Source organism: Myotis nattereri (assembly GCF_964212035.1).
Source record: "Myotis nattereri genome assembly, chromosome: 19".
NCBI lineage: Eukaryota > Metazoa > Chordata > Mammalia > Chiroptera > Vespertilionidae > Myotis > Myotis nattereri.
The window spans coordinates 27,767,351-27,834,858 of NC_138095.1; the positions used below are offsets into that span (position 1 = coordinate 27,767,351).

General features: G+C 60.2%; 4 protein-coding genes and 1 pseudogene across 5 annotated transcripts in view; 2 read left to right on the plus strand and 3 right to left on the minus strand.

Moving 5' to 3' along the window:
- Positions 1–4,342: 4,342 nt before the first annotated feature.
- Positions 4,343–8,782, minus strand: UBC (ubiquitin C). Its single transcript, XM_081113528.1, has 2 exons — positions 8,536–8,782; positions 4,343–7,385 (listed from the first exon to the last, which is right to left on the minus strand). The coding sequence occupies exon 2, from the start codon at positions 7,380–7,382 to the stop codon at positions 4,413–4,415; it is 2,970 nt and encodes a 989-aa protein (XP_080969654.1). The 5' UTR covers positions 7,383–7,385; positions 8,536–8,782; the 3' UTR covers positions 4,343–4,412.
- A 12,282-nt stretch (positions 8,783–21,064) lies between these two features.
- Positions 21,065–34,946, minus strand: DHX37 (DEAH-box helicase 37; the record flags this gene model as incomplete). Its single annotated transcript, XM_081113871.1, has 26 exons — positions 21,065–21,732; positions 21,895–21,992; positions 22,362–22,435; positions 22,510–22,604; positions 22,776–22,913; positions 23,246–23,360; positions 23,952–24,124; positions 24,669–24,785; positions 24,884–25,008; positions 25,578–25,766; positions 25,870–26,088; positions 26,388–26,620; positions 26,859–26,935; positions 27,453–27,597; positions 28,050–28,132; positions 28,256–28,351; positions 28,899–29,013; positions 29,180–29,281; positions 29,665–29,778; positions 29,864–29,960; positions 30,613–30,705; positions 30,959–31,107; positions 31,426–31,777; positions 31,856–31,968; positions 33,032–33,198; positions 34,841–34,946. 26 exons carry the CDS (start codon positions 34,944–34,946, stop codon positions 21,647–21,649), a joined length of 3,471 nt encoding a protein of 1,156 aa, XP_080969997.1. The 3' UTR covers positions 21,065–21,646.
- A 2,289-nt stretch (positions 34,947–37,235) lies between these two features.
- On the plus strand, positions 37,236–47,385 carry BRI3BP (BRI3 binding protein). The gene is made up of 3 exons (XM_081114240.1): positions 37,236–37,582; positions 41,946–42,048; positions 46,588–47,385. Exons 1-3 carry the CDS (start codon positions 37,376–37,378, stop codon positions 47,010–47,012), a joined length of 735 nt encoding a protein of 244 aa, XP_080970366.1. The 5' UTR covers positions 37,236–37,375; the 3' UTR covers positions 47,013–47,385.
- A 9,507-nt stretch (positions 47,386–56,892) lies between these two features.
- Positions 56,893–57,371, minus strand: LOC308535054 (large ribosomal subunit protein uL23-like; annotated as a pseudogene). The gene has a single exon. The product of its transcript is annotated as a large ribosomal subunit protein uL23-like (transcript).
- An 828-nt stretch (positions 57,372–58,199) lies between these two features.
- The window catches only part of AACS (acetoacetyl-CoA synthetase), a 14,651-nt gene continuing 5,342 nt past the window's right edge, over positions 58,200–67,508 (plus strand). Inside the window, exons 1-12 of the mRNA XM_081114198.1 lie at positions 58,200–58,414; positions 61,063–61,166; positions 61,635–61,755; positions 62,138–62,251; positions 62,486–62,583; positions 63,032–63,146; positions 63,556–63,637; positions 64,362–64,509; positions 64,875–64,955; positions 65,613–65,737; positions 66,727–66,791; positions 66,953–67,075. Of these exons, the coding sequence (XP_080970324.1) occupies positions 58,303–58,414; positions 61,063–61,166; positions 61,635–61,755; positions 62,138–62,251; positions 62,486–62,583; positions 63,032–63,146; positions 63,556–63,637; positions 64,362–64,509; positions 64,875–64,955; positions 65,613–65,737; positions 66,727–66,791; positions 66,953–67,075 (1,288 nt within the window). The 5' untranslated portion in view covers positions 58,200–58,302. The remainder of the gene's footprint in view (positions 58,415–61,062; positions 61,167–61,634; positions 61,756–62,137; positions 62,252–62,485; positions 62,584–63,031; positions 63,147–63,555; positions 63,638–64,361; positions 64,510–64,874; positions 64,956–65,612; positions 65,738–66,726; positions 66,792–66,952; positions 67,076–67,508) is intronic.

Sequence of the window (67,508 nt, forward strand, 5' to 3'; positions counted from 1 at the left end):
GTCTCTCCCCCTCCCTTCCACTCTCTCTCTAAAATTCAATGGAAAAATATCCTTGGGTGAAGATTAACAAAAACATAAAAATAAACGTTTAGAGGAGGAAGGAAGGAAAGATACGGAGGAACAAATTCCTTGCTCAATTACAACCGCCTGGGGGCGCTGCCGGCCTCCTGGCTAAAGCAGCCTGTCCAGCTGCGCCCTCTCCCGGCGGCAGTGAGCACTGCAGACGAGTGACCCCGAGTCCAAAGGCCCTGCCACCCGCAAGCAGCACCCGCAGCAGAGCCCTGCGCGCCAGGCGAGGGATTTGTACCTTCGGACAAAACACAGAGACACTTTCAACGACTTACAAGCCACACATCTGCCTCCAGGGCTCACACCGCTGCGCTCACGGCCGCGCGCCCTCAGCGGCGCTGTTGACCCGACAGGACTCCCCGCGGCGGGACCCCCGGCCCGGCCATGGCTGACAGGCGCGCATCGGCGGGCGGAGGGCCCGTCACTGATCGCAGGGATGGTGTTGCCCTGGCGGCTTCCTTTGCTGCTGAGAAAATGACATCAAAGGTGTTTTCCTTTATCCAAAATGCAAGGTTAGAACTGTCCCAGCTACTGCAGACGTGAGCAGGCAGGCGCCGTCCCTGCCTCCCATGGGGGGCTGCTGTCTGCGGGCGAAGGGCATGCTGCGCGCCTGCAGGTCTTCTCGTTGCACGTTCCTGTAAGCTTCCCACACGCCCCAAACACGGGAAAGCATTCCTTTTCAAAGAACTGAAGGAAATATGAGGCAGTAACCAATACAGTAACCGTTACTTAGTTACAAAAATAAGTTCTAAGGCTGATTTTTAAAAACATGGACGCTCCACAAATGGCCGCGTCACCCTTTGCAGGAGCCGTGATCTCCGCACCTTCCCCTGCAGAGTACGTGCCGCCCAGCGGGCGCCAAGACCAGTGACTTCTCGCGATTCCCAAGGACCTTGCTAGAGACGTGGCATCTATGCTGCCCTTTCAGTCAGATGCCCCGGGCACCAGCACCAGAGCAGCAGCCCCCTGGGCACGCTGGTCGACGGGCTAAGCACCCCGTAAGGCGGCCGTCCAGTGGGCCGCTAGCAAGAATGGGAACAAGGAGGTAGATGGAGACGTGCTGGTTTGGGAAAATGTCCTGCATGAGCTAGTTTAGGAAAGAAAAGCTGGTGGCGCCATGCAGTCAAAGCCTGTGATGCGTGACAGGGCTGTAGAGTTTGGTGACATGTAATGTGTAAAGCAAGTTTTTATGGTTAAGAAAATTTGTTGTATTTTCTGACTTAAAGTTAAAACAACATGAAAAGAGACTATACTCTTTCCATGGGCTGTTTTTCGAAACTGTTGTGAATGATCCTATTTGTGTGTGTGTGTTTTGTGAGTGCGTGTGCGTGCACGTATCATGGTATATATATTACACAGGGGTAAACCCAAAAAAGTGCAACTTTAATTAAAAATAATCACTGAAATTAAAAACAATCAATACTCTCAAAAAAAAAAGTAATCACTGAGAAGTAAAATCGGCTCACTCAGGAATTTAGGTGGGTTACTTTGCATTTATAAAACACACAATATACGTATCTACACTAATAAAAGAGAAACATGGTAATTGGTGTATGACCGCTACCCTTTTCATTGGCTAATCAGTGAGATATGCAAATTAACTGTCAGCCAAGATGGTGGCCAGCAGCAGCCAGGCAGCTTGAAACTAACATGAGGCTTGCTTGCCTCAGTGAGAGGATCGTTGGACCAACGTTCCCCGCCTGAGTTCCCTGCCTGCGGCTGCAGGCCTCTGAGGGGGCATTGTAACAAATACGCTGGACTTCAGCCAGCAGATTTGCAACATTGTAAGCAAAGGCCAGAAACCTACTTTTACCCGCGGAGGCCTAAGAGCTGGAGCCAAGCCTCAAGGTAAAGCTGGCCCAGAATAAAAAAAAAAAAAAAAAAAAAGGAAGGAGCGGTTGGGAACTTCAGTCACTCCCAGCCTGAAAACAGCCCTCAGCCCCTCACCCAGACTGGCCAGGCATCCCAGTGGGGACCCCCACCCTGATCCAGGACACCCTTCAGGGCAAACCAGCCGGCCCCACCCATGCACCAGGCCTCTACCCTATATAGTAAAAGGGTAATATGCCTCCCAGCACCGGGATCAGAGTGACGGGGGGCAGCGCCCAAACCCCCTGATTGCCCTGTGGCTGTGTGTGTGACAGAGGGCGGGGCCCCAACCCCCTGATCAGCCCTGCTCTGTGCCTGATAGGGGGGAGCTCCCCAAGCCCCCCCCGCCCCACGGGCCCTGCTCTGTGACGGGGTAGAGCCATAACCTCTCCATTGGCCCTGCCCTGAGGTTGAGAGTGGCGGTGCCCCAACCCCCTGATCGGCCCTGCTCTGTGGGTGATAGAGGGCGGTGCCCCAACCCCGATGGGCCCTGCTCTGTGACGGGGGCAGCACCCCAACCCCGATTGGCCCTGCTCTGCGTGTGACGGGGCGGCACCCCAACTCCATCGGCCCTGCTCTGAGCCTGACCAGGGGCTGCACCTAGGGATTGGGCCTGCCCTCTGCCACCCAGGAGCAGGCCTAAGCCAGCAGGTCGTTATCTCCCGAGGGGTCCCAGACTGCAAGAGGGCACAGGCCGGGTTGAGGGACCCCCCCTCCCCCCGCCCCGAGTGCACAAATTTTTGTGCACCGGGCCTCTAGTATATTATAAAAAACAAGGCAAATATATTCCCATCTCGTTCTTTCCTGGGAATAAGCTTGTATTCAACTCTTTCTACATCTGGTTTTTAATGTGTTTGCATTGGTTTTTTTATTGTTAGTGATTCCTTTCACACTTGCCCTGAAGCTGCACTTCAAGGAGCCAAGTGTTTGAGCGCCCCCAGCCCTGAACACCCCCAGCTTTATTAGGCTACTGCTCTAGGGCACCAATGCCCAGACCCTTCCAGCCCTGGGGAAGGCAGCCAGGGTCTCCACTTATCTTAAGGGTATCAGGCTGCCACGAGATGACCAGCCACATTTTTTCAACTGTTAGTAGCCACCGACCCACTTGTACCCAGACTCTAAAATGCCTGTCAACTCTTAGGAACTTTGCAGTGCCTGTCCTGCAGTGGTTATTTTCAAGAAGCGACTGGTTATTTTGTTATGGCCCTTCATTTTATACACACACACATTTAATTCAGAGGGAGAGGGAGATAGAAACATCATTGAACCATCTGTTGCCTCCTACATGCCCCCTACTGGGGCTTGAGCCTGCAAACCAGGACCATAATTGAACCCAGGACCCTTGTCCACAGGCCAAGGCTCTATCCACTGAGCCAAACCAGCTAGGGCCCTTCATTCTGTAATGAATATCAAAATTACATAACTCACCCTAACCGGTTTGGCTCAATGGATAGAGCGTTGGCCTGTGGACTGAAGGTCATGTATTCTGGTCAAGGGCATGCACCTTTGGTTGCGGGCACATACCCAGTAGGGAGTGTGCAGGAAGCAGCTGATCGATGTTTCTATCCCTCTCCCTTCCTTCTGTAAAAAAAAAAATAAAAAATATATTAAAAAAAAAAAATTACACAACTCCGAACGTGACTCCAAGTGGTTACAGGTACTGGTGGGGTTTCTGAGGATCTTGTGACATTGCTCAATTTACATGACTTGCAGTGAGTCACGGAAATTCACTTATCTATGCATTACCTACTTACGTCAACATGGTGAGAAACTCACCAGAATGGATTTGCCTACAACTCCTGGATTTTTCAAAAGGCATTTCCTAGTTATACTCCCCTAAATCTAGGACTTAAACCTGTTGACTTCAGGCATTTTACGATTAGCAAGTGAAAACACCAATTTTCCTCTACTCCATGAGGACTAGTGCTCTTTGGAGACCAGACTTCTGGGGACCAAGGGCAAATTGCTTCATTCACAATCAGTTATATAGAAACTCTGCATCTGCTGTTGCATGAAATTGAGGAATACTGAATATTGTATTTCAACCAATAGCTTTAATTCTCTAAATAACCACTAGCATAATGCATAACATTACCTTTCTTTAAAAATCTGGTTAAAGAACCTTCTATATAACTTTTGATTTTAAATAGAGCTATGTATTTTAAAATTGATTTCTACTGTATGTTCCCTTCAACCACTCCCACCTTTTTAAAATCTCCTTGCTGGTATTCCAGAAACTTTCTTCATTCTCAGGTACCCAACACTATACCCAAACTCAGTATTTCAGTCAGTAATTTATTATACCTCCTTACTACAAAATTACCTTAGTCTAAAAACCTTGATCCCTTACACCCCACCCTAAATAAAAATAACCTTACTTAGCACTGAATAAAAAACACACTACTTGGGAATGCAACAACTTTATTGAAAGAAAAGTGCAATTTAAATTGGTTGAAAGCTTAAAAGGGATTAACTTAGACACCCCCTCTCAAGCGCAGGACCAGGTGCAGAGTGGACTCTTTCTGGATGTTGTAGTCGGACAGGGTGCGCCCGTCTTCCAGCTGCTTGCCGGCGAAGATCAGCCGCTGCTGGTCAGGGGGGATGCCCTCTTTGTCTTGGATCTTGGCCTTGACATTCTCGATGGTGTCACTGGGCTCGACCTCGAGGGTGATGGTCTTGCCAGTCAAGGTCTTCACGAAGATCTGCATCCCACCTCTCAGGCGCAGGACCAGGTGCAGAGTGGACTCTTTCTGGATGTTGTAGTCGGACAGGGTGCGCCCGTCTTCCAGCTGCTTGCCGGCGAAGATCAGCCGCTGCTGGTCAGGGGGGATGCCCTCTTTGTCTTGGATCTTGGCCTTGACATTCTCGATGGTGTCACTGGGCTCGACCTCGAGGGTGATGGTCTTGCCGGTCAAGGTCTTCACGAAGATCTGCATCCCACCTCTCAGGCGCAGGACCAGGTGCAGAGTGGACTCTTTCTGGATGTTGTAGTCGGACAGGGTGCGCCCGTCTTCCAGCTGCTTGCCGGCGAAGATCAGCCGCTGCTGGTCAGGGGGGATGCCCTCTTTGTCTTGGATCTTGGCCTTGACATTCTCGATGGTGTCACTGGGCTCGACCTCGAGGGTGATGGTCTTGCCGGTCAAGGTCTTCACGAAGATCTGCATCCCACCTCTCAGGCGCAGGACCAGGTGCAGAGTGGACTCTTTCTGGATGTTGTAGTCGGACAGGGTGCGCCCGTCTTCCAGCTGCTTGCCGGCGAAGATCAGCCGCTGCTGGTCAGGGGGGATGCCCTCTTTGTCTTGGATCTTGGCCTTGACATTCTCGATGGTGTCACTGGGCTCGACCTCGAGGGTGATGGTCTTGCCGGTCAAGGTCTTCACGAAGATCTGCATCCCACCTCTCAGGCGCAGGACCAGGTGCAGAGTGGACTCTTTCTGGATGTTGTAGTCGGACAGGGTGCGCCCGTCTTCCAGCTGCTTGCCGGCGAAGATCAGCCGCTGCTGGTCTGGGGGGATGCCCTCTTTGTCTTGGATCTTGGCCTTGACATTCTCGATGGTGTCACTGGGCTCGACCTCGAGGGTGATGGTCTTGCCGGTCAAGGTCTTCACGAAGATCTGCATCCCACCTCTCAGGCGCAGGACCAGGTGCAGAGTGGACTCTTTCTGGATGTTGTAGTCGGACAGGGTGCGCCCGTCTTCCAGCTGCTTGCCGGCGAAGATCAGCCGCTGCTGGTCAGGGGGGATGCCCTCTTTGTCTTGGATCTTGGCCTTGACATTCTCGATGGTGTCACTGGGCTCGACCTCGAGGGTGATGGTCTTGCCAGTCAAGGTCTTCACGAAGATCTGCATCCCACCTCTCAGGCGCAGGACCAGGTGCAGAGTGGACTCTTTCTGGATGTTGTAGTCGGACAGGGTGCGCCCGTCTTCCAGCTGCTTGCCGGCGAAGATCAGCCGCTGCTGGTCAGGGGGGATGCCCTCTTTGTCTTGGATCTTGGCCTTGACATTCTCGATGGTGTCACTGGGCTCGACCTCGAGGGTGATGGTCTTGCCGGTCAAGGTCTTCACGAAGATCTGCATCCCACCTCTCAGGCGCAGGACCAGGTGCAGAGTGGACTCTTTCTGGATGTTGTAGTCGGACAGGGTGCGCCCGTCTTCCAGCTGCTTGCCGGCGAAGATCAGCCGCTGCTGGTCAGGGGGGATGCCCTCTTTGTCTTGGATCTTGGCCTTGACATTCTCGATGGTGTCACTGGGCTCGACCTCGAGGGTGATGGTCTTGCCGGTCAAGGTCTTCACGAAGATCTGCATCCCACCTCTCAGGCGCAGGACCAGGTGCAGAGTGGACTCTTTCTGGATGTTGTAGTCGGACAGGGTGCGCCCGTCTTCCAGCTGCTTGCCGGCGAAGATCAGCCGCTGCTGGTCTGGGGGGATGCCCTCTTTGTCTTGGATCTTGGCCTTGACATTCTCGATGGTGTCACTGGGCTCGACCTCGAGGGTGATGGTCTTGCCGGTCAAGGTCTTCACGAAGATCTGCATCCCACCTCTCAGGCGCAGGACCAGGTGCAGAGTGGACTCTTTCTGGATGTTGTAGTCGGACAGGGTGCGCCCGTCTTCCAGCTGCTTGCCGGCGAAGATCAGCCGCTGCTGGTCAGGGGGGATGCCCTCTTTGTCTTGGATCTTGGCCTTGACATTCTCGATGGTGTCACTGGGCTCGACCTCGAGGGTGATGGTCTTGCCGGTCAAGGTCTTCACGAAGATCTGCATCCCACCTCTCAGGCGCAGGACCAGGTGCAGAGTGGACTCTTTCTGGATGTTGTAGTCGGACAGGGTGCGCCCGTCTTCCAGCTGCTTGCCGGCGAAGATCAGCCGCTGCTGGTCAGGGGGGATGCCCTCTTTGTCTTGGATCTTGGCCTTGACATTCTCGATGGTGTCACTGGGCTCGACCTCGAGGGTGATGGTCTTGCCGGTCAAGGTCTTCACGAAGATCTGCATCCCACCTCTCAGGCGCAGGACCAGGTGCAGAGTGGACTCTTTCTGGATGTTGTAGTCGGACAGGGTGCGCCCGTCTTCCAGCTGCTTGCCGGCGAAGATCAGCCGCTGCTGGTCTGGGGGGATGCCCTCTTTGTCTTGGATCTTGGCCTTGACATTCTCGATGGTGTCACTGGGCTCGACCTCGAGGGTGATGGTCTTGCCAGTCAAGGTCTTCACGAAGATCTGCATCCCACCTCTCAGGCGCAGGACCAGGTGCAGAGTGGACTCTTTCTGGATGTTGTAGTCGGACAGGGTGCGCCCGTCTTCCAGCTGCTTGCCGGCGAAGATCAGCCGCTGCTGGTCTGGGGGGATGCCCTCTTTGTCTTGGATCTTGGCCTTGACATTCTCGATGGTGTCACTGGGCTCGACCTCGAGGGTGATGGTCTTGCCAGTCAAGGTTTTCACGAAGATCTGCATTGTCTATTAGAACAAAAAGATGAAACAACAAAAAAAAAGAACCGGAGAGTTTAGCAGGCAATTCACCCATGAACACATTCCTAAGGCTAAGTGTCATTTTTTTATTGGCCCAATGGCTAAGATAAACACTTGCCTAGGGCAAGGAACCAAAAAAAAACACACAAAAAAACAAACTTGCCCTGACCGGTTTGGCTCAGTGGATAGACCCATGGCTCACGGACTGAAGGGTCCTTGGTTCGGTTCCGTTCAAGGGCAAGTACCTTGGTTGCGGGCACATCCCCAGTAGGGGGCGTGCAGGAGGCAGCTGATCGATGTTTCTAACTCTCTATCCCTCTCTCTTACTCTCTAAAAAGTCAATTAAAAAAAAAACAACAACAAGAAAAATTGCCTAACAACACAGGTCACGTGTATAGACGTGGACACTGAGAACCCGCACAGCGTCACTAACCAGTGTCACCCCGATACATTGAGAAAGGGAAACCTGCCCACACACCCTCAGAAAGGGGACCGGAACCGGAACCTTCCTGGCTAAGTCAACCCCCGCGCCGGGCGCTCAGCAGAGAGAGGCAGGGAGACTGGCCCCGAGGACGATCTTGGCCGCGAACGCCCCTCCTCGCCTGTCCGCCTCCGTCAGCTCAGCCCAGGCCCCAGCCCTGCGTCCCGCCGACCGGCGTCGGGAAAGGGAACCCTAGCGCCCCCCCACCCCCCGCAGGCGGCCCCGCCCGGCATTGTGCGCACACAGCGGGGTGACGTCACGTGAGCGCGCCCCCGCCGTGGGTGCGGGTCGGTTCCGAGCGGCACCGGCCGGGCCGGGCCCCCTCGTCCCGCGGGGCCTTTGGGCCCGTTAGGCCGTGACAGACTCCACGGTGGACCCACACACACCGCCCAGCCCCGTCCGGCCGCAGCCGCGCTCCCTCCACGTTTCCCCGCCACGTTGCCCCTCAGCCCGCCCGCCGGCCCCACCGCCGCCTCACCGGCCGCCATTTCGCGGCGGCGCTCTCCCCTCAGGGTCCGCGGCTCGCGGGACCCGCTCGACTAAAGGCCCCCTCAGCTGCCCTGCCCCCGCCCGCGGCGGACACCCCGCCTGCCACCCTCGCCGCCCCCGAAGGAGCGGGACGGACCCGGGACCCCGGCCGCGGCGGCCGCCGCTCACCGAGGGCGTTGAAGGAGGCTGCGAGCGAAGAGAACGGCGACTGTGTTCCGACGACCGCGAATGCGCGCGCCACGCCCGGCGCCCCCTTATATATCCGCGCGCGCCCGGGATCCCTCCGCGGAGACAGGCGGAGGGACTACTTTCCCCGCCCCCGCCTCCCGCGGGATACCCAGCGCCTCCGCGTCCTCTGACTCCCCTTCGGGAATGTTCTGAGGCGAAGGCTGGCGCTCCGGGCGGAACCGGCTGCGGCGGGGCGGCTCCTCTGAGGGCCCGCGCGGAGGGATCGGCGCGTTGGCTGCGCGCTGCGTCCGCGGACGGAGCCGGCGCCGGACTCGCTGGCCGGGCGGGGGGAGGGGCGGGAGGAGGGGCGGGAGGGCGCCCGCGGCGGGAGCTAAAACCCGGCGCGGAATCGGCGGGCGCTCGGAGCGGGTGGGGAGCCCGCGTCCCCCCCCCCCCCCCCGCGACCCCGCTTCCCGGCCCGACGCCCCCTTTCTTCAGCCCCAACCGTCCCCCGCGGCTCCCGGGACCCCCCCCTTAACGGACAGGGGTCCGGCCCAGCGCCTCGTGCGGAGTCGGGGCCCCGCTCCCTTCCCACCGCGAACAGGAGGGGGTCTTTCTTTGGGGGTCACAGTTGAGATCTGGATAGTGTTTGTGTTTCCCTAAAGTTCTGTGCACCCCACCTCCAAGGCGCGTCGCGAGGGCTTGGGGAGCCGCGGCCCCCACCCCCACCCCCACCGCGCCGGTTGGTGGCCGGCCCCTCCTCCGCGCGGGCGCCGGGACAGGGCGGATGACTCGGCAAATGTCCGCGGGGCCTGGACGCCAGCCGAGGCCGAAGGGCCGCTCAGGACACGCGGGGGGGTGGGGGTGGGGGGGGTGTTCTCGCGGAAAACTGTGAGTGGGAGACCCGCCGGGTTGTGTCTGCGCTGGATTTTGGAAAGACAGGTGGACAAGCTTCATACTTTTAAAAAAGAAAAGAACGATTTGCCCCCAATAAATTATTTAAAAGGCTACAAAAGAAAAAAACACAAACCACACAACGATTGGCACTGGACCTGGAAGCTGGACAGGCCTAGAACCTTCTAGGTGGTTCTAGGTGGTTCTAGAAGGTTCTAGACTGGTCCAGCGGGTTCCTTCCCCTTCCTGATTGGTTGGCAGGGGGCACGGGGTCCTGGAGCCAGACCCGGCCCGCGGGGCTGGCAGCCCGTTGGCCTCCGGAATGGAACCCATTTAAGCCTGAGGTTTGGGAAGGACAGGCCGGGGGCAGCTGGGTGGGTCCGAGGGGGAGAACTAACCCCGAACATGAGCTGTGACCTGCAGGACGGTCCCGGGGGCAGGAGGAGAGAGAAAGTGTTTTCACACAGATGAGCGCGGGAACGTTGAGAACAGGGTTTTTAGAAGTTTCCAGTAAAAACTCCCCTGGTGTCACCCCCTTAGTCACTGTCCTTCTGGGCTCCTCCAGGAGGATGAGCAGCCCCTAAGAAGGGGGAGGGGGGAGATGTCATGTCTGCCCTCTAAGGCCGTCAAGAAAAAAAAATTAGAGGCCACAACGAAAAAACACGACTGACCTTGGGCCCATTCCCCTGGGCCCGTTCCCCAGCGACTGAAAAACAAACAAAAAACAAACAAATGCCATCAGGACGAGACGCCATCCCGGCTCCATTGGAAAGCCCCTGGCAATGGCTGAGTCAGGAAGAAGGGCTGCGCAGTCACAATAGATCCCCCCCCCCCGCCCCCCGTTGTTTTTTAACATGTTCCAAGAGAATGAACTCATGACGGGGAAATGGACACGAATAAAATGTTTTCTGGGGTAGCAGCCCCCCCAACACCCCCGGACTTCCAATACAGACTTGTGTCAAGGTCATTTCTTAAGCAATGGACACAGATCGTAGAGGGGTGAGGGCATGTGCTGGGGGGGTGGGGGCGTGTGCTGGGGGGGTGGGGGCGTGTGCTGGGGGGGTGGGGGCGTGTGCTGGGGGTGGGGGCGTGTGCTGGGGGGGTGGGGGCGTGTGCTGGGGGTGGGGGCGTGTGCTGGGGGGGTGGGGGCGTGTGCTGGGGGGTGGGGGCGTGTGCTGGGGGGGTGGGGGCGTGTGCTGGGGGTGGGGGCGTGTGCTGGGGGGTGGGGGCGTGTGCTGGGGGTGGGGGCGTGTGCTGGGGGGTGGGGGCGTGTGCTGGGGGGGTGGGGGCGTGTGCTGGGGGTGGGGGCGTGTGCTGGGGGGGTGGGGGCGTGTGCTGGGGGGGTGGGGGCGTGTGCTGGGGGTGGGGGCGTGTGCTGGGGGGGTGGGGGCGTGTGCTGGGGGTGGGGGCGTGTGCTGGGGGGGTGGGGGCGTGTGCTGGGAGGGTGGGGGCGTGTGCTGGGGGGTGGGGGCGTGTGCTGGGGGGGTGGGGGCGTGTGCTGGGGGGTGGGGGCGTGTGCTGGGGGTGGGGGCGTGTGCTGGGGGGTGGGGGCGTGTGCTGGGGGGTGGGGGCGTGTGCTGGGGGGGTGGGGGCGTGTGCTGGGGGTGGGAGCAGAGGTCAATGGGGGGAAAAGAGAGGCTCATGTAATACTTTAAACAAAGAATTTAAGTTAAAAAGGAAAAAAGAATACTCATGTAGGTAAATAAACAATAATTTTAAAAATAGATGACTTCTCTCTAAATTTCTGGAAAGGGGTTCGAAAGGAACCAAACAGGGAGGCTCTGTCCGGGGCCATTTCTCCCCGTTTTGCAGGTTTTCAGGCCGAAGGTGAGAGGTTTTTCTCTAAGAGGAGCGGACCGTGGCCGCACCCCGGTTGCTCTCGGGGTCGTGCTGGGTGTTGTTTGTGGGAACCTTGTGATGGGGGTGCGTCAGGCTGAGTCAGGAGCTGCGTGGCAACAGCTTTGTCCGGAGTCCAAAGGGAGGCGAGGGCAAGAGGAAGGAGACGGCTGGGCCTGGGGCGTGGGCCCACGGGGAGCTCCAAGAGAAAACAGCATGGGAGGAGCTGGGGGGACAGGAGGATCTGGGGGGACGGGAGGATCTGGGGGGACGGGAGGAGCTGGGGGGGACGGGAGGAGCTGGGGGGGGGACGGGAGGAGCTGGGGGGGACGGGAGGAGCTGGGGGGGGACGGGAGGAGCTGGGGGGGAGACGGGAGGAGCTGGGGGGGAGGGGAGGAGCTGGGGGGGGACGGGAGGAGCTGGGGGGGGACGGGAGGAGCTGGGGGGGGGACGGGAGGAGCTGGGGGGACGGGAGGAGCTGGGGGGGGACGGGAGGAGCTGGGGGGGGGGACGGGAGGAGCTGGGGGGACAGGAGGAGCTGGGGGAACACCCAGGTTGTCTCTAGCAGGAAAATAAATTCTGAAATGCCCTGCCGCCCCCAACTGAAGTCCAGCAAACACTGGCCAAGGGCCCTGCGATGAGGAGAGAAATGATGAGCGTCGCCAGTGGACAGGGGGCGGGGGGCATGTGCTGGGGGCGGCCAGGGAGCGGTCAGTGGGGGAAAGGAGACTTCTGTAATTCATTCAACAGCAAAGAACTTTAAAAAAAAAAAAAGGAGAATGACCTTGCCCAAGACCAGTGGCTGCTGTTTTTCCGGAAAGAAAGGCCACCCTCACCCAGGAGGCACAGGGTCCCTCGGGACCTGGCACCGCGGGGAGATACTATTTTGGTCGTCACAACTGGGGGGAGGGGGGGTCGGCCAGGGATGCCGCTGAACCCCCTACAATGGACAGTCCCCCCGCCACACAGCCACCTGGCCCCCATGTCAACAACGCCCAGGTTCGGGGCCCCAGGTCTCCAGAGGCTTTTTGGGGTCCCTGGGAAGTCTGCATGTCCCGCTGGGGCTCGGGAATCGGGGCTCAGGTCACAGGCCACGCTGCTCCCAAACACACAGGCCCTGACCTAGAATGCCGTGTTCCAGAATGTGCTGGAGGCAGGGTGAGTCACGCGATCCATTTCCAGCTCCTCCCTGACGCAGATCCTTCCTTTGCAGGCGCCCCAGAAGCGAGGGCGTCAGAGCGGCCACCAATGGCAGCGTGACAGAGGCCCAGCAACAGGGCCGGATTGGCCAGTCCCCCCCCAACACCCTCAACCCCCCACCCCCACCCCGGGCACATGATGCACTGAGCTCACAAAGGCCTGGGTGCCAGGCAGCCAGCCGGGTGGGGGCTGGGGGCGGGCTGGGGGGGGGGCAGAGATGGGCCTGGTGCCTGCGTGTCTGCGGAGCTTCCTCTCCCCGCAGAGGACTCAGCTGCCAGGAAGGTGACAGCCCCGTGTGGCACTCACCACTCAGCGTCCAGGGCATGTCCGCGGACACGGTGCCCGCAGGCCTGTCCCCGGAGAGCTGGGTGGGAAGGGCTTGCCTCGTCTTGTCATGGGTTTTGCCACCATAAATGGGAGTGAAGGGAATCAGCCGCTTAGGGGGGCGGGAAACACCATGAAAAAGGAACCCCACACGGAACACAGCAGCCAGGGACCTGCTGTTCTCCTGTCCGCGTCTGAACATGTGCATCGCGAAGCAGAACACAGCCGCTCCCGCTTAAAAACAGCCGGTCCCACCCCCTAACTTCCTGGGGCTTTTAAAAATCGCCATGGCAACACAGACATAACAGGACTGAACCATCTTCATTAACCATTTAATATATATATATATAGATTGATTTCAGAGAGGAAGAGAGAGAGACAGCAATAGCAACGATGAGAGAGAATCACCGACCGGCCGCCTCCTGCCCGCCCCACACTGCCCTGACCCGAACGGAACCGCGACCCCCCGGGTTCGAGGTCGATGCCCGACCCCTGAGCCACACTGGCTCGGCTTACCCTGTTTTCCGAGCACAGCTCAGCGTGTCCAGGGTGTTAGTGTGTTGGGGGCTGGGGGGGGCTGTTCTTAGAGACCCTGGCATTGAAGGAGAGTAACGGGAGGAAAACCCAGGTGTTCACTGACTCCAGTGCCGTCTCCTTGGGGGATACCCTGGGGACAGGGAGTCACTCAGAGCAGCCATTCAGATCTGAGGCCTAAATACCAGCGGGAGAGGGGAGAGCGAGCAAGGAGGCCTCTGAGGAGAGAGTGAGTGATTGTAGGAAAGACACTCGGGAAGAGGACGGGTGGGAGACAGGATCGCTTGTGACCAAGTGGGGTGTCCTCTCCTAGCCTCAGTCCTGCGACAGGAGTCCGCTGGTCCGTGGAACCCCCGGAGGGGACCTCGCGCCTCTCAGCTCCTGGGGGAGACTGTCGGGCAGCGAAGGGGACCCCGGGAACGACTCTCCCGCGTTTGCTGTTTTCCAAGTGCCTTCAGCTCAAAATTATATCCAGCTGGTTCAGTTGGTTGAGTCGCCCCAGGAACTAGAAAGTGTGTGGTTGGATTCCCGGTGGTCGGGCAGGGCACATGCCCGGGTGGTGTGGGTTTGAACTCTCTCTCTCTCTCTCTCTCCTTATCCCCTCCTCTCTCTCTAAAATCAATAAAAGCTTTAAAACAACAGCTAAGTGGCCTATTTGGCGGTGGCACATTCTACCACCTTCCACGTCCACACTGTTATGCAGCCACCTCCACACCTGTGTTCCTCTTGCAACACTGACCTCTGACCCATTAGCCAACTCTCCGTTGCCCCATCCTCCCGCCCAGGGCAGCCGCCACCCCACTTCCCGTCTCTGGTATGAAGCTGACGTCTCCAGGGACCTCATCGCAGGGGTTTTGTGTTGCTGTTGATGTTTTTTTTATGTAAAATAAAATGGTGTTAGAAACGATTTTTTCCCAAGATTCATAACTTTTCTAGGAGGCTCCGTTTCCCAGCACAGGCCTGATGTGATTTTTTTTTCTTTCTCTTTAGGGTATTCCCCCCCCCCCTTGTCATTGTGTATTGATGGGGGGAACCTACCATCTGATAGATAGAGCACCTGAATTAATTTGAAAAATAATCCTACTATTTTAAATCTTAGGACACATATACTTACATGAACCGGGGGTTAAGTTTCTCATATGTGAGGAAGGGGTGAGGTTTTCCCCAAGTTTCCCTTTCAAGGCCCGTGCGAAGCGATTGAGGAGGTGACCCCGCTGTGAATCCAGCAAGCAGAACCGATAAGCAGGGTCGGACTGACCCACCAGGAGTCAAACCATCATCTCATCCACATCTCCTCACCATCCTCTCATCCACATCATCTCCTCACCATCCTCTCATCCACATCATCTCCTCACCATCATCTCACCCACATCATCTCGTGGCCAGACAATAGCTGACGTCTGCGGACCCCCAGGGCTGCCTCACCCCCACCCCTTCCCCTTTCTAGTCCCGCCCCCTGCACCTGCTGAAAGGCAGGTTTTGATGCTTGAAAGCGCCCTGTCTTCATGGTGGGCTGGCCTCCTCAATAAGCGCCTCATAGGATTCAACCTGCCTTCCTGGCTGGACACAGCGACAGGCAGCCCGAGCCCACCCGGGGGGTTCCTGGTGACACGATTAGAAATACGTAATGGTCAGCTCAAAGTAAAGCAGAAGCCTATCATTAGTTTCGCGTGAGGCCTCATAAATGTAACTTCACCTTTGCTTGTTTACAAACAGGAGCTGCCACCCCTACGCCTCCAGCCCCCGCCCAAGGGCGAGTCCCTTCAGGAATTTCAGTTTCATCTCAGAAATGAAGGCTTTGCAGACTCTCCAGATCTAAGGTGGGATGTTTTTAATTTTTTGGAGGGTGGGTGGATGTTTTAAAGTGTGAGCTGGCCTGGCTGGTGTGGCTCAGTAGTTGAGCATCTACCTATGAACCAGGAGGTCATAATTCCATTCCCGGTCAGGGCACAGGCCCGGATCTCGGGCTCAATCCCCAGTGGGGGGCATGCAGGGGGCAGCTGATCAATGATTCTCTCTGGTCATCGATGTTTCTATTTCTCTCCCTCTTCCTTCCCCTCTGAAATCAATAAAAATATATTAAAAAAACACACAAGTGCGGAGTCAAAGGAGACAGATTGATGGACAAGGATCCGTTATTACTGCAGACAAAGAACAGGACCCCTTCTTTTAATGAAAAATAGCTTTCATGTTTAGTGATTAAATGCAGTGCACACGTATAAAGAGTTCATGCACTCCATTCGTTCGTTCGTCCATTCTTACATTCATTCATTCTGGTCCTGTTACTGATGAAGCAGGGAGCAAGCCCTCTGCTGGGAAAGCCAGTCTCCTTTTGGGCGGCTCCCTCTGAAAAAGGTTGTTGCTGGCAGCACAGAGGGCGAAGGGCAAGGCCGGCACAGACCTCTGACCCCCGACGTACACATCACCCTGGCGGCCGGGAATGAGCCCCACCCCGCAGGCCTCGCTGCAGGCGCTGTCACTGCCCAACGGGACACTCTGCCAGGGTCGCTGTAGTTCCCAGCATCAATGCTCCCGTTCGCCTCCTCCAGCAAAAGCACATCTGGAACGTTCCAGGCTTGAGGAAGGACCGATCTCGACTGTGGGGGAAACCGCACCTCCAGGTGGTGACAGGAGGAGCTACACCTGTTATGGCCGCATCCGGGTAGGCGCTTTAAGGATGAACAGGAGAAAGAAGAATGAGAAAAATAATACAATGGAGATGCCGGGGATCGAACCCGGGGCCTCATACATGCAAAGCATGCGCTCTACCACTGAGCTACATCCCCCTGCCCTGCACTGCTGCTTTCTGGAATTCTCTGCTAGAGTCTCATCTTAAAACCTTTTTTCCTGAATAAATTTTATACATTTACATGTGCAGTGCCCTTTTTTTCTAAGTAAATTCTATACATTTAAATGCGTAGTGCACCAAGGCTGCAGGTTCCATCCCCAGTCAGGGCACATACAAGAAACCACCAGTGAACGCATGAATATAAACTGAGGAATACAACAGACCCAGACACACAGAAGCAGGGGACAGCTGGGCCAATCTCAGAGAGAGGGCATGGGTGGGAGAGATTAACTAAAGGCCTTGTTTGCATATATGCAGAACCCATGGACACAGACAATGGTGTGGTGAAGGCCTGGGGGGTGGGGGGTGGGCGGGGGCAAGGTGGAGGGGGCCAATGGGAAAATGAAAAGGGGGGGGCATCTGTGATATTTTAATCAAGAAAGATAAGTTTTAAAAAACACAGAAAGGGGAACAACAAATCGATGTTTTTTTCTCCCGAAGAGGCCTGTTTCTCATAACCCCACAGCCGGCGTTCTAGCCGATGCTGGAACCAGGGGCAAAAGGGAAGAGGCCTCCTCTTTTTTTTTGGTTTGTTTTTGGTGGAGGTGCAGGAATGAATTAAAAAAAAAAAATCAAATCTCTAGGGGAACGCTGGTTAATAACAGTATATAAAGCTCTGCCTACTCCACTGTGTGCTCAGCAGCAGAAGGCTGGTCCCCTTCCCACCACGGCTCTGGCCCCCGACCTCTTCCCCCTCCAGCCCCCTCTGCTCCGGTGACACCATCCGGTTGCACACAGACCTGTTCTTCGTTTGTTTTTTGTTTCACAAAACAGAACTATCCTTACTGCACAGGACAGACTCCGGTACTCCATTCCGTACTATTTTCTTTTTAATCCTCACCCAAGGATATGTTTTCATTTATTTTATGTATTTGTTTACTTATTTATTTACGTAATGGTAGTCGTTATTGTTAAAAGTATTACATATGTCCCCTTTCTTACCCCCTTGACGCCCCCCCGTCCCCAACCCGTTCCGCACCCCCCAGCCCCACCCCCGTCCCAGGCTCTCACCACCCCTCTGCCTGCGTCCATGAGTTATGCATCTATACATACAAGGCAAACAGACCTACTATGGAATGTTGCTCCTACAAAACCAAACAACCCAGTAAAAGGATACACAGCCTCCCCGTCGGGGAATCGAACCCCGGTCTCCCGCGTGACAGGCGGGGATACTCACCACTATACTAACGAGGACGAGCCATGCCGAGGCCCCTCCACGCCTGTTCCTATAGAAACCGCCTTCTTCCGCTGCCGCGCGCATCACTCCCCGCGGGCTCCGCCTGCGCCTCGGGGCGGGCGGGCTTCTCCCCTGCGCGGAGGGACCCGCTCGGATCCTCCGAGGCGCTGAGCACCCCGAAAGGAAGGAACACGCGCACGTGGAGAAAGGCCGCCACTTCCTGCATCCGCGGGGCTCCGAGGGCGGGGGATGTAGCTCAGTGGTAGAGCGCATGCTTTGCATGTATGAGGCCCCGGGTTCGATCCCCGGCATCTCCACTCTTTTATTTTAAAATCTCTCCTTCAAGGAGTTTAGCTATTCACATGCCCCGGAGGTCGCCCGCCTGATCGTCTCCCGCAGCTCCGCGGGCCTGATGTAGCTGCGCCCGCTCACGCAGCAGAAATGAGCACAGGCAGCGGGAATGGACGCGCAGCCGACAGACACGGGGCAGTTAATCAGCTTTCACGACATGAAATAAATGAGGGTCAAGGAAACGCTTGCTCCTGTTGGATTTCCCCAGACGGGACGCACCGAGAGGTTTCCAGCCGCTCGGGCTCCCGGGGGAAACTCGGAGCTGTTTCAAACAAAAAAAGCGAAACCCCCTTTTTTCTCTCCACTCGCTTATTTCCACCGCGCTCATGGGGGGGTGGGGTGGAGGGGGGGGCGGGGAGAAAAAAAGAAAAGGAGAGCTGCCGAAACCCGGGATCGAACCAGGGACCTTTAGATCTTCAGTCTAACGCTCTCCCAACTGAGCTATTTCGGCCGCTGTACCCAGGCGCCGCCCGGTCCCTCCCATGTTGTTCTCAACCGCCCAGCGTCATCGCATCCGCCCTGGAATCCGGGCGGGGAGACGAAATCAGCCGCATCCACCCTGCGGGGCGGGCCCCCACCTGTAGGCAATGCCCCTTCTCGGCCTTCAGGCCACCGCCTCCCGGAAGCTTTCCCTGATCAAGCCTCCCAGCACGACCCCAGCCCCCTATTGGGGATTGTTCGCTTAGTTATTGGTTTCCTATCTCTTCCCCCCGCCCTCCCCCCCCAGCAGGGAACCCCTCTGTCTGGGTCACTGCGGGGCCAAGAGCCGTGCCTGGAACATAACCTGTGCTCCATAGCCAGTTGTGAATTCATAAGCGAATGGATGGATGGATGGATGGATGGATGGATGGATGGATGGATGGGTGGGTGGGTGGATGGGTGGGTGGGTGGATGGATGGGTGGGTGGGTGGGTGGGTGGATGGATGGATGGATGGATGAATGGATGGATGGATAGATGGATGAATGGATGAACCCTGCCTGGCTCAGACCTCAGCTTTCTCAAGCTCCCTGCTCTGTGCAAAGGCACCAGGTCACCCGTGGGTGCAGCTCCCGGGCAGCCCACAGGTGCAGGGATGCTGCCCACGCCGGGCCTGAGTGCGGCTTTCCTCGGGGCAGCGAGCGCCCCAGATCCGGCCTCCAAACGCGACCCCCACACCTGGGCGCCCTCGCAGCCCTGAGGCACGAGGAGACCCGCAGGGCCGCATCCAGGTACGGCTCTGACTCATGACGAGTATCATCCTGATAAAAATGGAGGAAGAAAGAACGGAAGGAAGGAAGGAAGGAAGGAAGGAAGGAAGGAAAGAAAGAAGGAAGGAAGGAAGGAAGGAAGGGAGGAACACGGGGAATGGGAAACGAGGAAAAGAAAGGCAGGAAAGAGAAAGGAAAAGAAAACGAAAGAGTCCAGACAGGCGGAGAATGGAGTCAGGGAGGCACTCCCGCCTTCTCCCGGGCCTTCTCCACAGAGAGGACCCGTGCCCGGAGCAGGTGGTGATGAGGTGGCCCTGGGCAGGCCACACAGCCATTCTCCAGGCCTCAGTCTCCCCATCTGTCTAATGGGAGAACATAGCACCTACCCGTGAGGTTGCTGTGGAGACTAAATGAGCGCTCACCTGCACAGCGCCGAGCACTGCCCGGTACATGATAAAAGTTGCATAATTGTGAGCTGTGACCAGGGATATAAATGCAAAATCTCTCAAGCTATATCCATTAGAGATTATAGATTACGCCTATAATGGGGGACCTGTTAGGCCCACTGCGCGCACCTGGCTTTTTTCCTTAGTGACGCCCCAATTGCCAGGTTTGCAAGGAAAACCACGAGGTGCACACGGCATTTAAAAGATTTAGTTGCCTCCCCGTCGGGGAATCGAACCCCGGTCTCCCGCGTGACAGGCGGGGATACTCACCACTATACTAACGAGGACGAGCGCTGGCTAGCTCCCTCCGCGCTGGTCCATATGGACATGGGTTCCCTTCCTGTCGCCCCGCCGGCTCCAGGCCGGGCCTCCCCAGGTGCAGTGCCTGGTCGCGGGCTTTGCGGGCGCGGAAGGAGCCGCTGGACCGGAGACACTGGGCACCCAGAAAGGGGCCCGGCGAGCGGAAGGACACTGGGGCTTCCCACAGCTCCGCCACCACCAGGCCCAGGGGATGTAGCTCAGTGGTAGAGCGCATGCTTTGCATGTATGAGGCCCCGGGTTCAATCCCCGGCATCTCCACTCCATTTTCCTGTACTTTTTGTTTTCTTTTACCTTTTCGGACGTGTAAATCAGTTGCCGGGTGGGAAGGCGAGCAGAGAAGGGGACCCAGGCTCCCCCCATCAGCAGACCCGAGAAGGAAGCTCCCTGGAGCCTCCTCACAGACGCCCGGATCCCTCCGCTGGGGCGGTGGGCTGCAGTAGGTGGGGGAAGGGAGGGGGGAGCTGCACTCCTAAACAAACACTCCTGGTTATTCGAGTCAGGCGGTTAGGAAAACACTGGGTTTCTAGGGAGGGTTTTGCAACTGGCCATCCATTCAGTGACCCTCGCGTGCCCGATGCCAGGGAGTGTGCACGCTCTGCGCACCTGTGTGCCCAGGCAGCGTTTAGGGAGCCTCGTGTCCCCCAAACCCCAGGCCGTTCCTCAGCCTCCTGCCCTGGATACCGGCTTTCGGGAGGCTGACGCCAGGCAGGCGGTGCTGAGTGTTAGGGAGACTCACGACGGCCGGGGCTGAAGGCGGAGGCGGTGCGTGGGGGCTGCCAGAGATACCCTCGCCCTCAGGGCGCCTGCCCGTCTGCGGGAACAGAGGAAATGGCAGCTGCAAACCCCTGAGGTCGAGAGGGGGGTGCTCTCTGCGTGGCAGGGACCGAATTGAGGCAGCAGGGGTTTCCCTCCCCCGACACTGGAGGGCTGGAGGGCGCGGCGCGCGAACAGGACGGAATGTGGGGTGCAGAGGCGCCCGCTGGCGGCCACGTGGAGAACCGGCGATGGGCCCCCAGGCTGGACCCCACCAGCCAGGGCCCCGCAGGCGGCGGCGGGGAGGGCGCGGGAGTGGCCTGGGGAGGGAGGGGCAGTGACAGGACTCGCAGGCGGCGTGGGTGCTGGGGGAGCGGCCAGGGGAGACCTCGGTGGGGCGCACTGGGGACAGCGGCCAGGCTGCGGGCGGTGAACGGTTTGGAATATGGGACATGTCCCTGTGACCTGGCGCTTACACGGCGGTGTCCGGTGTCCGCACACACTGATTGAGGAAAAGCACCCGGCGAAGGTGGGGGGAACCTGGCACCCCGGGACCTCACCGACCGCAGGTGAGAGCACGTGTGTGGGGGAGGGGCACACCCAGACCACCCACATTCAGAGGCACTAGGACTGCTGGACTCCACGCCAAGATTTAAAAAATATATATATATATTTATTGATTTCAGAAAGGAAGGGAGAGAGACATCAATGATGAGAAAAAAAATCATTGATCGGCTGCCTCCTGCACACCCGCTACTGGGGATCGAGCCCGCAACCCAGGCTTACGCCATGTGCTTTGACAGGGAATCGAACCGTGACCTGCTGGTTCATAGCTGGATGCTCAACCAGGAGCCAGGCCAGCTGGGCCACGCCGTGATTTATTTCAGCAAGGCACTGATGGGGCTGGCCCCTCCTGGTGCCCCCTCTGCAGGAGAGGGTGGGAGCCTGGGGGCCCTGCCCGCCATAGACACCCCCTGAGGAAGGACCTACAGTCGCCCCTGCTCTCAGCGGCTTCGCCCTCCCGCCCTGTGGCTCCACAGGCGCTAATGTAGCCCACGGAGCACCTTTAAAAAGGGGGTCAGGTTGGCGTCTGAGATAATCCCTCGCCCACCCCCTAATAAATACAGTCACCCCAGATCGGGCCAAGTCGCATGAGGGCCAGAGGGACCGTGTCTGACGGGCTGCTGCCGTCCCCCTGGGTCCCTAGACCAGTCCTCAGTCCTGCGGCCAGCCATCAGGTCAGCGGTCAGCCGTCGGGGGCCAGGCCTTCTCCACGTCGGCGTGCATGGCCTGCGGGAGCCACTCGCAGTACTCAGCCAGCAGGTCTGCAGGGCGGGGGGGATGGGGTCAGAGGGGAGGGCGGGGTCAGAGGGCTTTGTACCCCGCCACCCACTCCAGGCAGAGCCTCTCCAACCCTGGCTGCCCTGGCCACCCCCATCCCGTCCACTCTCAACCCCTTGGCTGGGGGCACCTCCGGTCAAGCTCACATCTGGGGTTTTTCCTCCACGCAGCCAGCAGGGCGTCGCGGTGGTCGGCTTTCTCGGCAACCAGGGCTCTAAGGAGACTCTCTGTCCTGGGCTGCAGCCTGCGGGCGGGACGTGGGGTGTGGGGCGTCACGCGGCCACAGGCTGGCCACCGCCCGGCCAGCCCTGCCCAGGAGGGTCCACACCTCATCCCCTCTCCGCCCCACCGCCCACCACTGGCGCCTGGGCTGCCTCTGACAGAGATGCAAGTGCTGGGGCCACGAGCCAAGAAAAGCTGGGCCACCAGGTGCTGGTCGAGGCGGAGCCTGTGGAGGGGACAGTCCTGAGGTGCTGACTGTCTGGCCTCCAGAACCATGAGAAAAGATTCCTGAGGACTGAAGCCGCTTGGTCGGTGGTATTTGTTATGCTGGCCCAGGAGACTAGTACCAGCTGCCGCCGCCACCGGCCCAGGCGCCCAGGCAAGGCCGTACCTGGCCCACGTCTTCAGCATCGTGCTGGGGCTGGACAGCAAACAGGCCTGGTAGGAGGCCAGCCGGGGGAAGACCTGGGGAGACGGAGACCGTAGGGTCAGCGAGGGCCCGGCTCCCCTCCCGCCCGCCACACAGGAGCGCGGCCTACCTGCCCTTCCAGCAGGAAGCGGGCGAAGTGCTTGTAGCGGTCCAGGCCCTCGGGGAAGTCCACCTGCACCGCGGGCAGCGGCCAGCCCACGCGATCTGGAGGGCGGGCGCGGGAGCGTAAGGGGCCGGGTGGAGCCCAAGGCTTCCCTAGTCCCTCCCCCAGGCCCCGCCCACAAGAGGGACAGGCAGCCTGGGGAGACCCCCCCCCCAGACACAGGGCGTGAGACCGCAGGTGGGAGCCCCAGGCCACCAGGGAGTCGGACTCACAGAACACGCTGTCGCGGTGACAGAGCACCCGCCCCTTCTCAGGGCAGTAGGCGGGCGGCGGCTCCTCCAGCGGCTTGTTGAACTGGCAGTAGTTGGGCAGCAGCGCGGGGATCCACTGGATCTCCACGGCTGAGACGCCTGCCGGAGGGGGAGGGGCAGGGTGAAGGGCATCGCTGCTGGAGGGACCGGAGCCATCTCCCCACCCAGGGCCCAGGACACGGCTCACAGAGCCACGGTGGGCTAGGCCAGGGCCAGCCACAGCTTTGCCACCTTTCTTCCTTTTTTAAAATTTATTTTATTGACATCAGAGAGGAAGGGAGAGGGAGAGAGAATCATGGGTCGGCTGCCCCCTGCACGCCACCCCCCTACTGGGGACCAAACCTGCAACCCAGGCAGCTGCCCTGGACCGGAATCGAACCCGGGACCCTGCAGCCTGCAGCTGACACCCTATGCGCTGAGCGCGCCGCTACCTTTCATGTACATCTTGGTCGTCTCCACAATCTCCTGGTAGACCACGAAGTCGGGCAGCTCCCTGAAGAGGACGGAGCTGGGGTGGATGAAGACGGGGTCGTCCAGGAGCGGCGTCTGCAGAGAGGGGGTGCGTGGCGAGTCCAGGAGACCCTGAGCACCCGGTGGGTGAACCCGGGGCGCACCCGTCCGAGGGACCGGGGCTCGGCCTGGAGCAGCCGCTGACGCGCACGGACACGCCACAGCCCGGCGCCAGGAAAGGCCGCGTGTCATGGGCTCCTTCTCGCAGGAGCCACTCGGAATGAGCAAAGCTGGAGACAGAGGTGGAGCCGGTGCGGAGACAGGAAATGGAGTGACTGGGGCGGCGCAGGGTTCGTCGTGGGGCAACGAAATGCCCTAAAGTGGACGGTGGTGACGGCTGCCTGGCTCCCGGAATCGACCGACCACCGAGCTGCACACGTCCCACAGGTGACCTGTCCGTCCTGTGACTTACGCCTCAACGGAGTGGTCACGGAAGTGAAGTCGGGTGAAGCCAACGCCCAAAGGAAGATGAGACTCCATTGGACACGCCACCCTGATCCGTGCGGGGACGTGACCGAGGACGGGCCCACCCAGAGCCCGCGGCCCCGCCCCCCGTGTGCTGTCCACGCCCACAGGCCAGGCTGGTGTCGGGGTCTGACCCCCCTGCCCCCCGCAGCGGGCGCCCACCTTGTAGGCGTTCCTCCACGTGTCGTCCAGCAGGTCCTCGCTCTGCACCCTGCGGGCCAGGTGGTCGCCCAGGCCGGCCGCCACGATCTGCCGCAGGCAGGTCACCTGGCTCTCGGAGGGCGGCCGCATCTTGGGGTCCACGAAGAGCCCGGCGTCGGGGCACACGGCGTTGACTGGGGGGGAGCCGGGTGTGAGGACGTGGGGCCTGGGGTGGCATCGCCCCACACACTCAACGGGCGGCTCCCAGCTCCGCACCTCAGACCACAGCCCCTCCGCACTGCGTGTCCTCAGGACAGACCCCGCCCTCTGGGGGCAGAATGGCCCGGACACGGTCCTGCCCGACAGCAGGGGCTGCACTGGACTTTCTGGAATGTTCTTCCCGCCTGGAAAGCAGTGGGATCCACTCCAACTGCCTGCTCACCCATAAGGGGGCACCGAGCATGGGCCCTGGGAGCAGGGGCCGGGGTGACAGAGGGGTGCCACCAAGGAAAGGGCGAGCCTGAGGCCCTGCAGGCAGACGGCCCAGTGCTGGCTCTGGGGTCACGAGCTATGTGAGCGAGCAGGTGAGTGTGCCAATGGGAACCGGTGGGTCACTGGGGAGCGACTGTACGTGGACGTCGTTGCTCAGGACGACTCTAAACAGGCAAAGGGCCGAGTTCCCTGCCGGGACTGAGCGTGACGGGGACCCGGGAGCCTGGGGGGTGGGCGGGGCGGTACCTGCAGTGGTCAGCTGGCCCCGCAGACGCCGGATCTCCAGCATGGCCTTGTACCGCAGCCCGTGGGCCTCGCAGAACTGGGGCGAGCAGCCTGCGTACTCGCAGGCCCCCACGGCGCCTGGGGGAGAGGGGCGCTCACTGGCTGTCCCCCGGCTGCCCCCTCCGCTACCCTCCCCTCTCCCCAGCTGCCCCCGCCCGGCCCCCTCGGGCACACACCCAGCAGCACCATGAGGTCCCCGAGCTTGAGGGACGCCCCGCGCCCGGCCCAGGCCCTCTTCATCTGCGCCACGCGGGCCCGCTTGCCCTTGAGCGCGGTGAGCTCGTCGTCGCTGGCGGCCGGCCTGCAAACACAGCACGCCCCGGGTACTGCCCTGGCCCAGGGCCGCGGGGACGGGGACAATGCCCGGGGGGTGGGGGGGCCGCTGACACGAGGAAGCCTAGGCCTCCTGCCCAAATTCATCTCTGGCAGCCGAGATAGAAAACGGGCATTTCCAGGCCAGCAGTTGCACATCTAGAGGTCAGTATAGCGACAACCCAGCCCTGGCCGGTGGCTCGCTGGGCTGGGCTGGTCCCGGGCACTGAAAGGTCGCCGGTTCGGTTCCGGTCAGGGCACAGGCTCGGGCTGCGGGCTCGACCCCCAGTGTGGGGCCTGCAGGAGGCAGCCGGCCCGCTTCCTTCTCACATGATGTTTCTCTCTCTCCCTTACGGTCCCAGGAGCCCTGCCCTGGCCTCGCCCGAGGGCTTCTGTTAACCCGGTTCCACGGGGCCAGCACACGGGTGGGCCCAGAGGGGCGGAGGCTCTTGGACGAGGCCCCCCGACAGCCAGCTGCTCCCAGAGGCTGGGCTCCAGGCACCTCAGCCAGGGGCCCCGTTAGCCCTAGCGAGCCCCCCACGCCTGGCCCCGCCCCACCTGTCCAGCTCCTCGAACAGCTCCCGGACGGTCATGGCGGCCACGATGGTGATGGCGTAGGGCAGGCAGCCGTCGGGCTGGCTCAGCGCCAGCATCTTGGCGTAGCGGGGCGCCACGGGGAAGGTGGCCATGGTCCGGCCCAGCGCGGTGATGGGGCAGCTCAGGCGCGACCTCTGCAGCTGCTTCATCCTGGGGGACGCGGGGGACGCGGGGCCCACACAGGTCAGCTCGGGGGAGCCGAGGGGGGGAGGGCTGAGCACGCGCGGGGGTGGGGCTCCCGGCTCCCCGCTACCTCTCCGTTCTCGGGGGCGCCTGCAGGGCCCCCAGCGCGACCAGCAGCTCCTCGGCGGCCAGCAGGGCCTCCACGGAGGGCGGCGTCGGGAAGGGGAAGTTGACGACCCTCTCGATGTTGAGCGCTTTCATCTGCAGGACCAGGTCCTCCACCGGCCGCCGGGTGATCTCGGGCGGCGGGAACGGCTCGAAGTCACCGAACACCGCGGAGGAGTAGAGCCTGCGAGACCAGGCCCGCTGCTCAGACGCAATCAGACAGGGAGGCACCCCCGGAACCCCGCCGGAACCCCGCCTCGCCACAGGGCCCGCCTGTTCCTGCCTCATTCAACTCAGCTATAAAGTGGGCTGTGCAGCCGCTGCTTCGCGGGCGGGAGACTCTACTGACTGGTTGGTTATCGAGAGAGAGAGAGAGAGAGAGAGAGAGAGAGAGAGAGAGAGGGAGGGAGGGGACAGGAGGGAAACGGGACGTGGGACCCCCTTCTCCTGCTCCCGCGTGGGTGCGGGGCAGAGTGGCCGCACCTGTAGCAGTGCCCGGGCTCCGTCCGGCCGGCTCGGCCTGCCCGCTGGTCGGCGGAGGCCTGGGAGACCCAGGTGATCCGGAAGGAGGACACGCCGGTCACGCGGTCGTAATGCCGCTTCTTGACCTTCCCGCAGTCCACCACGTACTTGATGCCCGGGATGGTGAGGGACGTCTCGGCCACGTTGGTGGCCACCACACACAGCCGGGTCCCCTCGGGGGGAGCTTGGAAGACCTAGGACGGCGGCAGGGGCAGCAGACAAACCCCCGAGTCAGGAAGGGATTCGCGGGGGGCAGGCCGGGCGATGTCTCCCCCTGGCGAGGCCCCGCTGTGCAGCCGGAGATGAGGTGCCCAGCCGCCCCTTGCCCCGCCAGAAGGCCCCTGTGCCAAATCGGATAAGCCGGCCCGCTCTGCCCCACCCTGTGCCTGTAGGGGGCCCCCGCCAGGCATCGCCCCAGCCCCGTCGGCTCACCTGCGCCTGCTTCTCTGGGGACAGCAGGGAGTAGAGCGGGAGCACGTGCAGAGGCAGCGAGGCGTCCGGCTGCTCACCTGCGGGAGGCAGAGGCCCGCTGGCACCAATGCCCAGGCAGGAGCCGGCCTCCCTGCCCGGCACCAGGCCTGCTCTGCCTGAGGCCCGTTGGCAGCCATACTGCTGGGCGGGGCTCAGCCCTCGGGGCTAGCACAGCGGGCAGAGGGGCCGGGCCTGGGTGGACGGAGGGCTGAGAGGCCCGAGGCTGCCCCTGGCCCCTGCCTGACCCAGATCAGGGGCCACCCGCACGCGGTAGGAACTGCTCCCCGGGAGAGCCTGGGAGGGGCCGCTGGGGGTGCCGCGGGCGGCGGCGCTGGGCCTGCACGCACACAGAGGCCCCAGCAGGCAGCTCTGGAGTTGGACACGCCTCCCAGGTGGCCCCGAGGCCAGGCAGTTTCAGGAGCTCAGGAAACAGCGGGGGACAGGGCAGCCGGAACCCCAGCTGCTCGGGAGTGGAAACCCGAGGGCCCGGCCCTGAGCCCTCTGGGGGGGGAGGGGCTGAGTGAAGGAGCTGGGTGCCCCCGGGTGGGGCTGCACCTCCGTCTGCCCCGCCGTCCCCCAGGTCCAGGTCCAGGTCGGAGTCCAGCGCCGCCTCCTCCTCGTCCATCTCCGCCTCCCGGTCCTCGTCCCCTTCGCCCGCCGGCAGCACCGAGTAGCTGTCCAGGCTGATCTGCGGCAGCGTCTGCGGGAAACGAGGCCTCAGGACCCCGGCCGCACCAGGCGCCGTGTGCAGACCCGTGTCGTGAGCGGGATAAACAAGCACCAGGCCCAGCCGGCCGCCCACCAGCCACCCACCCCCTCTGGGCCTGTTTCCTCTCCTAGAACCTGGGGAGGCTCACAGGACGCTGCTGACACGCATGAAGCACGGGCCCTGCCTGGTGTGTCACATGCAGCAAGCGGGTTAGTGGTGACTCAGTAAGGACCCTACTGCCCAGGCGCTCAGGGCCGGCCTTCTGGAAGCTTCTCCGGGGAACACAGCCCGGAGACAAGCCTAATGTGATGGTCATGAGGCTTCTGTCTCTTCCACCGATTTCTCTCCTCACAGCCATGGGGGGGGGGGGGGAGGAGGGGGGACACACATGGTGGCCACCAGGCCCCCCGGGCACTTCAGAGCCACAGCCGCCCTCCACCTACCGCTGCCTGGGCCTTCCTTGCCCGCGCCCGCGACTTCTTAAACTTCCTCGTTTCTTCCACCGAATCTCCCTGGTCCTCATTCTCTGGAAGAGGCGGGAGGTGAGGGAGGGCGTGGCCCGTGGCCGGGCTGGGAGGGCAGGGAGGGCAGGGAGGGCAGGGAGGAGCCTCCTCCCCTGGGAGCGGGCTGAGCGCCCAGCGGTGGTTACCTGGGGGCCGGCGCCGGACGTGCGGGAAGGCCCTCCGCAGCCGGCGACACAGCGCGTGCACCTCGGCCTGGCCCGTCAGGAACACCAGGATGCCGCCTGCGGGAAGGAGGAGGCCCCGTGACCCACTCTTCCGGGCGGCGAGCAGTGACGTCGCCCCGACTGTGGGCCGAGCCCCGCTCTGAGCGAGCCAGGCGCAGTGGGAGCTGGTCAGACCAGGACTCACGGACGGGCGCCCGGCAGACACCCCCAGGCCGAGGGCACGGGGACTGGGATTCCCCGGTCACCGTCCCCCCAGCCGTCGCCCATGAAAGTCACGCGAAATGCCCAGAACAGGCCAGTCCAGGCCACAGGAAGCGCCCACGTTAGGGAAACAACTGGACAAGCGCCACGGGGCCTGGGGTCCACAGTGACGCTCAGGTGGGACCCCGTCCACCCGTCCTGTCCGGGCACCTGTGGGCCCCGCTTATCAGATGTGGCAGGAGCCACCCGCCAGTCACTGAGGCCGCACGATGCTTTGGGGGACTGGGCAGGGCAGGGGCTGCGAGCACTCTGGAACCAGCGAGGAAACTGAGGCCCCAGAGCCCCTCGGGGAGGGCGAGCCCACGGGCCTGGAGGGAGGACCGGCCTGCGGGGGAGCCCTCACCTGCGGGCAGCATGCGGTGGATCTTGCACACCTTCCGGAAGCACTCGCCGCTGTAGTCCTCGAGCGGCGTCCGCTTGTTAAAGTGCACGGTCACCGGGAACTGCCGGGACTCCACCTGCAGCGGACGGACGCCCGAGGGCCGAGCGTCAGCCGGCTGGGCCCTGCCCCCTCCGGGGCTTCCCCACCCAGGTCTCCGTGTGGTGCCTGGGAACCTCCCGCACACTCGCTGCCCACGAGACAGGGCCCCGCCGCCCCGCCTCCGGAGACCCTGGCGGCGGCACCTTGACGACCGGGGGCGGCACGGGGAAGAGCCGCTGGTTCTGCGTGAAGTCCTCCACCCGCAGCGTGGCCGACATGATGAGCAGCTTCAGCGGCAGGCGCCTCTGCGAGCGACAGGCCGGGTGACCCGCGGGCACCAGGGCGGGGGAGGCCTCGGACCCCGCCCCCTCCAGCCCTCAGCCTCAGCCCCAGCCCCGTTCTGGTTGCCAAAGGTCCCAGCAAAAGGGGGAGAAGTGACTGACAGCAGGACCCGCCCCTCCCAGGGTGGTAGCTCATGAAAGGGGGTTCTTAACTGCCCGAGGCTGGACCCGGGCTCCACGGGGGCTCCCACGGGGGCTGCGACACCCAGACCCACGGTTGGGGGGGAGGGGAAGACAGTCACAGCCTCAGCCACAGCAGCCGGTGCAGACGGAGCCCCAGCCCCACAGCGCAGGGGGCCCCCGGCCTTGGGACGAGGGGGCTCCCACCCCGCCCCCGCCCCGCACACCTTGGCCCGGAGAGACACGATGCGGGACAGGAGGCCGATGAGGATGTCCGTGTACACGCTGCGCTCGTGGGCCTCGTCGATGATCAGCACCTTGTACTTGCGCAGCAGGAAGTCCTGGGGGAGGCGGGCGTGAGGCGGCACCTGACCACGGCCCCTGCCCCCTCCGGGCCCCTCTCGGGGGGTCAGGGGAGCCACCGACCTTCTGGATTTCCTTGAGCAGCACGCCGTCCGTCATGAACTTGATCTTGGTCTCTTCCGTCACGTTCCCTTCGTAGCGGATCTGATAGGAGACGACCCTGCAGGGACAGGGTGGTGAGTCCCCGAGGTCCGGCGGGCGCTGCAGCCTCGGGGCCACGCCAAGGCGGGCGGCAGAGGCCTGGCCCCAGAGGGCAGAGCCCTCAACAAGGCCCAGACACCCATCGGCTGCCCCCTGCTCGCCCCGCACTGGGGATGGAGCCCGCAGCCCGGGCCTGTGCCTGACCGGGAGTAGAACTGTGGCCTCCTGGTTCACAGGGGGAGGCTCCACCCTGAGCCACACCGGCCGGGTAAGGCTCATAACTTCCACAACGGGCAGTTTACTTACTTAAGTTTTATTCAAATCAGACAATAAGAATCCAGTATTTTGTTTGTCTGTCTGTTAACCTCACGTGAGGATATATTTCCATTGACTTTCAGAGACACATCAATTGGTTGCCCTCCATGCGGCCCGACCAGGGCGGGGTGGGGATGAGGTACATGCCCTTGACCAGAATTGAACCCGGGACCCTTCAGAAACCCGTCCCACATAGGAGACCCTGTGCTCAGACACAGAAGTGATGCCCCTCCCAGCGCCCTTGGGATGGACGAGGGCCCGCGGGCCTGCAACACTGCTCAGCCTCACGCACGGCTGACCCTGGGCAAGGCCAGGGGACCGGCCCCCACCCCCCACCCCTGAGGCCCAGCCCTCACCGTGGCGACAGGTTCATCTCCTTGGCCACTCGCTGGGACATGGCCACGGCGGCCACTCGGCGGGGCTCCGTGACGCCGATGATGCAGCCATCGCTGGGGGAGGGAGGACACTGAGCCGGGACTGACCTCCGCGCTTCACCCCGAGTCAGTCACTTCGCTGACGTGACAACCGTGGGAACGGGGTGCACGGACAGCCCCATCTCACAGCCAGGGGGACGGAGGCCCAGAGACGGTCAACAGCCCATCCAGAGCTACACAGCGGTGACCGGCAGGGCCAGGACTGATCCCCGGGAGCCCAGGCTCCTGGGGACTTTCGGGGACATCTCCACCGTCAACCGGGCCCCACCTGCTGTATCCGGCCTCGTAGAGAAACTGCGGCACCTGCGTGGTCTTCCCACTGCCCGTCTCCCCGCACACGATGACAATGGGGTGCTCGGCCACCGCCTCCATGATCACTTGCTCTTCGGAGAGAATCGGGAGCCTCAGGCGCTCTTCCTGCAGAGGGAGGAGTCAGCCTGGGGGGCGTCCCCGCAGGTGGCAGAGGGGACAGGGGCTTTACTCCAACAAAGACTACATAGGGCAACGTGGTCTCTATACAGGTGGGTGGCCCGGCCGGCGGGGCTCAGTGGCTGAGCGTCGACCTACGAACCAGGAAGTCACCGTTCAATTCCCAGTCAAGGCACAGGCCAGGGTTGTGGGTTCGATCCCCAGTGGGAGGCGTGCAGGAGGCAGCCAACCCATGATTCTCTCTGCCCCTGTCCGTACCCTTGAACCCTCACCACGCAGACTTATCACAAAAACCGGGGCACGAACCTGCATTTCCGGGGATCGGTGGACGGGGATGAAGACAGCGGGCTTCACGGGGGCCCTGGGCAGGGAGGTGGCCGCAGCCGGAGGAGCTGGGGGACTGCTGGGCACCGAGCCCTCCCCCGCGTCCCCTGGTGGAGCAGGCGGCAGAGGAAGGGCCACCATCCCTGCACCCGTGTCCACCGGCTTGGCGTCCACCGGCTTGGCGTCCACCGGCTCGGCGTCCGGGGCCTCGTCCAGCTCCGACTCCGCCGAGGACTCGGACTCCTCCTCCGACTCCTGGAGCCGGCGCTTGCGGTGGGCCCCGCTGAGGCTGCTGATCTTCTCCGGACCCTGGGCCGCGGCCTCGTCGGCCTTCCTGCCAGGAGAGCCGGGAATCAGACGCCCCAGCAGGACCCGCCACCGGGAGGGGCTGCCGCAGGGCTGGCCGACTCACCTTCGGGCGTGGTACATGCGGGCCCCGGTGCCCAGCTTGGACGTGGTGAAGTAGAGCCGCATCTCGGCCGCCGACACCTGCACCTCGCTCAGTTTCTGCAGCATCTCGGCGCGCTGCGGGCAGACACGCGCGTCACCATGGGGAGGCGCCACGGCCGTCTTCCCAGGGAGGTGACGCTCCCCGTGAGGTCAGCGTGCCCATAGCCTGTTCATTTATACGTAGTTATATATAGTTAACATGTTTCTTTACTGATTTTAGAGAGAGAGGAAGGGGAAAAAAAAGAAAGAAGAAGAGAGAGGAAGGGAGACAGAAACAGCGATGAAACATCGATCGGCTGCCTCCTGCACGCCCCCCACTGGGGATGGAGCCTGCAACCCGGGCGCCCTGACCAGGAATCGAACTGTGACCTCCTGGTTCATAGGTCGATGCTCAACCACTGAGGCACGCCGGCCGGGCGATTTTTATATTTTTAAAAATTTATCTTTACTGTTGAATGTGTTACAGACGTCCCCCCTTTTAACCATCACTGCCCCCTCCGCCCCGCCCCTGGCCCTCCCCACACTATTGTCTGTGCCCATGGGTTCATCTCTTCCTCTCCGACCCCTCACCCCCACAGCCTTTTTAAACGGAAGGTCACATGGCAACTGCACTGTCTGCCCGTCAGCCGACAGATGCGTGGGCTGTGTCCTCCCTCCGGGGTCTGGGGCAACGAGACTCTCCCTGGGGCACTGTCACCGCAGCAAACACACGGCTGTGCCCACTGGCTTCCTCCTCCCGGTGAGCACCTCGTGAGTTTTGGTCTTACCGTTCTTGAAATCATACGTATTTTCTATGTGCGTCTGTACGTACCTTTCACAGTCGATAAAAGAGAAGAATGAGGTACAGAACAGCGGGCTGGGGGGGGGGGTGTGTGCCATGCAGGGTTTTACAGGGACACACGCTCTGGGGAATGCGGTCAGTGCCGCTAAGGGGAGGCCCGTGTGGCCCCTGCTGGAGACACGGTGCCCTTGTGGTGACCCTGACAGAGAGTCAACGGTGAATCGGCGGAGCCTTGAGATCGGGGTTTCTCAGTCTCTCCCCATACCCGGCATTATGGGACTGGGGACCCCCCCCAGCTCCCCCCCCGTCTCTCTCCAGGCTGGAGGGCCCGGTTCAGACCCCACGCAGCGGGCGTACCTGGCTCTTTTTCTCCTTCTGTTCCAAGATTCTCTGCAGCGCTTTCCGCTCCTTCTTGGTCAGAGGCCTCTTCGCCTTCGGCAGCGGAGGGGCCTTCGTCTTCCTCTTCCTCTTCCCCGGCAGGACCAGGGCGTTGCTGGCATCGACGCCTTTCAGCGTGTCCCGATCTGAGAAGACACGTTTGTGTGACCCACGGCCCCAGGGCCAGGGAGTTCAGATGCTGGCAGTACCCGGGGTTCCCCATTAACGCTGGTTTCCTCTGGGACCTCTCCCCCCCAGCCCGGCCCTGCACGTGAGCCCGTGAACGCTCACACAGGACCGGGGGTGCGGGCCCAGCCGGTCCTGCGTTCACTCAACTCATCCACCCAGCACGTGCCACGGGTCGGGCTCTGCTGTGAGCCAGGGTGCCTCCATCCCAGTGTGGGGGTGGGGGGAGAAGAAACAGGATGAGTAACAGTGTGTCCCTCGCAACTGGGGCCTGCTCTCAGCGGGTCTGTGAGATCAAAGCTACTCTCATCATAATATTATGAAGTACCAAGTTGGTGCCATATCTACTTAATTATTTTTAAAAAATATGTTTTTAATTGATTTCCGAGAGGAAAGAGAGGGAGAGAGAAACATCAAAGACGATAGAGAATCATGGACCGGCTGCCTCCTGCACGACCTGCACTGGGGACCAAGCCCTCAACCAGGGCCTGTGCCCCAACTGGGAATCGAACTATGACCTCCTGGTTCATAGGTCAATGCTCAATCACGCCAGCCGGGGCCCTGCCCCCATTTTTTTTTTTTTTTTTTTTTTTTAGAATGTTGGGTAGTGCAGTCAGCCCTGTGATATTCTCCAATAAGGGCTGCTCTCCAACCCTTTTTTTTAGGAGGATTGTATCAGCAGTCTTACTTCATCAGACTCAGCCTTCTTAGTCCTCCAGACTGCCCCCATTTTTAAGCTTCATCTCCACGCAGCCATACTGGCCACCTTCAGGTCTTGAGTCAATGCTCTCTCTCAGCAAGCCTCCCCCATCCACCCTATGCAACGTCCCAGCTCACCATCACCTCTCTGCATCTCTCCTCAGCACTTACGTCCACGCCACATTCTGTATGTTTTACCTGTTTGTCTTTGCCAACCAGGAGCCGCTAACCTCACTAAGACAGGGATTTTTTATTTTTCTTAAGCCTCCTTTTTTTTTTTTTTTTGGTCTCCTCTCCAGCATCTAGGAGTTCCTGGCACTTAGCAGGCGCTCCTACGGAGCGCCAAGCAGCCTGGAGCTGAGCAGGCGGGTCTGGGCCCAAAATACAAATCGAGGGCAAGGAGCTTGTAGAAACGAAGCCACCAGGACAAACGGACTTTCTTGCCCAAATTCCCCTCCGCTGCTACATTAGGGGAGAGAAACCCCAGGTACTGTCCCAAACCCAGTTAAGTAAGGCTGTCACCCGGCCGGCGTGGCTCAGTGGTTAGCGTGGACCAATGAACCAGGTCACCAGTTCGATTCCGGGCAGGGCACAGGCCCGGGTTGTGGGCTCGATCCCCAGTAGGGGGCGTGCAGGAGGCAGCCGGTCCGTGATTCTCATCATGGATGTTTCTCCCTCTCCCTCTCCCTTCCTCTCTCTGAAGTCAATACAAACACAGAAAAAGCGTAGACTGTCACTGCGCCCCCTTCTCTGGATCATCTTAGAGGGGAGCTCTCTGGTCCCCCCACCCCCGGATGGCGGGGGCAGGGCGTCGTCGGCAGCCCTTCGGCTCCCATTGGCCTGTCCTGACCCCCAGGCCCGGGCCGGGCCCCTCTCCCCAAATCCAGCCCCCGGACGCCTCACCCTCCAGTTCCAGCAGCACGGGCGGCGGCTCCGGGGGGCCCTTCGAGGGGCCAGGGGCCGCCTGCTGGCGCCCCTTGACGTTGTACCGCCGGTGCAGCTTCCCCATGGCGCCCCGATCCCGCTCAGCCCCGGCGCGGACAGCGGCAGCGCACCCCCAAGCCCAGCCCACGTGGGTTCCTGCACTACCGCTCCGGACGCAAAACTTCCGGGCTGCGTTCTCGCGAGAACTGGAACTAACGGAACCTTCGAGGGGCGGGGCTGGAGGCGGGGCTAAGAGCGAAGGCGGGGCTAGGAGGGAAGGCGGGGCCTGGCTGGAGCCTGGGCGGGGCCAATTTCGAGGCGGTGCAGTTTAAACGCAGGCTGTTTTCACTGGGTGTCCGCTGCGTCTCTTAGTCGGCATTTTCCTGTCAATATTCATTTGGCTTCTTGGGAATGTTTTGTCACCTTTCAGAACACAACCCTGCTCTTAGTACAAACGGATTCTCCCCTTTTTTTGTTGTTGCTCATTTGCATTTTCTGATATTCTTGTAGCAAACACACATTGGTTGTGTAGTAAAAAGGCACTATTTCCTTGACAGGAACAGAAGGAGTCAAAGGAGAAGGCATCTATTCGCTGTAAACTCTTTCATGACACACTACACCGTCTGCAGCGCACTCGGAAATAATAGTTTTCCTGAATCCTGTAATGATCTTGCAAACAGAACGGTAATACCGTGTCGCTTTTTTTTTTTTTTCTGTTAAAAGCGTTAACCCACTAAGGCAAACATTTAAATTATATCATTACAAAAAAAAAAAGGTGAAGACATCAGGAGTTATTTTAGACATTTAGAAAAGATAAAGTTATTTAAAAAATATTTTTAAATATATTTTTATTGATTTCAGAGAAGAAGGGAGGGAGACGAGAGATAGAAACATCAATGATGAGAGAGGCCCATTGATTGGCTGCCTCCTGCACGCCCCCTACTGGGGATTGAGTCTGCAGCCTTGGCACGTGCCCCTGACCTGAGGTTATCTTGGGAGAGTTAAAGAACATTCTGTAAAGCAGGAAGGGATGAATCTCATAAACGTAATGCTGAACGAAGGAGGCAAATCAGGAGCGAGCCTCTATGCTGGGGTCCCATTCACATCAAGGTTAAAAACAGGCCAAATGCACCCCTACATTGTGGAGGGGGTCCCAGCGAATGGCAAGGGCCGGAGGAGGCCTCCCGGGAAGCTGCGATGTCCCACTTCTCCAGTGGGCGCTGGTCGCCCGTGCGCCGCGTAGACCCACGGGGAGACGCCGTATGATCCGCGTGTTTCCCTGTTGGTATGCTCAACTTCAACTAAAACGTGTACTTTTAAAAAAGGTCAAGTATACGGCCAATAAATATATGAAAACCTCGCCAGGGATCCAGAAAAATGTAAGCTGGGGAAGAAGATGCAATTTTTTACTCTGGTTTGGCAACAATTATGGTTTCTTTTTCCAGGGTGTCCACGCGTTTGGGCAAGAAGCCAGCGTAGGTGGCGCTGGTCCTTCCTGCTACTAAGTTTGGGGGTCCAGGTCCAGGGGACTTGGGGCCCTTCCTTTTCCGGTTCCCCCGCCAACCTCTGGGTGGTCATCTCTGGGCGACAGAGGCCTGGATCCTTGCGTTCGAGGGCTGCACGGTGCTTGTCTCATCCTCCGGCTCCTTCCTCCTGTCCTGGCTGGACTTTTCTAAACAGAACTTTCTCTGAGATGCAGTTCGCTCAGGTCGGGCCAGAGGGGTGCCCGACGCCTTCCCTTTCCTTAAATCGTTCAGAATGAAGGCAACAGCGGCGCCCTGGCCCTGGGCGCAGGCCGGCGGCCCTCGGTGGAGGATGTAATAGTGCATTTCTTGTCTTCCAACCCCTCGCAGTCATTTATCCTTGTTGAGGCTGTTTTAAGTTTTCCAGGCATGGGTTGCTTTTTACAGAAAAGTTCAAAATTATTTTTTAAAATAAAAATAGCCCTAACGGGTTTGGCTCAGTGGATAGAGCGCCGACCTGCAGACTGAAGGGTCCCGGGTTCCATTCCCTGTCAGGGCACAGGCCCGGGTTGCACTGCGGGCTTGATCCCCAGTAGGGGGCGGGCAGGAGGCAGCCGATCCGTGATGCTCTCATCATTGATGTTTCTCTCTCTCTTTCCCTCTCCCTTCCTCTCTGAAATCAATAAAAATATATTAAAAAAAAAAAAAAGGTTGAAACCCTACCAGGTCAGGGAGGCCTTCCCGGGGGTGGGGGGAGGGGAGACACAGCGACCTCAAACCTGTCCTGCAGGCTCCCGCCAGGTCAGGGGGTGGGGGGGAGGGGGGAGGGGGACCCGCGTCCGGGGCGGGGCCAGACGTGGGCAGGGCGGTGGCGCCTTTGCGCGCGGGGCGGGGCCGGTGGCGCAGCGGCGGCGGCGGCGGCGGGCACAGGCGGCGCGCGGTTCCCCAGCGCGCGGTCCCCCTGCGCGCCTACGCGGTCCCCGCCGGAGTCGCCGCGTCCCTCGGTGCGGGCCTCCCCCCTCCTCCCGACCCGCATCCCTCCGGCCCCGGGATGGGCGCGCGCGCCTCGGGCTGGCCCCGGGCCCGGGCCGGGCTGCTGCTCCTGCTGCCGCTGCTGCTCGCGCTGCTGGCTCCGGGCGCGCAGGGGGCGCGGGGCCGCGGCGGCGCCGAGAAGAACAGCCACCGCCGCACCGTCAACACCTTCTGGCAGAGCGTCACCAGCCTGGTCGGCGAGGACAACGTGCGCGCCGCTCAGAAGGTGGGCGCTGGGCCGGTGCCCGCAGTCACCTTCCCGGCCGCGCGCACCTGGCGCCTGGGCCGTGCGCGGCCTCCGGGGCGTGGGGAGACGGGCACCGGGGACGGGGGCGCCCGGGATGGGGGTGCTTAGCCTGCGCCCAACCTGCCCGGCCAGTGTCAGGGCTGGCGGCGCGCGTGTGTGAGCGCAGGGCCTCGGGGCTCCCTCTACTCTGCGCCCCACTTCTCCTTGGACCTTGCCCCCCAGGGCGCCGCGGCCGGCTGGGGCCTCCAGGCTGCGCTGACGCCGCCCGCGCCTCATTCATTCATTCTCCGCGTTTGAATGAGCACCTACTATGAGCCAGGCACCGCGCTGGCTGCCCAGGGGGCGCCCTGCCCGCCCGCGTCCGCTCCCCAGCGACCCCAGATTTCTTCTAGCCTCGCGCCCACTTCCTCTGGGGCTCTCTGTCTGATTTGAAGATATTTATGCTTTTATTTAAAATAAAACCCCACAAAACTTTTACTTTACAAGAAAAGAAAGGGAGCGATGCGGGCTGTCCCGCTGCTGCGGCAACTGTAACCCTCCTGCGCGCCCGCTGTGCGGCGGGCCTCTCGCTGGGGGCGTTTGGTTCATCACTTCGGAGGGGTCCGGGGGCCTGCACCCCCTGGGAGGGTGTCGAGCGCGCAGGAGGCGGCCAGGGTGGCTCCCCGCTCCCTGCTGGGCCCCGGAGCTGGGTGGTTCGGGCCGCCATTGGGGCAGAAGTTCAGCAGCGACTCCCCAGAAGGAGGAAGTGGAGGGGACCCTGGCGCGTGGTGATGTGGTTACCTGAGCACAGCCTCGCACAGCCAGTTCTGGGCTTTGGGAACTCCGAGAAGTTTGGGTTCACGTTGGGGCTCCCCCACTTCCAGACCGGGGGGCCTTTGGCTCAGTCCCTTTACCCTGTTCAGTGGGGCCAATGCGTCCTTGTGAGTTGGTGACTGAGGGGCCGGTACTTTCCCCGGCCAGAGTCATGGCTGCATTCGCATCGGGCACTGGTAGTTCTCCCGCCAGGGCGCCCCAGGCGGTGCTGAGCTGGGCTGGGAGCACCTGCGGGCTAAAGTGCCTGAGATGGAGGGGAGGGGGAGAGGGACATTAAAACCCAAATGCAGCAGGCTCATGTTTTACACATTATCTTTTTATTGATTTCTGAGAGAGAGGGAGAGAGAGAGGGAGAGAGAGAGAGAAACATCAGTGATGACAGAATCACGGATCGGCTGGCTGCCTCCTGCACGCCCCCCGCTGGGGATCGAGGTGCCACCTGGGCCTGTGCCCTGACTGGGAATCAAACTATGACCTCCTGGTTCATGGGTTGATGCTCAACCACTGAGCCACACCGGCTGGGCCAGGTTAATGTTTGAGAGGATGCTTTTGTGTGGCCTGAGAATGATGTTCTAAATGTCCACATGGCCCTTGGCAGAAAAAAGCCCCCCACCCCCACCCCCATCCCCAGGCTTAGGACAATCCTAGGAGGTAGGTACTGTTACTGTGTCCATTTTACAGATGGCCAGATGGGGAAACTGAGGTCAGGGTGGTGAAGTGACTGGCTTTAGGCGAGGCCGAGTGGCAGGACCGGGACTTGAACCCAGGCCTCCTGCCCCGTGACCCTTCCCGGTTTCTCCAATCTGGGACGCTTCTAGAATGTGGCTGACTCGACTTATTTTGATTTCCTGCCGAGCGGAGCGCGGACGCCCCAGGCTCGGGCTGGCGGGAGACGGTGTGTTAACCTCCAGGAGAGGGACACGGGCTTGCATTTGGCTGCAGCTGCAGCGTCCGGGCGCCTGGGCTTCCTAATTCGAGCCAGAGCTGCGTGGGCGGTTGGCGAAGTTTGCGGGTGGTTTTCTAATCGGGGACGCGTCTCAAGTAAACCCGTGACCTGCTGGTTGGGTGCCGGGGCCGCGCTGACCCACAGACATGGCGTGGACCCCCAGCTCTGCTGCTCACCAGCTCCGCGACCTTGGGCCTGTCGCTTGACCTCTCTGGGTCTCATCTGTGCCCAGGAGATAAAGTGGGGTCCTGCCTGGAGGAGGGGGCATGCGTTGGGTCTGGGCAGGTGGCTTGGCAAGGAAGGGAAGTTCTGGGACAAGGTTGGCAGCAAGGTTCCCAGGCGGCTGCACGGAGAGGTCTGGATCTTGGGGAGCGCGGGGAGGGGGGGGGGGATCCAGCTGCACCTGTGTGGCAGGAACATGTGAATGTGGTGGGCACAGCGAAGCCGAGAGCTGGTGGTGTTTTTTTCAGTTTATTCATGTTTTTATTTATTTATTTATTAATTTTTTTACAGAGAGGAAGGGAGAGGGATAGAAAGTCAGAAACATCGATGAGAGAGAAACATCGATTGGCTGCCTCCTGCACACCCCTTACTGGGGATGTGCCTGCAACCCAGGTACATGCCCTTGGCCGGAATCGAACCCGGGACCTTTCAGTCCGCAGGCTGACGCTCTATCCACTGAGCCAAACCAATCGGGGCCATGTTTTTATGTTTAAAGAGTCTGTAGGTAGATAGCTCCACCCTCAGCGATGTTCTGTTTGTCTTGCTGTTCCCCACCTTCCTTTTCTTTTCTTTTGTTTTCTCATCCTCACCCGAGGATATTTTCCCATTGATTTTTAGGGAGGGTCTGAAAGAAACATGGATGTGAGAGAAACACATTGACTGGTTGCCTCCTGCACAGCCCCGGCCAGGGCCCAGGCTGGGGAGGAGCCTGCAGCCGAGGTACATGCCCTTGACCGGAATCGAACCCTGGCCCGTGGGTCCGCAGGCCGACGCTCTATCCAGGGAGCCACCCTGGCCGGGGCTGTTTTTATTTTTAAGGAGGTCCCGCCCCTGGCCGGTTTTTGGTTTGTTTTGCACTGTGCGCGCTGTTCTGCACCTTCCTTTTCCATTAAAACTTGGAGATCGGACCGTCTCAGTACCTGGAGCAAATGATTCTAAGGCTGCCCCATCGTTTCACCCCCGCCCCCCCAACGGTGGGTGCGTTATCAGCTTCCTGTCTCTGCCACTTAAGCAAGGCTACAGGAAAGGCCTTCATAGGTTTGTTGGGGGGTTTTTCTGGGTTTTTTTGGGGGGGGAGTGTGTGTGTGCACTTAGACATTTTCATCTGTAAGTTGTTAGAAATAGAATTGCTGCCCAAAGGGGCTGCTCTGTGCATTTTTACATTTGTAATTGGATTATAATCGGTGCCCTTTCCTGCAGGGTAAGCACATGAATTGTCCTCCCCCCCCCCCCAACCCCATGTGATAACCACTCCGCTGGCTTCTGACCACGTACAGTGGCTCTGCCTGCTGTGTCCTCTGTACGCAGTCTCTTTGCTGGTGGTGTTTTCTTGCTAAACAGTTCTCTCTTTTTTTTTTACCTTCCCATTTTTAAAAATATGTTTTTGTTGCTTTTAGAGAAAAAGGAAGGAAAAGGGAGAGAGAGAGAAACATCGATGTGAGAGAGAAACATCGATCGGTTGCCTCTCCTACGCACCTTGACCGGGAATCCAACTGTGACCTCTTGGTTCATAGGTCGATGCTCAACCGCTGAGCCACCCCAGCCAGGCAGGCGAGCGTTTGAAATGCTAAGCCAGTTCCCGGGGAGGCGTTCACCCGCCCACCTGAGCCAAAGGGTCCCGTTGCCCGGAACAGCACAGACTGGGGGCAGCCTAGGTGTCCGCCAGTAGGGCCTTGGTGAGCCGGCAGGTGTGCGTAACCGAGTTAGAAACCACGAAGCAGCCTGGCCAGCGTGGCTCAGTGGTTGAGCGTCAGCCCATGAACCGGGAGGTCGCTGGTTCCATTCCCTGTCGGGGCTCCCAGGCTCGATCCCCAATGTGGGGTGTGCCGGAGGCAGCCCATCCACCTCCCGCTGATGCCTCTGTCTCTCTGGCTAGCCCTCACACCAAAGGGCCCCGGGTTCGATTCCTGTCAGGGGCACAGGCGTGGGTCGCAGATTCCTTCCCTGCCCTGGCTGGTGTGCCTGCAGGAGCAACCCGTGGGTGTGTCTCTCTCATGTTGATGCCTCTCTCTCTCTCTCTCCCCTTCCCTCCCTTCCACTCTCTCTAAAAATCAGTGGGAAAATGTCCTCAGGTGAAGAACAACAAGAAACTCACAAAAAAGGGACATCAGGCCGGGGACAGCGGAGCCCTGGTGGCTCCCGCCTCCCGTGGGCCCCGCGGGGTGTGCAGGAGGGAGGTGGCACTCCGTTTCGCTCAGTTCATGGCCCACGACAGCCGGTCCCGGCTCGCCAGTCCCCTGGCCGCTGGTGGCCGTGGTGACCCCTGGCTCTGTTTCCCGCTGACGGCAAACGGTGAGCTCGCTGGGCCGGGATGATGGCGGCCGCGGCCCGGGTGGGAACCACCTTCTCTCGTGTCCGCAGCTGCTGACCAGGCTGACCGAGAAGTTCGTGCACGGCGTGGACGTGTTTCTGGAAACGCTGTGGAAGGTGTGGATCGAGCTCTTGGATGTCCTTGGCCTGGACGGTAGGTGTGGGGGGGTGGGCGGTGTGCCCTCGAGGCGCTGTTCTGCCTCTTCTATTCCCGTGGGCCTCCCGGCGTGACTGGTCCCCTCCGTGGGCGGATGGGGCGCACCTTGCGGGGTTGGGGGGGTGGGGGGCAGCGAGGATGGGGATGAGCACCGGCTGTGATAGCAGCTTCCGCAGACGGTCCCTCGGAGCTGAGGTTCCGGTGCCATTTAGGGTAAGGTGCCCGGGAGGGGCCGTGCCCGCGTGTCTGCCCCGGGCCCGCTGCGCGGAGCAGGCGTGGGTTCTCTGGGGTCCGCATCAAACTGCTCCCGCCCAGGGCCTTCCGGTCAAGGGCACGGACCTGGGTTGCAGGCTCCTCCCTGGCCCGGGCCCTCCATCGATGCTTCTCTCTGCCATTCCCTCTCCCCCTCTCCCTACAAACCAACGGAAAACATCCTCGGGTGAGGATTGAAACAAAACAAAAAGAACTGCTCCGGTCACTCAGTCAGAAGGGGTTTAATCCAGAGAGCGGGGCGCTCGCGGTGTCACCGGTGACGTGACGCTGTACTGCACACGGCCCCCCGGTCCTGCCCTGGGAACCGGGAAGCTGGACACGCCGGGGCCAGGCTGCCGCCTCTGTGTCGGGGTCCGGGACCGCCCAAGACTCGCAGGACCAGCTCGGCGTCGTGGCCACGGCTGCGGCGGATCCGGGCGGAAGGACGTGACCCAGGTCAGCCAGGGGGACGGTGCGTGAGACGAAGTCCCGAGGAGACCGGCCCCGGCGTCCAGCTCCCAGAGCCTCTCCCCGGGGAGGCACACGGGACACGCTCAGGTCCCCGGCACGGAGCCGGGACGACACGTGTGCGGCGTGGCGTCTGTCCGGAAACCCCCTTGGAGACCCAGAGCCCGGGGTGTTTGTGGGGGCCGGTCACCTAGGCACCCTCTGCCTGGCAGGCACCCAAGTCCCAGTCTCCCCGAAGGAAAGCTGGGTGTCAGCGTAAACCAGCGGGTTTGTGCAAACAGTCCAGCCCCGGGAGAAAGGAGGGACCCCTTTTTCCAGTCCCGCACCCCCAGGCGATGACCTCGATTCCCCCCAACGCTGACCGGTGCCCCACATGTTTAGCTCAGTTCTGACACCACCTGCCTGGAGGCAGCCTCAGATCCCACAGGTCAAGGGCTCAGTCCCACGAGACTTCCGGGGGCACTTGGATGTGACGCGGTTCTCCTGGGGCTGTGAGCTCCTGGGGGAGGGGGAGGGGGGGGTTCAGCGTCCGCCTCCCTTCTGGTCTCGGCCTCCACACCTTCCGGGAGTCCCCGTAGGTGTCTCCTGCAGGAGCGATCGCCCAGCCCTTTGCCTGCTTGGTCTTTTCCATCTTTGGGTCTCTGCTGTGTGACACCTCCTCCAGGGAGTCCATCCTGATTACCCATGTAAAGGGACGTCGTCTGTTCTCACACTACCCCTTCTTTCTCTTTAAGGCATTTGTCTGCTGTAACCTCCTGTGTGTGTGTGTGGGGGGGGTTACCCCTCTGGAATCTCAGCTTCCGTGAGGGGGGGTCTTGCCCATCTCCTCCAGGCCGTACACCCGCCCCCAACTCTGCCCCAGCACTAAGGGGCCCAGTGCTAATAAGTGTTGGAGCCCGACCAGCCTGGCTCAGTGGTTGAGGGTCGACCTATGAACCAGGAGGTCACGGTTAGATTCTCGGTCAGGGCACATGCCTGGGTTGCGGGCTCGATCCTCTGTGTGGGGCGTGCAAGAGGCAGCCGATCCATGATTCTCTCTCATCACTGATGTTTCTATCTCTTTCCCTTCTCTCTCTCCCTTCATCTGTCTCTAAAAAAAAGAAAAAAAAATAATAATAAAAAAACATATTTCAAAAAATATAAAAATAGAGCTGCCATCGGACCCAGCGATCCCACTTCTGGGAATATAGCTCATGGAAATGAAAACACTTCGTATAAGAGACACCTGCTCCCCCACGTCCATAGCAGCATTCTCTTCCGTAGCCGAGACAGGGAAACAGCCTAGGTGTTTGGTGAACGGATGAGCAGGTGCGGCACTCATGCAACCGAGTGTTATCCGGCCACAGAAGCGAAGGCAGTTCTGCCGTTGTTGACAAAATGGATGGACCCTGAGGGGATGATGCTGAGATGAGCCCGACGGGGAAAGACAAATACGCTGTGGTCGCCCTTATACATGGCCTCTAACAGCAACCCAGGCCCGTGGGAAAGGAGATCAGATCGGTGGTGGCCGGAGGCAGGTGGGGAGAAGGGGAGTTGGATGGAGGTGGTCAAAATGTGCCCATTCCAGCTCTAGATAAACACGTGTGAGGGACGTCATGTTTGACATGATGGCTGTCGCGAGCACTGCTGGCGGAGACTTGGGGGAGTAGTTAAGAGAGCGCTAGGCTGGCCAGCGTGGCTCCGTGGTTGAGCGACGACTTACAAACCAGGAGGCCACGGTTGGATTCCTGATCGGGGCACAGGCCCGGGTTGCGGGCTTGTTCCCTATGAGGGCGTGTGCAGGAGGCAGCTGATCCCTGATTCTCTCTCATCATTGATGTTTCTATCTCTTTCTCCCTCTCCAGTCCTCTCTGAAATCGTAAAAAAATCCTATATCATAAAAGGGTAATATGCAAATTGACCCTAACGGGAACGGCTGGTGTCTATGATGTGCACTGACCACCAGGGGGCAGACACTCAACACAGGAGCTGCCCCCTGGTGGTCAGTGGCCTTCCACAGGGGGTGTGCTGCTCAGCTAGAGCCGGCTCATGGCTGGACAGCGCAGCGGCGGTGGCGGGAGCCTCTCCCACCCCCTGCAGCAGCAGGGCCACGGATGTCTGACTAACCATAGGGAGCGGGCCTAAGCCGTCAGTCGGACATCCCCTGAGCGGTCCCAGACTGCGAGAGGGCTCAGGCCGGGCTGAGGGACCCCACCTCCCCCCAGTGCATGAATTTTCGTGCACCGGGCCTCTAGTATATTAAAAAGAGAGAGAGACCTACAACACAAAATTTATTTCCTTTTTTGTATCCATCTGAGATGATGGACGTGCACGAAACTTACCGTGGTGCTCATGTCACTGTATATGTAGGTCATGATGACGTGCACCTTCAGTTTTTTGTGTTTTTAAAAAATATATTTTATTGATTTTTTACAGAGAGGAAGGGAGAGGGATAGAGAGTTAGAAACATCGATAAGAGAGAAACATCGATCAGCTGCCTCCTACACACCCTCTACTGGGGATGTGCCTGCAACCAAAGTACATGCCCTTGACTGGAATCGAACCTGGGACCTTTGAGTCTGTAGGCTGATGCGCTATCCACTGAGCCACACCGGTCAGGGCTGCACCTTCAGTTTGTAGTGTTGATGCCATGCCTGTCTCAGTAAGAGGAGAGGCGGGAGGAGCATGCTGAAGTATGACGCGTGCATGTTTCAGGTGGTTCGGTAAAAACCAGTACGTGGCTGGAGCGAGGGAGCAGGGTACGGCCGAGCGTGAGCGATCGTGAGCTGGTGTCGGCAGACGCGTTTCCCTCACCGCTCTTCGCTTTTCTGTTTGAAAATGCCCCCGAGTCGGGCACGCAGGAGATGAGCTGCCGCGTTTCCTCCACGCGTGCGAGGGGCCTCCGTGTGGGGGTGCCAGTCACGAGTAGGTTTGGCTGCGAGTCAGGAGCCCCCACAATGCAGCAGCCGAAACGAGTCGGAAGCTTATTTCTCTTGTGGGAAAGGTCGCAGGTAGGTGGGGAGGCAGCGCCAGGTCCTCGGGACCCAGGCCCCTTCCGTCTTTTTGCTCCCCAGTCGGTGACTTTTCTCCCTTCATGGCCCAAGACAGCTGCTCCCAGTCCTACTATCGCATCCAATTCCCAGCAGGCAGAAGAGCCAGAGGTAAAGGGCACATTGCTCTGCTTTTAGGAGAAAAACACACACACACACACACACACACACATACACACACACACCCTTTGGTCGTGTAGCTCTAAGGGGGAGCCTGGGAAATGCCTTCGTCCTAGGCAGCCGTGTGTCCAACCTGCAGCCGGGCATTTGCTGCTGCGAGAGACGAGAAGGGCCCTGGCCGGTGTGGCTCAGTGGATAGAGCGCCAGCCTGCGGACCCAAGGGTCCTGGGTTCGATTCCGGTCAAGGGTACGCACCTCGGTTGCAGGCTCCTCCCCGGCTCAGGCCCTGGTCGGGGCACATGCAGGAGGCAACCCATCGATGTGCTTCCCTCTCACATCCATGTTTCGCTCTGTCTCTCCCTCTCTCTCCCACTCTCTCTAAAATCAATGGAAAAACATCCTCACGTGAGGATGAACAACAAAAAAACAGACGAGGGAGGACCCTGCGGGCCAGTGTGCCGGCCCCGCCCTGCTGTGACAGGCGTGTTAAACCCAGGGAGGGGCAGGCCGTCTCCCCCCAGAGGAGGTTCCCGAGGCAGCTTCGTGCCCCGGGCTGTGGCCCAGGCCCGGCAGGTGCTCCGAGCTGCCCCCGCCCAGCCCGTCCCCGAAACGCCCGCCCCTGACACCCGGTAACCGGCCGCTGTCCCCCTCTCGCTCTGCCCCGCAGTCTCCAACATGTCGCAGTACCTGAGCCCCGCCTCGGTGGCCAGCAGCCCCGCCCGCGCCCTGGTCCTGGTCGGGCTCCTGATGCTGGCCTACTGGTTCCTGTCGCTGACCCTGGGCTTCACCTTCAGCGTCCTGCACCTGCTGTTCGGCCGCTTCTTCTGGATGGTGCGCGTGGCGCTGTTCTCCATGGCCTGCGTGTACATCCTGCACAAGCACGAGGGCGAGCCCGAGGGCGCCGCGCTGCCACTCTGCTTCGTGGTGGCCGTCTACTTCATGACGGGGCCCATGGGCGCCTGCTGGCGCGGCCCCCCCGGCGGCCCCGGCCTGGAGGAGAGGCTGGAGCAGCTGGACGCCCAGGTGCGGATGCTCAACGTCCGCCTCAACCGCGTGCTCGAGAGCCTGGACGGCGGCCCCGCCAGCAAGTGACAACCAGCCGCCCGGCCGGGGCCCGCAGCGCCCACGCCCTCGCTCCGCAGGCAGCAGAGGAGGAGGAAGAGGAGGCCAGCCAACCCCAAACTGTCTCAATAAAGGTGCCTGAGCCCGAGGGGGGCGCTCTGTGAGGGTGTTTTGGGCCGCAGGCAGACTCTCTGGGCGCCTGTCGGGGTGGTCCGCGGGACAGAGGTATTTTTTAAACAGAGGACGGACCCTGTCAGCTGTACAGTCACAGACGTGTGTCCCCGTAGAGCTACCCGTGGATCTCCCCCCTCCCCCCCAAGCCCTTAGAGAACATCTTTTGTAAGGTGGTTGTTTTTTTAAAAAAAAATAAAGGCAGATGCGAGTCCCGTTCCTTAACACTTGACGTGGAGGGGGCAGAACGTGCTCATTCGACGTGTCAGGAAAGGGACGGACGCGGGGGTTCCCTGGGCATGAGCTCATGTTCCTGGGAGGTGAGCTCTGGCTGACATTGTTTTGGGTGGATGTTGACCGAATCGATCCACGTTGTCAGCTCTGAATGTGGACGGTTGGGCTCGAGGCTAAGGACACGGACATGTCTCCTGGGCCCTAAGGGCCCAGCCACGCCCCCAGCAATGCTGTGTCTAAGGGAGGAACTCGTTCTCTGAGGAAAACCTGAGTATTTCCCCCCCTTCTGTACTTGGATATATTTTAGGCTCCACATTTTTTTTTTAATATATTTTATTGATTTTTTTACAGAGAGGAAGGGAGAGAGAGAGTTAGAAACATCGATCAGCTGCCTCCTGCACATCTCCCACCGGGGATGTGCCCGCACCAGGTACATGCCCTTGACCGGAATCGAACCTGGGACCCTTCAGTCCGCAGGCCGACGCTCTATCCACTGAGCCAAACCGGTTTCGGCTAGGCTCCACATTTTGGAAAGGGAAAAACTCTAGGAGTTTTGGGGTCGGATGCCAGGAGCGCCCGGGCAGGCGGCCGGACTCACTCCAAACCTCTTGAAAGCCCGTCTCGCCGTGTGCCAGCAGGGCCTTCGTGGGAAAGATACGCTCTCGAGGGTTTTCGGTTTGTTTGTTGCGTTTTTTAAAATATATTTTATTGATTTTTTACAGAGAGGAAGGGAGAGGGACAGAGAGCTAGAAACATCGACGAGAGAGAAACATCAACCAGCCTTCTCCTGCACACCCCAGGATGTCCTAGGGGTGTGCGTCCTGCACCCGCAACCAAGGCACATGCCCTTGACCGGAATCGAACCCCGGACCCCCCAGTCCGCAGGCCGACGCTCTATCCACTGAGCCAAACCGGTCAGGGCTGTTTGTTGCATGTTTAGTGTTTAATTCTCACCGGAGGCTATTTTTCCATTGATTTTTGGAGAGCGTGGGAGAGAGAGGAGAGGGAGAGACAGAGAGAAACATCGATGTGAGAGAGACACACCGATGGGTTGCCTCCTGCACGCGCCCCGACCAGGACCCAGGCAGAAACCTGGCTTCTGTTTGGGCATATTCTTAACCCCAGAGAGTGTGGGAATTTTTTTCTTTCTTTCTCCATTCCATGGAAGCTGGTAGGGTATTTGGCCTCCCGTCTCTCCCTGCCCCCCGCCGCCCCCACCCCCATCTCTTTCTTTGTCCTCTCTTTTGTACGTGGGAAAATGTATTTTTGTACCATACCTCATCCCTGGAAGGGAAACCTTTTTCTGTCTCCAGGGCTGTGGACGATGTCAGTGTAACGCTTCGTTAGGTGGGACAGGAACACATCCTGGTGAGAACTGCCGGGCGCTGTTGTAAGCGAGGCTCAGGGTTGTCGGGTCTCCGTCAGTGTTAACTTCCCGGGACTCCAGGAAATACCAAGAACAGAAAATAGTCCAGAAAAGAAAAAAAAGAAAAGGACCACCTCCCTGTCCGCGGTGGGGTTTGTGTGGCTGCTTTGGGACCGATGTTTAGAGCGACCTGGTGCCTGATGCGCTGGAAGCGACGCGTTGGGTGGGAGCCTTCCCTGCGTCCGTGTTCTCATCCCCGCACTCGTCAGCGCTGCTGCCTCTCACCGCCGCCTGGGCATCTAGGGCCCAGGGATTCCCGACACAGTTGCAGCGACAGGAGTGCTTGAGCGTTTGCCCTGTGGCTTGTGCTGGGGTCTTCGTATTTTTTATTTTTTAATATATTTTTATTGACTTCAGAGGGGAAGGGAGAGGAAGAGAGAGAGACACACATCAATGATGAGAGCGAATCATGGATTGGCTGCCTTCTGCATGCCCCCCGCTGGGGATCGAACCTGCAACCTGGGCATATGCCCTTGACTGGAATCAAACCTGGGACCCCTTCTGTCCGCAGGCCAATGCTCTATCCACTGAGCCAACCGGCTAGGGCATCTTCATATTTTTTTTAAAAAATAAGTTCTTACTGATTTTTAGAAAGACGAAGGGAGAGGGAAAGAGAAACAATGATCGGCTGCCTCCTGCATGCCCCCTACTGGGGATCGAGGCTGCAATCTGGGCATGTGCCCTGACTGGGAACTTTTATTTTTATTTTTTAAAATATTTTATTGACTTCTTACAGTAGAGGAAGGGAGAGAGATAGAGAGTCAGAAACATCGATGAGAGAGAAACATCGATCAGCTGCCTCCTGCACACTCCCCACCGGGGATGTGCCCGCAACCAAGGTACATGCCCTTGACCGGAATTGAACCCGGGACCCTTGAGTCCGCAGGCCGACGCTCTATCCACTGAGCCAAACCGGCCAGGGCGAACCTGGCAACCTTTTGGTGCACATGAGGATGCCCAACCAACCGAGCCACCCCGGCCAGGGCCTGTGTGGGGTCTTCGTTTATAAAGGCGGCTGCCTGAGGACACGTAGGGGTTAATACCATTGAAAGGAGGTTTTTAATACTCAGGCGCCTGAACATGAGCTGAGCCACGCCAGGCAGGGCCACACGTAACCTGCCACACGCAGGGTAAGCGGAGACAGGCGAACTGGGGACCGTGCCAGGTCAGGGTCGGGGGCTGCGAGGGTCGTGACTTTGCACGCCCACGAGGGCTGGCTCGTGGGGACCGCGGAAACCACTTGGGCTGTTAGTCTGTCTCTGATGCCGCGGTTCTGTGCAGCGATTCAGGATGACACACCCAATAGCCAACACTGGCGCTAAAGATCCGAAATTGCTTCCTTCCCCTGCTTCCTGCTGCTTGAGATGCTTCGGATGAATGACATCTGCCTGGCGGTTGATGCCCGGGACCTTCCCCCCCGGCTGGGTGTGGACTCACCCCAAACCCCAGCTCTCTGCCACCTGGCTTGCTCACATTGCAAGGAATGCTTGAGCCCGGCCTGTGTGGCTCAGTGGTTGAGCACTGACCTATGAACCAAGAGGTCACTGGTTTGAGTACCGGTCAGGGCGCAGGTTGCTGGCTCCATCCCCAGTAGGGGGCTTGCAGGAGGCAGCCGATCAACGATTCATCATTGTTGCTTCTATTTACCCCTCTTGCTTCTCTGAAATCAATAAAAAATATATTTAAAATAAAACACACACAGAAGAAATTCCTGAGACCCTAAGGTGTCAACCTCCTCCTCCCCCCAACTTTATTTTTCTAATAAGAGATCACTGTTCTGCAAAGTTTTTGTTCTTGGCCATTTGAGTTGTTGGACTTCTGCGCCTCGCTTGTGAATAATAGAATTATATCTAGTTTGGCAGGGTCTGACGCAGGCCCCTTAAACGTGGTGTTAGGCGGCCATCGGTACGACGCCCAGCACCTGGGCACATAGACGCTGGTCCGAGCACTGCCTTCCTCACTCTGCTCTCCAACCAGCGATCCCTTGACCCGTGGCAGCCACGCGGGGGGCCAGCATCGCCCTTGGGGCGGCACCCAAAGCGGATCGTCAATTGCATCTGAAACCTGGGGCGGCGAGTGGCGGCCGGGGCCATATGTTCCAGGGTCTTCTCGCAGGTTTAACGGTCTGAGTGTCCATTTAATTCCTGCTCGTGCGTGCCATCTCCGAGGGACGGGTAATTTCTGGTGATGGCGACGGTGATGAGCGCTCCCTCCACATTCAGCAAAGCCATTTCTCTCTTCTTCGCCGGGAATCCCATTGGTGCCCCCTGTCCACAGTGCTTTCCTGATTCAATATTTTGTGTACCTGGTTATGAATTTGATAGAGCATTTAATTTGACATTTACTATAAAACACCTGATTTAAATATAGTGGTACGTGTATGTGTGTGCGTGTGTGTGTGTGTGCGTGTGTGTGTGTGTGTGGTGTACACAGTTTTAGTGCCGTGAGCCTTGGGAAATTGACCCTACAGATATCGCATATAGACCTAAATGTATAAGGCTTGTTTGTATTTTTTTGGCAAAGCGATACATTCCTGTTTATTTATGAAAATAACTGGCTTCGGTGTCATGTAGAGATCTTTGTAGACTGATTTCAGAACAGAATTAAAATATTGTGAAAATGACAGCTTAATAAATGTTTTATTGTAATAACTGGCTGCTGTACGACCTCCTAAATCTACTTCCTCCCTCCTGGCCAAGCCTACGTGGAGTTCTCCCAGTTTCGACATGTCATGGTGATTCTATGATTCTGTTCCCCATCCGATGAGAAGATCAGACCATCTCTCAGACTTTAATTTTGGTTAATCCTCACCTGAGATATTTCCCCCTCCCCTCCCCTGTTGATTTTTAGAGAGAGAGGAAGAGAGAGGGATAGAAACACTGATGACAGAAACATCCATCAGCTGCCTCCTGCATGCCCCTACTGCGGATCCAGCCCGCAACCCGGGCATGTGCCCTGCCCAGGAATCAAACCATGACCTCCTGGCTCATGGTGGAAGCTCAACCACGGAGCCGGAGCTGGCTGGGCTGTCGTTAAATGCTAATCGGTAGCTATAACCCACAGAAGGAAGTGCTCCTGGGGTAGGTTAAAGGATACATAAAGGTCCCTGCCTTGGGCTGCTATCTACAGAAATACCATGGACTGGGTGGCCCAAACAGCAAACAATTATTTGTTTATTTAAATATATTTTATTGATTTTTTACAGAGAGGAAGGGAAAGGGATAGAGAGTTAGAAACATCAATGAGAGAGGAACATCTATCAGTTGCCTCCTGCACACGCGCTCCTGGGGATGTGCCCGCAACCAAGGTACACGCCCTTGACCTGAATCGAACCCGGGACCCTTCAGTCCGCAAGCCTACGCTCTATCCACTGAGCCACACCGGCCGGGGCCAGCGAACATTTGTTTATGGCGGTTCCGGGGGCTGGAAGTCCAAGGGCAAAGCAAGGTGCTGGGTATTTGGTGTCTGGGGAGGGGCCGCTTCCTGCTTCTCTGCTCTGTGACCCTTGATCCCTTGTCCCTTCCCACTGACTCCAGTAGCTGACGTTCACTTCCTCCCTCCGCACTTCGCGGGGTCCCCTCCGAGCCCCCCAGCGCCCTGGGTCCTCACCTACCTGGGGCCCCACGTGCATCCGAGTGCAGAAATGTTAGCGTAACCGGGTCCCAAACGCAAGCCCCTCTTTCGGTCCCACGGGAGTTAAGCGCTGGGAACCCGCGGAGACCCGCACGTGGGGCGGGACTGACGCGCTCGGCGCCCATCGGGTTGCCAAGGTGACGGCGCGCGGCCTTCCCAGGCGGAGGGTGGCCCCGCCCCGCTGGTCAGCTCCCATTGGGCACGCCCTTTTCTGGTCTCTCCCTTGGGATTGGCTGAGAGGCGCGGCCCATTGTACCGGAACGACTTGCGATTGGTTGGAGCTCAGGCCGAGGCGCGGTAGCCTGGGCTGATGTGGGGCCAGCTCTCCGTCCGCCAATCAGCGTGCGAGCTGAGAGTGGTGCTTGCGCGTGGGGGAGATCCCTCCGCCGCGGCCGCCGCCGCCCTGGGGCCCCGGGAGCGGGGGAGGAAGGGAGGGCGGGCCCGGCGGGACCAGCCGGGTGGGTCTGGGCGAGGCTGGGCACAGGCTGCGGTGCCAAGCGGAGGGGAGAGGAGCCGAGCCGGGCAGCTTTATGGGGGCGGACTTTGCCTACCTCCAAGCAGAGCCAAACCCTCGCTTGAAATCCAAAAGAATAATAATAATAAAAAAAGAGGGATCTCTTTCCCTTTGGGGAAGCACAGCTGGACCCGGAAATACTAGGCTAATCGAAATAAGCCAAACGGAGAAAGCCATGAGCTCACTTACGCGTGGGATCTAATGAACACAATGAACTGCCGCACAAAACAAGACCGGAAGCCGGAGGCATGGAGCAGCCCGCCACACCCCCATGTGGGGCTGGGGGACGAGAAGAGAGAAACCCCAGAACTTACATGGTTCCAGGCACAGCCCATGGACAGGGGCATTAGGGGGGTGAAGACCTGGGCGGGGGCGGGCGTTAGGGGCTGGGAGGAGATGGGGGAAAGGGGAGGATGGGAGATACCTGTCATACTATCAGCAATAAAAATATATTTAAAAATGAAAAAAAAATTAAAAACCCACCCCAAAAAGTCATGAACACAAGTTATTAAGGGCTAGAGGCCAGGTACAAGAATTCGTGCACAGGTGGGGTCTGGCCGGCTCACCCCGATTGGGGGCAATTGAGCCAGGCCGGCCAGGGGGCGGGGCCGAGGGCAGTTGGCCAGCCCACCCCGCCCCCTGCTCCAGGGGACAATTTGCATGTTAGCCTTTTATTATATAGGATTTTCTCTTTATCGTGTCCAGCGCGGCTAGAGAGCGGACACGAGTTGGCTGGGGATTGAGAAAGTGAAAGAAAGAGAGACAGACAGAGGGGAAAGCTGGGGCCGGGTGGGCCAGCTGTCCTCTGCTGGAGAGACAGGGATCCAGAGCCGGTCAGCGCGTTTATTATGTACAGTATAATTCCAGGAAGTATTAACAGAATTTAAAACGAAGGAAATCATGTGGAATCATGGTGAAAGATCAAGCTATCGTCATGGTGAAAAACCAAGCTGTAATTTTTCATTCTTTGTGGCTTCTTTGTAATCGTCGCTCCTGGCCGCGCGCGGATAATTGCGTCCGTTCCTTGCGCCTGGCTGAACTGAGATAATGAGACCCACCCCCTGGCACCTGAGCTAAGGGTCAGGCGGACGATGTACCTGCTGCTGGCACCTGCCTCTGGCACGGTTCGTCTCCAGGACGTGGCTCTGCCAACGCCGCAGGACTCAGCTGACAATAATTAAAGAAATGCTCATGTGCCTTCCCAGACTCTCTCTACAACAAATAAAAGAATCCTTATCATAAAAATAGAAGAAAGGTTTAAATTGCCCACAATGTTCAAAAGAAATGCCCAGTATAGCCTTGCAACATAGAGGAGAGAGACGGACAAATCTGGTCCCCCTCCCCCCAGTATATTTAACCTTTACATAAATATTGGAGCTGCCGCTGTGTGCTCCACCTCCTGGAACCAGAAGGGCAAGAATGACGCTGTGGGGCAGCTTGCTGGAGGCACACACAGACTTCGGTTCCGGTGGCCTCAGTGCTGTGGTAGAAGCAGGGTCATGGGTGGGGGATTGGGGTGCGAGTGTCATTGCACCCACCTGCAATAAAATGGGGTGCGGGAAGGCTTCTGGAGGTGGAGCCGCCTCTGGAGGCCTTTTCCCACGTGCACAGGAGGAAGTAGAGCATGAAAAAGGAAAGTGTGCGTGTGCGCGCACAAGAGAGAAAATGAGATTTCTTTGCGTCTTGTCACACCATCCAGCCCCTTTCTTAACCATATGTGCCAGATGGATACACTAGAGACTTTTTTTCATGATCCTTTTATAATATATATATATATATTTTTATTGATTTCAGAGAAGAAGGGAGAGGAAGAGAGATAGAAACATCCATGATGAGAGAGAATCATGGACCGGCTGCCTCCTGCACGCCACACACTGGGGAGCAGAGCGAGCCTCCAACCGGGCCTGTGCCCTGAGGGGGAATCTAACCGGGACCTCCTGGTTAGATCCCCACTCAACCACGGAGCCACGCCGGCCGGCCGGGCCCTGATCCTTTTCTCTGGAAGCGTGGCTTCTGCAGAAAGAGAGGAGAAGGAAGATAAATCAAGGCGGAGGGCGGGGGGCCAGCTCAGCCGAGTGTTTGTGGGAGCGGAGGAGGCATTCACGGTCACGGATGTTTACTGTGTGCCTGCCACATGCCAACACAGCAGGCAGCTCTGGCTTCCACGCAACCTCGCTGCCCAAGGCACAGGCAGGAGATAGAAAAGCAAACAAGTTCATAATCAGGGTGATCTCTATCCCCCCCTTTCCCCACCCCACCCCCAGCTGATGAGCGGGGTCCCTCTGCAGGGAGCTATGACAGACACCCCGTGACCCTGAGAGACAACCTTGAAGAAAGCCCAGAAACAGAGCACAACTGAGCATAAGCAAACAAGACCATGCCCTGAGCAGGAAGCAGGATGAAGCCGGTGCGGGAGGCCTGGGCAGGGGGTGGGAGGAATGTGAAAGGGGTCCTTGGCTGGCTGGGGGAAGGCCGGTGAGTGAGGGTGACGTTGGAACTCACGACAGATGTCTATGTCAGGTGACCCAAGCCGAAGGGTTCCACAGGCTTGGAAGACAGGAACCGAAGAAGACGCTCCCCACCCAGGGCTGAGCTTGGAGGACCTTTCGGACACTTGGCATATCTAGCACGTGCCAAGGCCCTGAGGCACACGGGGCAAGGCCTTGGGGTTGTATGCAAAGTGTGGCTAAAAGTTTGGAAAGTTGTGAGTGAGGGAGAGACGTGATTTACATTGCGAAAGGAATGTTCTAGCTGCCCTAAGGTAATTGAGGGGGGTTGGGTGGGGCCCAATGGGGAGAGCTGTTAAGGGGATTTTGCAATAGTCCACTTGGGGTAGGGTGGTGGTTTGGACTGGGGTGGAGAGGTGGGGACGAGAAGAAGGGGGATGGACAGATCGATAGATAGATCTTTAATAGTTATAGATACATAGAGACCCTCCCCAGTTATTATTAATAGCGTCCCATCTTCGGATCAGGTGGGCGATGAATGTACCAAAGGGAACAGAAGCCGTACTGGTGTGGCTCAGTGGATAGAGCGTTGGCCTGTGGACTGAAGGGTCCCAGGTTCGATTCCGGTCAAGGGCATGTACATCGGTTGTGGGCACATCCCCAGGAGGGGGTGTGCAGGAGGCAGCTGATCGATGTTTCTCTCTCATCGGTGTTTCTGACTCTCTGTCCCTCTCCCTTCCTCTCTGAAATCAATAAAGATATATTAACAAACAAACAAACAAACAAGCAAAAACAAAGGGAGGAGTAGCCCTGGGAGCGGCAAGTGGGGGGAAGGCAAGTGAGATGACCTTTGGCAGCTGTTAGGATGTGCCCGGCAGAAGTCACGACACCTCCCCAGCCCAGTGACTTAAACCAGGATGACAGGTGCTGTTTATTCAACCAGAAGCCCAGCTGCCCGGGCAGCTCAGCGGGAAGGTCTAGGAGCGCTGCGATTGGCTCCGGCGAGTGGGTCTTTCAATTGGGTCATATTGATCCCTGGGGGTGTTCGGTTGTCCTGCACCCACTTAGCGACAGACAATGGCACAGGCTTCTTGGAGCGCACCCCAATTCTGACTGTGGTGCCTCGCCGGCCCCGGGGGGTGACAGCCACCGGCCCACAAAGTTCGCTTTAGTAACTCCCCGCCATTCCCTTCTTTCTGTGCCTTGGACCGTTCTCCTCAGGGGCAAGTTTGGCCCGGATTGCAGTGTCCTGATTGCGGGGCGGCGGAGGCAGCGATATTCACTGACACCGGTTCTTTTAACTGAAAATGCAGTGTTTCCCAATACTTGTAAGTTTCCCCGGATCCATTAAGGTTCATCAGAGAACACGTTTTCACCTGCAGCTTCTCTCCGATTTGCTGTGCGTGAGTCACTAAGATGAATGAAAATGTATTTTTTTTTATAGTGTAAAATTTTTATATTTAGAATGAGGCAGCTGGACTCAGTTTAGATGATTCCAATTTTGTTGGCCACATCCAAAGCATCAGAGGCAGGAGCCAGTCGAACCTATGCCTTCTTCTCGCCATCAGGCCTGATCAGGGTGTGGTCTTCGGCCACCTGTGTCACCGAGCTTCCTCACAGCCCGTCTGACCTGGTGCTTGTTGTTGGCCTGGACAGCCACAGTGAACACTCGTGTTTTATTGTCTTCTATCTTCCTCGTGGCTGACTCAGTAGTCAGGGGGGATCTGATGATGGCAGAGTGGTCAAGCTGGTTTCTCCTGGCTGCGCTCTTCCGAGGGTATTGAGGCTGCCTCCGGAGCCTTAGTGGCTTTGGCTGGCGGAAGGTGGGTGACGTGCGGATCTTCTTGTTTTGTTTTTTTGTGGCTGTGGACGCCTTTCAACACTGCTTTCTTTGCCTCCAAAGCCTTCGCTTTGGCTTCAGCTTTGGGAGGGGCAGGGGCTTCCTTCTTAGCTGTCGGCGCCATCTTCGTAAAAAGGGTCGAAAATGTATTTTTTTAAGAATATATTTTATTGATTTTTTTACAGAGAGGAAGGGAGAGGGATAGAGAGCTAGAAACATCGATGAGAGAGAAACATCCATCAGCTGCCTCCTGCACACCCCCTACTGGGGATGTGCCCACAACCAAGGTACATGCCCCCGGCTGGAATCGAACCTGGGACCTTTCAGTCCGCAGGCCGACGCTCCATCCACTGAGCCAAACCAGTCAGGGCAAAAATGTATTTTATATTTAATCACACCAGGGCCTATTCATTCCAAGGACAGCAGAGCCCCATCCCACTTTGTTATGAAATGCTCAAAAAAAAAAAAAAAAGCGGCCAGACCCTAGCCGGTGTGGTCCAGTGGTTGAGCATCGACCTATGAACCAGGAGACCAGGGTTTGATTCCCCATCAGGGCACATGCCCGGGTTGCGGGCTCCATCCCCAGCGTGGGGCCTGCAGGAGGCAGCCGATGCATGCTTCTCTCTCATCACTGATGTTTCTCTCTCTCCCTCTCTCTCTCTAAAATCAATAAAAATATTTTTTTTTTTTAAAAAAAAGAGTGAATGACTGAACCCCTGACAATCCACGGGCTCGTGGCTCTCGGGGCTGCTTGAACCGCCTCCCGCCCCAGGTGCGCGCGGGGAGCCCGGGTCCAACACGTCTGCGCTGCCCCACCCGCCGCGTGGGCGCGGGCCCGGCGCGGGGACTCCTTTGCGAGGCGCCTCACCCGCGGAAGGTTACACGCGAAAGGGGGCGTGGCCACGGTGGGCGTGGCCTCCGATGGGCGGGTCCGCGGGGGCCGGCGCGCCGGGTGCCGCGTGGTGGGCGGCTGCACCCGGCTCAGTCCAGCGCCCCGCCGAGCCGCTCGCGCCCCGCCGCCTGCCCGCGCCCGCCGCCCCCCGCCCCCTGCAGCCATGTCCAACGAGATCGTGGGGTGCCGGGTGATGTGGGAGCCCGACAGCAAGAAGATCACGCAGATGGATCGCTTCCGGGCGGCCGTGGGCACCTCCTGCGGCCTGGTGCTGGGTGAGTGCACCGGCGGCCTGGGGGACCCCCCGGCCCAGGGGCCCGCTTCCTGGGGCCCGCGGCGCCCCCTTGCCGGGCGTTGCTCTCGGAGCCTCCCCTAGGCATTCGAAGGGCGCCCGATGTCCGGGTTCCCCCTCCTGGGGGTTGGAGGAGCCGCTGGACTGGGGTCCCTCTCCAGGGTGTGCGGCGCCTCGCACGGTGGGGGTGGCCCCCTTGTCTGCGCGGGGCGTCCCCTCCCCACATTCAGGGCGCTGGACTCCTGCCTGCAGCCTCTCCCGGCGTGTGGGGCGTCCTCTCGGTGGGAGGGTCCCCCCTCTGGCCTGGGGACCCCTCAGTCCACAGGGGGGGTGGTCCCCTGCTCCCGAGGTTCCTGCTTGTGGGTTGAGGTGCGCCCTGGGGTCTTGCGCTGCAGCCTGAGGCTCCCTTTCCGCCTGGCAGCCCTTCCCTCTGTTTGTGGGGTCGCTTGCCCGCCCTCAGTACCCTGTGCTGCCCCCTGGTACCCCCACCCCACCCCAGGCTGACCCTGCCAGAAGCCAGCGAGGACTTCCAGGCCGCCCAGGGGGAGGAGGGTCAGGTGGGAGCCTGCCTTTGGGGTTGGGCGAACCCCTCCCCTCTGCTCAGGCTCCCAGCCCCAAGGAGACCTGGAAGGGCCTCCTTCCAGCTGCACCCCAGCCACCTGGGGGGGGGGCTGGGAGGAGGTCTCCTTGCCTGTGTCCCCCCAGCTCCTGCTGGCTTGTCCCACACCACGCTGACCCCCCCCCCCCCTTCCGGCTTTTCAGCTCCTCATGGCTTCTCCTCCCCTCTCCCCCCTGGGTGGGCTGCACCCCTCTCCTCAGTCAGCATCACCTGTCACCCGGCTTGCAGGGGGTGTCCACCTGGCTCCGCCGCCTCTCCCATCCCCCGCCCCCCGGTGCACCTCCCGGGCCCGCTTCCTCTTCCTCCTCCCCTGGCTGGTCCGCCTGCTTCCTGCCGTCCCTCCCGCGCTCGGCACTCCCGCTCAGGGCCGCTGTCGCTGCCAGAGCCGCTGCCAGAGCCGCAGGGAAGCAGGTCTGACTGGTCACTCCTTGGCCCAGGGGCTCCTCGCTGACCGTGGACCTAAGATGGTGCACCTGGCCCCGTCCAGGCCTGCAGAGCATGGCGGCGTCTTCTTCTTTTTCTAAAATGTATTTTTATTGATTTATGGGGGGAAGGGAGAGGGAGAGGGGGAGAGAGAAACATCAATGAGGAGAGAGAATCATGGATCAGCTGCCTCCTGCAGGCCCTCTCCTGGGGATCAAGCCTGTAATCCGGGCCTGTGTCCTGACTGGGAATCGAACCCTGACCTCCTGGTTCGTAGACTGACACTCAACCCCTGAGCCACGCGGGCAGGGGGGTAGGTCAGCTCTTGTCACTGCTCCCAGCAGAGCTCACTGAGGACCCTGCCCGCCAGGCAGACGCTCGGGGGCAGCCTGCAGCCCGGCCAGCGGGCGTGGTGGCGGGCGATGCCAGGCCCTTCCTTGGGCCCCACCAGACATGCCACACGGGCCGCCCTCTCATGAGGGGAGCGCCGCCGCTTTGGGGTACATGCTCTTTGGAACGCCCGTGCCAAGTGCCTTTCTGTACACGCCAGCTGTGGGCCAGCAGCTGGGACAGTGCCAGCCCGTAGCAGGCCGCGTCCCTGTTCTCAGATAGTTCCAGTGCAGTTGGGGGTGGGAAGCTCATGCAAAAATAGCCATGCTCCGGGGTATCAGCTGCCGGGCAGCGTGGCCCACCCCCTGGTGCCTCACTGCACCCCAGGACTATCAGGGTGCCCCTTCCCAGGGCCGAGAAAGTCTCTGCTGAGGTTTGAAGGTACAGGCTGGTCAGAATCCTGCGAGTGGACAGGGAGAGTGGGCAGAGGAAACGCAGGGCTTGCAAACCCAGATGCCTACGGGGCTGAGCAGGCAACGGGCATTCGTGAGAGTTAATCCTGGGTGAGCTCTGTTTTTTGTTTTGTTTTTTTTTTGGTAAATATGTTTTTATTGATTTCAGAGAGGAAAGGAGAGAGAAACATCCATGATGAGAGGGAACCATGGATCGGCTGCCTCCTGCACCCCCCACACTGGGGATCAAGCCGGCAACCTGGGCATGTGCCCTGACCGGGAATGGAACCTTGACCTCAAATCCAACCTTGACCTCCTGGTTCATACGTCCACGCTCAACCACTGAGCCCCGCGGGGCGGGTGACTTCACACAGCAGTGAGCCTTTCCTGTCCCCCCGCCGCGGTGCCCCGTGAGGAGAGGCTGCTGTTTATCACCTCCCTCTTACAGAGGGGGAGACCGAGGCACAGTGCGGGCGGAAGTCACTGGCCTGAGGTCCACAGCTGATCAGTGGTCAAGCCCGGATTGGACCCCCGGCCTTGTGGCTCCGGGGTCCCGGGTCGTAGGCGTGCTGCCGGCTCAGACACGCACCCGCTCCTCCTTGCTCTGTGCCCTGTGGGGACCAGCGGGGGTGGGTTTGCTTCAGCAGAAATCAAGATCCCCTCCGCCTGGCCGTCCTCCTCGGACGCCCGGGGACCACCCGGAGGTGCCGGGGTTCCTCGGGGGGGGGGGGGGCCCGTCTGCTACGGAACTGCTCAGACTTTGCTTCTGAGGTTCATTGAGCCCTGTGCCCTTGACGTTATTTCCAGGAAATTACCATGACCTGTACCAGTGGTCAGTGGAGTCCTATGCAGACTTCTGGGCCGAATTCTGGACATTCAGTGGCATCGTGTCTTCGCGCATGTATGACGAGGTAAGGGGGGGTTCTTGTCACGTGTCATCTTTATGGTTCTGTTCCAAAGTGAAGTGTTCATTTTTAGCCTTTCTCTCTTTCTTTCTTTCCTTCGTTTTTTTAAAAAAATACATTGTTATTGACTTCAGAGAGGGAGAGAGAAACATCCGTGATGAGAGAGAACCCTGGATCGGCTGCCTCCTGCACGCCTCGCCCCCCTGGGGATGGAGCCTGCAACCCGGGCCTGGGCCCTGACCGGGAATCGAACCGTGACCTCCTCCTGGTTCAGAGGCCCACGTTCAGCCCCTGAGCCACGCCGACCGGGCTCACTCTATTTTGTGTGGGGAGAAGGCGGAAGCCCCAACTTCCTAGTTGAGGCCAGTTCAGGGTTTCGTCTGTAAAAGGGGGTACAGGGGGCCTCAGGCTTCCTGGGACGAGGCGTCTCTGCTCTTCATTCGCCTGTGTGCCTGCTCCCTGTCGCTCCCGCAGGTGGTGGACCCCTCCAAAGGGGTGGCGGACGTCCCCGAGTGGTTCGCGGGCAGCCGTCTGAACTACGCGGAGAACCTGCTGCGGCACCCGGAGAACGACAAGGTGGCCCTCTACGTGGCCAGTGAGTCCGGGAGCCACGCCCACGTCCCCGCTCCCCTCCTCCCGCCCTCCTGGGGGTGTCACTCCGGTGCCAGCACAGGAGCCCTGTTACAGAATCACCCATGGGCGCGTGGGCCTGAGTGGGTGTCAGCAGTCACAGCCCGTGAAGCCGTCACCCTGTCCGCTTCCAGATCGTTTCTTTTTAACATATTTTTATTGATTTCAGAGAGGAAGGGAGAGGGAGAGAGAGAAACATCCGTGATGAGAGAGAATCATGGACCGGCCGCCTCCTGCACGCCCCCCCATTGGGGATGGAGCCTGCAGTCCTGCATGCGCCCTGACCGGGAATCGAACCCTGACCTCCTGGTTCCTAGGCCGACGCGACCGTCCTTTTTCTCTTCCAGGGGAGGGCAGGGAGGAGGTCGTGAAGGTGACCTTTGAGGAGCTGCGGCAGCAGGTGGCGTTGTTCGCGGCCGCGATGCGGAAAATGGGCGTGAGGAAAGGAGACCGGGTCGTGGGTGAGTGTTTCGGGGAGAGAGCGAGGCAGAGGGAGGGGCCTGGGTGTGCCTCTCCGGGGGCCGAGCCCGTGGGCATCAGCTGTGTTTGCCAAGCGGGCGGAGAGCCGGCGGGCTTATTGCAGGCCAGCCATCGGGGCCAGGCCCTGTCCGCCCCTTTCAGTGGCAGGACCGGCTGGAACCCTGCTCAGCGTCGGCCCAGAAAGCCCCAGCCCACAGCCTCTCACCCCCCTGCAGGATACCTGCCCAACAGTGAGCACGCCGTGGAGGCCATGCTGGCCGCAGCGAGCATCGGCGCCATCTGGAGCGCCACGTCCCCCGACTTCGGGGTGAACGTGAGTCGGGGTCCCCATGGGAGGGAGGGTCCCTGGGCCCATGTGTGCCCGGGGTGTGCAGCCCGGTCCCCAGGGCCCTCTGTGCGGCCACGCGAGCCGCTTGGGGCCAGCGGGATCCACGCGGGAGGTGCGGGGGGCTGGGACCGGGTCCCTGGGCGCCTCAGCACAGCGGGGAGGGGAGGCCTCTGGGCGAGAAGGCAGCGTGGGGTCCAGGGCCGGGCAGGCGGCTCGGCCGCTTCCTGGGGACGGCGCTGACCCACCTGCGGGGCCGGTCACGTTGGCTGCAGTGACTGGGGGACTGGGGTTTACTGAGTCAAACTGGAACGTTCTGGGAGCCAGTGGGGAGGAAGTTGGGAGCTGTGTGCGGCCTGGGGCGTGGTCGTGGCCCCGGGGCTGCCGAAGGGGGACCGGGGGTGACCCGCCTCCCCCTCCCCTCCCCTCCCCTCAGGGTGTCCTGGACCGGTTTTCCCAAATCCAGCCGAAGCTCATCTTCTCCGTGGAGGCCGTGGTGTACAACGGCAAGGTGCACGGCCACCTGGACAAGCTGCAGCAGGTGGTGAAAGGTGCGGCGGGGGCTGAGCTGGCCTTGGGGGGCGGGGGGGGGCCAGGGCAGGGGCGGGGGCACAGAGACGGGAGCCCCCAGGACTCACCAAGGCCTCTGCAAGCTGCAAAGAGTTCCCTGTGGCCTGGCCCGTGTGGCTCAGTGGTTGAGCATCGATCTAGGAACCAGGAGGTCAGGGTTTGAGTCCTGGTCAGGGCACAGGCCTAGGTTGTGGGCTCGATCCCCAGTGGGGGGTGTGCAGGAGGCAGCCGATCCATGACTCTCTCTCATCATGAATGTTTCTCTCTCTCCCTCTTCCTTCCTCTCTGAGTCAATAAAAACGTATTAAACAAACAAGAACCCTGTGGACCCCGTGGCAGACGCCGCGCCAGCCGCGCCAGTGCCTGTCACTCGGTTTGCTCCTCCCCCAGGGCTGCCGGACCTGGAGAAGGTGGTGGTGATCCCCTACGTCGCCCCCCGGGAGGAGGTGGACATCTCCAAGGTCCCCGACAGGTGAGTCGGCCTCGCGGTCGGCCGTGCACTGCAGACCGCAGGGGAGAAAGGCATTTTCTCTGGCCGCAGCGATTGGATGGGCGCGTGCGGGAGGCGGGGTGAGGGGGCAAACAGACGGGGCGCCCGGGCTCTGCACGAAGCACCTCTCAACCTCCCTCAGCGGCTCCCTGCCCAGCAGCCACAGGGTAGCGCTCAGAGCCCCTTCTCCACAGTGGTTATGTAGAAGCACTTTATTATTGTTGTTGTTGTTATTATTTATTTTAAAGTATTTTTATTGATTTCAGAGAGGAAGGGAGGGGAGGGAGAGAGAGAGAAACATCAATGAGGAGAGAGAAGCACTGACTGGCTGCCTCCTGCACGCCTCCCGCTGGGGATGGAGTCCGCAACCCGGGCCTGTGCCCCGACCGGGAATCGAACTGTGACCTCCTGGTTCCTGGGTCCCGCTCACCCACTGAGCCTGGACGCCGGGCTGTTGCAGCGCTTTAGGAAAGAGCCAGCCCGCCGCTGTCGGCTCTGTTAGCAGCTGGAAATGGTCACCTGTTCCCCCGGCTGCCCCCCAGGTCCCCGAGGTTGGGAGGCGCGGCTTCTCCCCTCTCTGGCTTCCCCTCCAGAAGGAAGGGCTCGTTTCCCAGGAGCCCAGGCTCTGGCCCCGCCCGGCTGGACCGGAGGGAGCGGGGCGCGTGGGGCGGAGGGCGTGTCACTGTGACCCCGGTCTCGCCCGCAGCGTGTTTCTGGATGACTTCCTGGCGACCGGGAAAGGGGACCAGGCGCCCCAGCTGGAGTTCGAGCAGCTGCCCTTCAGCCACCCGCTGTTCATCATGTTCTCCTCGGGCACCACCGGCGCGCCCAAGTGCATGGTGCACTCCGCGGGGGTAGGGCTCCCGCCGGCTCCCCGCCTCCCACCTCACCCCGTCCTCCCACCGACCCCGTCCTCCTGGACATCTGGGATGGAGCCGGCGTGGGGAGCTGCTGTGCCCGGGCTGGGCGGGCGGCACCACGGTGGTGGGCACACGCTCCAGGCGCAGCCGCTTCTCCCACTGCCCCTGGCCTTCTTGCGGGCCACCTGGCAGCTCCCTCCACACCTGGCTTTCCAGAGCCTCCCAGCATCTGGGTTAGACCCGCTCATAGCCCTTGTCCCCCCCCCCAGTGCTCCTGTCCCCCCCAGACCCCCGTTCCTGCCCCCAGTGCTCCTGCCCCCGCCTCTGCGGCGCTCACGGGGTCCCCCACCCCCCCGCAGGGCACCCTCATCCAGCACCTGAAGGAGCACATTCTCCACGGCGACATGAGCAGCAGCGACATCCTCCTCTATTACACCACGGTGAGCGCGGAGCAGGGGGCGGGGGGCTGTGGGGGAGTGGGCCGTGGCTCCGGAGACACAGTGGGGGGCTGTGCTCAGAGGGGCGCCCGTCCCTGCGGCTTTGGGCTCAGCTTTGGCGTCCTCACCTCCTGGCCTCCCTGGGCGCAGGTGTCAGCAGTGAGCCGCCCGCCCCCTGGGCTGCAGGTGGAGCGGCTTCCCCTGGCCACTCGCTCGCCGCTGCGCTTCCCCTGAGCCTCCAGCAGGAGGCAGCCTCGCACACACCCTGACGTTGGCCTCAGGGCCCCTGGGTCTGGAAATTAATGGTGTTTGGGGCCGGGAGGTCTGTGGCTGTTAGGGCAGCAGTAAGACGTGTCTGCAGGTGGCTCGCCCAGTAACAGCCACAGCTGGGGACCCGGGTGTGGGGACCAGGCCGCCGAGGGAGGCTGCGCGGGGAGAGCACAGCTGCCCCCACGCCCGGGAGCCGGGCCCCCTGTCCGCGTCCCGGGAGCGAGGGAGTGTGGCCTACGGTGCCACCCGCCATGCCTGCGTCCTGGCCTCGCCTCGGCCCCGCCGGCTGCCCGCTGATCTCGGTGCCTTTCGCTGAGCGTGTGCCCCGGAACCACCCACAGAGGTGGCTGACCCGCGCTGTCTGTCTGTCCGTCCGTCTGCCCGCTGCAGGTGGGCTGGATGATGTGGAACTGGATGGTGTCCGCGCTGGCCACGGGCGCTGCGCTGGTCCTGTACGACGGCTCCCCGCTGGTGCCCACGCCCAACGTGCTCTGGGACCTGGTGGACAGGCTCGGGTAAGCTGACCGCACCCCGCACCCCCACCCGCTGGCCGGGACCCTCACCCGTGTGCTCAGCCTTCTCTGCCCTGCCTGGCGGCTCTGGGCTGGGGGCGGTGGGATCTGAGGAGCAGAGTTGAAGCCAGTTAAGAGGAGCGTCCTGCCCTCCTGGTCCCTGGGACTGTGAAACCGGGAAGGAGGAGGCGCCCCGCCCCTCTAAGCCCCTCCTCCCTGTAGGAAGTGGCCCCGCCCCTCTCTAAGCCCCTCCTCCTGGTAGGAGGTGCCCCACCCCTCTCTAAGCCCCTCCTCCTGGTAGGAGGTGGCCCCGCCCTCTAAGCCCCTCCTCCTGGTAGGAGATGCCCCGCCCCCTAAGCCCCTCCTCCTGGTAGGAGGTGGCCCTGCCCTCTAAGCCCCTCCTCCTGGTAGGAGATGCCCCGCCCCCTAAGCCCCTCCTCCTGGTAGGAGGTGGCCCTGCCCTCTAAGCCCCTCCTCCTGGTAGGAGATGCCCCGCCCCCTGAGCCTCTCCTCCTGGTGGGAGGTGGCCCCGCCCTCTAAGCCCCTCCTCCTGGTAGGAGATGCCCCGCCCCCTGAGCCCCTCCTCCTGGTGGGAGGTGGCCCCGCCCCTCTAAGCCCCTCCTCCGGATCCCTGTGGGGAGCTGTCAGGCCGGCTCCCCAGCGATTCCTTTGCTGAGGGCTTCGCGCTCACCGCGGAGCCGAGGGGCTGGGCGTCAGCCGCGCTCTGGAGCGTCCTCATTAGCTGAGCTGAGCCTGTGCGAGGAGGGCAAACCGGCGCCGCTGGCATTTTTAAACCCTCGGCCATTAACATTTCAAATATCACGCTGCGGCCTGGGCAATATTTAAATCCTGACATTTGGCTCCTCCCTAACGAGACCGAAAGGTTAACCACGTCCCGGGAACGAGTATCCGTTCAGCCGGGTTGGGCACACGGATCGGAGGGGAGGAACCTCGCGGAGCTCGGAGTGACCCCTTTCTCTCCTGTGCCCCAGCATCACCATCCTGGGAACCGGGGCCAAGTGGCTGTCGGTGCTGGAGGAGAGAGACCTGAAGCCAGGTGAGCCCCTGACCGCCAGCCAGGGAGGCAGCCCCCTCGCCCCCTCCACCTCTTGTCCCTGTCCCCCCCCCTCCGGAGGCCGCCCTCCCCCCGCCCCCTTCCCGCAGGGAAGCCAGCCCGCAGGTGCAGGCGGGGTTTCACCTCTCTGCTTCCTCGCGCAGCGGAAACGCACAGTCTGCAGACGCTGCACACGATCCTGTCCACGGGCTCCCCGCTCAAAGCGCAGAGCTACGAGTACGTGTACACGTGCGTCAAGAGCAGCGTCCTGCTGGGCTCCATCTCAGGTGCGGCCGCTGGGGCTGGAGGCCGGGGGGCTGGAGGCTGGGGGGCTGGAGTCTGGGGAGGCTGGGGGGCTGGAGGCCGGGGAGGCCGGGGGGCTGGAGGCCGGGGGGGCCGGGGCTGGAGGCCGGGGGGCTGGAGGCTGGGGGGCCGGGGCCCGGGGGCTGGAGGCCGGGGGCCGGGGTCCTGCAGGGCTCAGCGGGGTGGGCGCCCGACCAGGCTGGTCCCCAGGAGCCTGCGCTCGCCCTCTGGCCCCGCGGTGCCTGCAGGTGGATCTGATGGGCGAAGCACCCGTTTCCCATGAGCCTGAGTCTCACCTTCCCGCGGGAGCCCGAGAGGAGGTTCATTTAGGCTCCACTCCCACAGGGCGACGGTCGGAGAGTCACCCCGACACAGGAGGCCTGCGCCTCGGTCTCGTCTCCTTGCCATTTCTCCTGT

Bases quoted from the DNA above. Each gene is read 5' to 3' on its own strand.
- BRI3BP (XM_081114240.1), top strand. From the start codon at position 37,376: ATGGGCGCGCGCGCCTCGGGCTGGCCCCGGGCCCGGGCCGGGCTGCTG. The intron at 37,583-41,945 runs GTGGGCGCTGGG...TCGTGTCCGCAG, and splicing joins ACGTGCGCGCCGCTCAGAAG to CTGCTGACCAGGCTGACCGA. The intron at 42,049-46,587 runs GTAGGTGTGGGG...TCTGCCCCGCAG, and splicing joins GGATGTCCTTGGCCTGGACG to TCTCCAACATGTCGCAGTAC.
- UBC (XM_081113528.1), bottom strand. From the start codon at position 7,382: ATGCAGATCTTCGTGAAAACCTTGACTGGCAAGACCATCACCCTCGAG.